Here is a 71709-nt window from a genome sequence, read left to right as displayed (position 1 = left end):
CAGGAATTCAACAAGGTGTATTGTCTTTCTTTAACGATTTTCAGCTAGGGTTTCTCTCTCTCTCTCTCTCTCTTGTACTCCATTCAAACTACTAGGTTATGTCTGAAACTAATGAAATTACGAGCTAGGGTAAGGGAACTAGTCTGAAATTGAAAATTTTCGAACTAGGGTTTATCTTCCTATTTTAATGTTATGTTTGAAATTGAAATTTTTCGAACTAGGGTTTATCTTCCTATTTTAATGTTATGTCTGAAATTGAAATTGAAACCTTCTACTATCATCAAACCATAAGATTATATAGGATTCATGGTTATATAAGCTTCTACTAATGAATGTATTTTGAAATTGAAATTTTTCGAACTACGGTGTATCATCCTATTTTAATGTTATGTCTGAAATTGAAATTTTTCGAAATTGAAATTGAAACCTTCTATTATCATCAAACCATAAGATTATATAAGATTCATGGTCATAATGTCAGGAGCTGTAAAGGGGGTGATGTTGGAAGTAACTCAAAAAAGAGTACACCTACCGTAGTAGAGAATCCTTCACAAGTTGGAGAGTCTGCAACTCCAACTCTATTTGCACATCATACTTCACAACCACGTTCTCTTAATGAATTAGCATCATTACGGACAGCAGCAGCAGCATCACGAGCATCAGGTAGCACATCATTGCCCAAAGCAGCTGACAAGGATGAAGGAAAGGCAAAAGCGTCCAGTCATGGCGCTCAATTGTCTGTTAAACAGCCCATAGCAGGAGATGGAGGGTTCAACAACTTTACATTTAACTTAAACAGCCCATAACAGGAGATGGAGGGTTCAACAACTTTACATTTAACTTTTAGTTTTTGTGGAATTGATGGTAGTTTTTCTTTGAATGGGTGGTAGTTTTTTGTCGGGTGGATGTTAGTGTTTGTGAAATGGATGTTAGTTTTTTGTCGGATGGATGTTAGTGTTTGTGAAATGGATGCTAGTTCTTACAGAAATGGATGTAAGTTTAATGGTTGAAATTGATGTTAGTTTAATGGTTGAAATGGATGTTAGTTTTTATGAAATATCTGTAGGGATTTATACCCTTATACTAGTGTTTATAGCGGAAATAAGACATCTAATGTCTACACTAGTATCCCCAGGATCACATGCAAAACTAGTAATTAATCTAATGGAGATAGTAGATTACCTTAATCGCTTTTCCCTCGAACTAGTTGAATTGATTGAAGAAGACCAAGAGCTTCAAGTGTAGCTCCTCTACTTGGGACACGAGCAATCAATTTGATCTCCCACCTTGTTGTATAGCTAGCACACCAATGGTGGTTGGAAAATAAGAACACCTTCTTCTTTGACTAGATTGATAGTAATGGGAATTAGCTCACTTTCTCCTCTCTACTTGATGTGGTAGAGTAAGAAAGCTTAGAGAGAAATTCCACACCTTATTCTCTGCCCTAAGAGTGTTTATATAGAACCCTAATAAGAATCCACCTCCTTTTAGGTTTCCCAAAACACCCTTTAGAATAAGATCTAGGGAAATAGTCGAAAATAGCAACTATTGATATTTTCTCAATTCCCTAAGGAGATGACGTCCAAACCCAGCCAAAATTGGCAGATTTAATGTTCATAACATAAGGAAACGTCCCTCCAAAAATCAGCCCAATCCGAGCCCTAAAAGTGTCCGAATCGGCCTAGGCCCAAAAACCCTGTTTTTGACCTTTTTGTACTATCTTTGCCTAATTCCTTTTTAGGCCTATGAGATATGTTTATGGGACACTCCCATGATTATATCTCACTCCCACTAGTCATATCCTAGATCAATTTGTCACTCTTATGTGTAACCCGTTGTAGGATCCGATCGAAGTTAGCCGCGAATTACTTCGTAATTCGACGATCGTAGTTGGTCTCTAGCTACAACTCTACGATCCCTAAATCAATCGGACTTGATGATCTTCCACATCAATTATCCTATCCGACAAATTGCTCGCATTGCCATCTTGGTCGAAGGACATCTCCTTCAACTCCTTCAATATCTTCTTGTTTAATAAGAATCACATACACATAAGAACTACAACTACGACATTATAAAATGAAATTACAAATAGTAAAGGTGTCATCTTGGCCCTTCATTTTGATATTGTCCATTCATTTCAAATACCTAGTGTAAAACGTAAATCAATTAGTAAAGGTGGGTAAAATGTAAGGGAGCAAGTCTGTTAGAAAAAATGGAGGTTTCAGTAAAGAGCATTATGAAAAGGTTGGGTAAAACGTAAGAGGGCAAGAAAGTAATATTGGAAATATAAAAGGTAAATCTAACGGAAGGCGGGGGTATTAGTAATTACTAATAAAAGGTGGGAGTTTTAGTAAAGAGCATTATGAAAAGGCGGGGGTTTCAGTAATTTTCCCATCATACATAATCGGATAGGCAATTTCTCAAAAATTACTACAACAACTTGTTCAAGCTCGCATACTTTTTCCGGTTTTTTCGATTTGGGGTTGTCCGACCATCGGCAAAACTTCAGATACACAAAGTGGCACAATAGTATTCGCTTTAAGTTGGGCACTCTCAAACCCAATAAGCCACGAGATAAGTATGCATTACGAGAGTCAAGAATTTATAAAGAAACCAATGCACAATTCACTAAATATTTAAAAGAAAATGTTTTTCTTGTTCCGTGAAACACTACGAACTTGCCCACATTTGTTCGTTGGTCATTTTGACTATATTGTTGTCACAATAGCATGTTTATAACACAAAATTAGTTCAATTTAGGATTTTTAACATTCGAAATATTTTGGGGTAATTTTGTTTTAGCTCCCAATTTGTGACCAACTCACCGTTTTGGCTCGCATAAGTGTCCGGAAGTTCGATTTGGCCCCCAAGAGTACTTTTCGGTCACTTATTACACCAATAAGCTTTGTATCAATATTTTGTATTCCTAATCTACCCTTGACCAATTCAAACCATATACCTAGCTGTCAAATCAATTAACCCTAATTATTACCCATATTTCCTTCCCCAAGACACTTTCTTTTCCATTTCCACATTTTTCTCTCTCCACTCCTTGTTCTTGTTCTTCTTCACTAAAAATTCAAATTTCTCATCAAACTTTCACTGTAAATAGTTATTAGTAGTTGAGCATTTTCATTTCCTGATTTAAAGTGGGTTTATGATCTTAAAAGAAGCAATTATGTTCTAATATTTTTTGTTTATTCCAAGAGTTCTTCCTTCCTCTCTGGTTCTTTGGGAAAGTGAAAACTTTAGAAGGAGAGAAGAGAAAAAATAGAAAGAGAGAGAGAAGAACAACAATTTGGCAACCCTTCGGGAACTAGTTTACTTTCAACGAAATCCAAGCCCTAACTTCCTCCAACTAAACTCCTCCATCCTCTTGGTGCATTAAACGGTTGGGACTTCAACACCTTCTGCTCCTTGTGATTGGAGAGGCATTATCTGTTTACCTAGTCTTGAACCCACTGATCGACTCACTCATCATCTCTCTAACTTAACCCAGTTAACCAAACTCAGTCTTCATTCAAACTCCTTCAATAGTACTATTCCTCTTTCTCTCTCTAAATGTACTAGTCTTCGTGCCCTCTTCTTACAATATAACTTATATTCCGGTTGATTTCCATCTGAGATCTTTAACCTAACTGATCTTCAAGTACTTATAGGGTGTTTGATTTTTTAGCACTTATAAGTGCTACCACTTACTAAGTGAAAATCACTTAGTAAGTGATATCACTTGTAAGTGCTATGGCGTTTGTTTTCTATCACTTCCAAGTGCTTGATTTTTGTTTTTATATTAAGTCTAAATGTCATAAAAATGAGAAATTGTCTATTTTGACCTTAAAGTATTTATATATTAGCATTTCATACTAATCCATTATGCTCGCGAATTTGCATACAAGAGAATTACGGTTTATGAATACTTTGTGTTGAAAATATTAACCTCAAATAATTAAAAATTATGAACGAGAAAGAACTTACGTTGCATCATGGAGTTTGGGTGGTTCCGTGATAAATGAAGGAAGATATGTGAAAAAAAAATTAGGAGAAAAGCTTAGGTGAAGGATGAGTGAAGAAGGAAAAGAGTCATCGCTAAAGTCATAAAAATATTTTTTAACATATCGATTGTTAAAGATTTTCTTTTTTGTTAAAATTATATTAGTAATTATTATATTCGGGGAAGGATAATAATGTGTTTTTCAGCACTTAGAAAGTAAGTGCAAAAAAATAAGTTCCAAGTTGGAGCTTACTTTTTTGCACTTACTTTTGCCCAACTTACAATTGATATTCACTTATTAAGTGAAAAATCAAACAACCTAAAATTGCCGACCCGCATTTATTAAGTGAAAATCACTTAATAAGTGCTGCTAAGAAACATTTGAAGAGGTATGCTGAGTTGTATTCAAAAGGGGGAATTGGAGTTGTTACTTTTGTTGTTCTTTTGAGAGATTTATGAGGGTTTGATTTGGGAAAAAAATGTTCCTGAATTAACCACGTCTTAGATCTTCAACTCAAATTCGATCCACATCATTTCCCATTTCTCATCATTCATTTAATTCCCAAAAACCTAGTCCTCTTGGGTTTGATTCTGTTATTGTGAATCGATACCTGGTTCTTGTTGTTATTGATGTGTTTGATGAGGGTCTATTAAAGCTCTTCCTTCTTCTCCATGACCGACGTCTACGGTATTAATCATCTCTATCTCTCTAGTTTTTCGGTCTCTGTGTATTGTTGAAGGAAGTGGGGTAGAGACCGAAAGTAAAGAGTAAGAGTGGTAAACTGATAAGTTTATGCTAGCTATATATGGGTTTTGAGCTGGTGTGGTGTGAGTAGTTGTGATTTGTGAAAGAAGATAAATAGAAAGGGGGTCTAATGATTGAGAAGATGGAGACAAAAGGCTGGTCTAATTAATGGATGAAGAAGATGGACACAAGAAATTAAAAGCCAAGAAGAATCTCGAAATCAGTCAAAATGTTAGTAAGGTTATTAAATTTTTTCGCAGATTTCTTTGATGACAGTGTTGAAAAAGGAGGCTTTTAAACCAAATTTGGGTTTGAGCCCAATATAAAAGTGTGGGATTGAGTAAATGGGTTTACCAAACTAGAAGGGGTAAAAAAGTAAAAGCCTCATGAAATTAATTAAAAGGGTGTAGAGAGTTTTTTTCTTTGACTAGTTCAAGAACAATCTAGAGAGAGAAAGAAAAATGAGAATAGTATACAAGAAACTTGAAGAAGAAGACACAGATCTAGTATGAATATTGTGTTTAAGGTAAGAACTAACTTCAATATCCAGTTTAATATTGTGACAAGAACTTTGTGTCTCTTGTTTATGAGATTGTGTAGATCTAAAGAAACTTTATTATATGAAAGTATGTTGATGTGAATCTTTTGAGTTTATTTGAGTGTATTGAAGTATCTATACCTCTAATCTTCAACAGACAGAAGTTTCTTGGATGAAACAAGTTTGCAAGAGATGAATGAAGGAGAGACAAATCTGAAAATAGAAAATGGAGAGAAAGTGCATGGGGGAAGGAAATAGAGATAATTATTAGGGTCGATTGATTTGAGGGGATTTGATTTTGATAGGGTCATAGGGGTAAATCAGGAATACAAAAATTGGTCAGAGCTTGTTGATGTAACTACTTAAAAAAGGTGCTCTTAGGGGTCAAATCGAACTCTCCAACACTTATGGGAGCCAAAACAATGAGTTGGTGACAAATTGGAGACCAAAACGGAATTAACCCAATATTTTTTTTGGTTAAAATGGAAGAATTCTTTGTCTCACTTTTGACTTGGAATAATATAATTTTTCTCATTAATTGCATAAAATGTGTAAAATAGTTGTTTAAGTTATCAATGGGATAGGGCGGGATGTCGGGTATCATTTCAAAACCTGAACTCGGCATGTTTATTTCATCGGGTCGATTGCGTTGAATCCGTCTCTAGGTTTCGAGTGTCTATGGACTCTGATGGACTTTAGTGTCCATGACGGATTTCGGGTTTTCAAACTTTTTTTACCGTCATATGGAGGATGGATTTTCTTCCGCCCAATGAAAGTTAATTCCTGTACAAAAACTTGATTTCTCACCGTGGTGGGTGAATGGAATATTTTGAAGAATTTTTGGGTTTATAGTCCAAAAAACGGGTCCTAATAGTAGATATAATCCTCTCTAATCCTATAAAGGGTTTTAAAACCAAAAAAATAATATAAATGGATATCTAATCCATTTGGTCTCATCTAGAGAGAAAACACAAATCTCTAGAATAAATATTATTTCATAATCCCTAATCTAACCTTTCCATATTTTATAACTGATTTATCTTCGAAATCTATGCATATCTTTTTTCATATTTATCTCCCATATTTCTCTCCAATCATGTTTCTATTCAAAGTAAGGATATCTTCATTATTATCTTCCATATTTCTCTCCAATTATGTTTCTATTCAAAGTAAGAATATCTTCATTATTTTCAGTAACGGAAACTCTTTATTTGATCTCTCTAAAACCGATTTAGTTGACAAACCTCCATTAAACTCAGAAAATCTTCTTCTTCTACATTATATTGCTGTCCAAATTCATCATTTATCAGGTTTAATACTTTCGAAATCTTTATAAACACCATTGTTAGATATCTAATATTTCTTCTTATAACTAAAACCCTAATTATTTCGCTCTATTATAAAACGTATCAGGTTTATGATACATATCTATAAGATATGTTTACTAATTCATTAACTTCGAATGTATAATGTTTATTTTCTCTCTCTAAAATTTTCATAACTGTTTAAGATCTTTATGTTTATTCCTTATTCAATGATTCCTTCAAAGTTAGTATGTTATGTTTGCATCCAGTGATAATATCATATTTCTTTAGATCTATATTTAATCTTCTGTTGTTTTTGATATTTCGTGAGATCAGATTATCAATCATCAATCGAATGTTTGATGTTTATTTTCTTTCTCTCTCTTAAAATTTCATTTATGTTTTTGATCTTGATGTTTAATCCTTCAACTCGAGTTTGACATTATTGCAATCAATCATCATAGCAGATATCTTTAGATTTGTAGTTTAAGCTTAATGATATTCTCATTTTTTTGTTTAGATCTGGTTTTCAATCCGTACGGATTTATGAAACATTTGTTCTTTCGTACGGTTACTCATAACAGAATTTACAGTACATGTACTGTATCGTAAATTACCACAATTTATAGTAAATTATGGGTAATTTATAAAACATTACCCGTGCTCTACACCAAAACAGTACCCATTTCATTAGTAGAAATACTTCGCTTTACTATCAAATCTCGTGTACTTTGCAATAATGTATATATAATTTACGTATAAGTGCACATAAATTATGTATTATTTATTTACCATTACGTGTACTTTTCACCCAAAACAGTAGCCTTGATAAGTTTACCAAACTACTCAAAACCTTCAAATGTTGTCAAAATTTGACAAACATTATATATAATTTACGAAACTATACATATAGGTTATAATACGATATATGATTTTTTTTTCTTTAATGTATGTGTATTTATGTGTGTAGATTTGATATGCCAGATGAAATTTCAAAGAGAATCATCAAATCAAAGTGAGTCAACGAAACTAATGGAGAGTACATGGATGGGCACCATTTTTGAACCCAAGAAGATTTTGTACTTTTTTTTTGTAACAGAATGTAAAGGATGTGTAATGTAAAAGAAATTATATGTAATGTAAAAGAAATTATGTGTAATTTATTGAACAAAACCCACATACATTTGATAAATTATGTTGTATACTTGACAAATGATGGTTTCCTCGTCATAAATAATACATAATTTACGTATTTGTTTAATTTGTATTCTATGTGTATTTATGTATGAGTAAAAACGAAAACATATGTTGCTTTAATGTTCCAAGAAAAATATACTGTTTCCAAAACTGAAAGTTAAGTGAGAGAAAGTGATATATATGTTTTGTATATTAACCCCCAAATCACGCTAAATTGATCCTAGAAAATATATTCCAAATCTGAAAGTTAAGTGAGAGAAAATTGATTTGAATCGAAAAAAATTTACATAGTAAGAGAGAGAAAATTGATTTGGTTTCCAAATCTGTAAAGAGAGAGAAAATTGATTTGGTTACGATTTTTGTTTTGAATTGATTTGGAAATAGATTTGCTTTCCAAAACGGTTAGAAGATAGAGAAAAATCAATTTCGGATTTATACGTTAGTTGCTTTAAATCCCCTAAATCACGCCCACATTAGAAACATTCCAAATTCACCCTGGAAAATTAAAAATCCCGTGATTTTTGTAGGAGGGACATGGACGGTAGTTCTCTCATAAAGAATGGGTTATTATGTCCATAATGTAAAAGGACTAAATATCCATGTTTTGGGAAGATTGGATTATAAACCTTTTTTGAATATTATTTTGGTCTATATACCCACGGACCCTATTTTGAAACTCGATTTTTTTTGAGAAAAATTGAGTTTTTGTCTGATATTGCACTAATCAAACAAACTCCAAAAGAAGTCTTTCCTTTTTCTGATAACTAGATTTGATATGTCATTTTATAAATGATTATATATTAACTAATATTTTCAAATTGAAAAAATAATATCTAAAGTCCGTTGGTTCAGGAATACTGTTTTGGTTGTCATACAAGGATTTGGGTGGGAAATATAAAACTGGCGGCAATTTTTTTTTCAAACCCAAAAATTGGAAAGTTTGTGTTTCATATAGCCCTATTTTATGGTTAGTTTTCTGCTTGGACCTTTATCTTACACGAATTATTCAAATGAACCCTTCTTGTTCTTTCTTTCAATAGGTTTCCCAAGTTAAAATTTTACTTTCCAAAAGTACCCCTCCCTAAATTATTTTTACCTTTTTCCTCTACTTTTTTTGTCTAGTAACTTATGTCACCTTTGGGTTTAAGGCACTGAAATTTAAGGGCCACATTCATCTAGTTTTCTGTGAGAGGGTACCGAGGCCCAAAATAGTTAACAAGATTTTGGAGGATGATGGGCCTAGAAAGGTTACCCTAAATAGGTCTACACCCGCAAGTGCACGGGTGTCAAGTTGTAAAATTCCGGTAAGACCGGTTCGTTCCTCAGAGACTAAGTGAAATCTATTCTAAAATTAGGAAATATTAAGATTTTGAAAATGGTTTTGATTTTAAAATAAAATAAATAAAATATTAAAACGATTAAAAAGTTGAACTCAAATGGGGGAGAGATTAGAGTTTTCTGAATCCGTCCTCCTAACAATTCTGACGACAATTTATTTGGATTTAATTAGCGAATTCTTTATATAACTCAGATTCTAGTCCATGAACAGTCTAAAAACCCGGAAGATTTTATCATTAAAAATAGTAAAACTTATTAATAAATTGTATCGCAAAAATGATTATGATGAACTTCATCTAAAACCCTAGATAGAGGAGTTAGTTACTCATGGAAATCTAATGTCAAGAGCTCAGGGAGTCCTCCTTTCAGGCTTGAAGATATTTGGTTGATGGATGGGGAGTTCATTCCACAGGTTAAAGTGTGGTGGGAGGAGATGGATAAGAATGTTTCATTTTGGAATAAAATGAACATAGTGAAAGAAAAGGCGAAGAAATGGTCGAGAGAAAAGTTTAATAAACAGAAGGAGTTGTTGGCTCGGCTTCAGGAGGGGATACATAATCTCGACAAATTGGAAGAGACCACGAATTTATGTGATGATGATCTAGTTCAAAGACAGAGTTTGAGAGTGGAGATGGAGAAAATCCTACACCTTCAGGAGATTAGTTTAAGACAAAAATCGAGGGTAAATTGGTTGGAGGCAGGAGATAGGAATTCAAAGTTCTTTCATGGCATCATTAATTGCAGAAAGAGATCGAATCGAATAGCGGCATTGAGAGTAGGCGACGAGATAATCTTGGAGGACAAGCAAATTAAAAGCCAGGTGGTCGAGCACTTTGCCAACATTTATAAGGAACCAGCTATGTGGAGGCCCGGAGTGGGCAGTCTTAACTTGCCATCAATTTCGAGTCTACAAGCGGAATCGTTGGAGGGGTTATTTACGGAGGAGGAGGTTCTTCTTGCAATCAAAGATTTGGCGAAAGATAAAGCTCCGGGGCCGGATGGTTTCCCCATCAAATTTTATGCCAAATGCTGGGACATCATTGGAAGTGACTTCATGAAAGTAATCTTGGACTTCTGGTTTTCGGGGAGCTTGGATTGGAGATTGAACCAATCGTTCCTTGTGCTCATACCCAAGAAGGACATCACTGAATCTTTGAATGACTATAGACCAATAAGTTTAGTGGGGGGTCCTTACAAGATCATCGCTAAGGTATTGGCTAACCGTCTTAAGGTGGTTCTGGATTCCATTATTTCTCCTAATCAAGGGGCTTTCATTAGTGATAGGCAAATTCTAGATGGGGTCTTAATCGCTAACGAACTACTGGATTCCAAGTTGAAATCGAAGTCTTCGGGTATTATGGTTAAGGTGGACTTGGAAAAAGCATACGACAAAATCAGCTGGGATTTCTTATACGATATCATGACTAAGATGGGATTCAATTATAAGTGGAGAACGTGGATTTTTAATTGTATTTCTTCGGTTTCCTTTTCGGCTCTGATTAATGGTACTACGTCGTCTGTGTTTATGAATTCCAGGGGGATTCGCCAAGGGGACCCACTATCGCCTCTTCTTTTTTTGCTCGTGGCTGAAGTTCTGAGTTGTATGGTTAAAAGAGGAGAACAAATTCAGTGGTTCGATGGTTTCAAGGTGTCTAACAATGGTACGTCTATTACTCATCTTCAATTTGCGGACGACACCCTTTTCTTTATTAAGGAAGACATCAACCAGATTCGTAAATTAAAGGATACACTCATATGGTTTGAAGCAGCCTCCGGTCTTAAGGTTAACTTCGGTAAAAGCCAAGTGATTGAAGTTGGCAAGGTGGAAGGTTTAAACGACTTGGCCACGATTTTTGGTTGTGTTAAAGCATCCTTACCTATTTCTTATTTAGGTCTGCCTCTGGGATGTTCATATAGATCCAAACATTTATGGGACCCGGTCATGGAGAAGGTGGCCAGACGCCTATCCCCATGGAAGGCAAGACTCCTGTCTAGAGGGGGGAAATTGACTCTAATTAAAGCGGTGTTATCGGCTCTTCCTATTTATTTCTTATCTCTGTTTTCGGCTCCAGCCTCGGTATGCAACGACTTGGAAAGAAAGTTCAAGGACTTCTTTTGGGATGGCGAGATGGATAACAAGAAAATCCATTGGGTGGCATGGGAGATTATTTGTAGGCCAATCGATCAAGGGGGTTTGGGTATCAAAAGTTTGAGAAGGATGAACGATGCTCTCTTATCTAAATGGTTATGGAGGTTCGGCAAGGAAAGGAATCTGCTATGGAGGAAAATTATAAAGGAAAAGTATGGGGAAGAGGATCTTGGGTGGATTTCGAAACCTCCTAATAAAGCATACGGGGTATCGGTTTGGAGGGGTATTTTTAGGAGATGGCACAAGTTTAAAGCAATTTCTAAAATCAAGGTCGGGAACGGTTCGAATACGAGTTTTTGGGGGGATGTTTGGGTAAAGGATATCGCTCTTAAAGAAGCTTACCCAAATCTCTTTATACTCTCTGTATCAAAGGAGGGGACTGTGAGTGACTTTTTCGATAGCATTTCCAAGGTTTGGAAGATGGAGTTTAGAAGAGGGTTGTATGATTGGGAGGTGGAGGAGGCAAACTGTCTGTTAAAAGAATTGGAGCCGTGTTGCCTTTCCAGTGAGTCGGACGCTAGGGTCTGGATTTCAAATCCGGATCCGACCAATGCAGAAGTATCGGTAAGAAATATGTTTCTACAATTGTCTAATCGGGAGGAGGAGACTAACCCGGTCTTTAGAGATGTTTGGAGAAAGAATACACCCATGAGGGTGAGTGTGTTTATCTGGGCTGTGATATGGGATAGGATTCCAACCATGGACAACTTAAGAAAGCGAGGTTTCATTTCGCCTAATCGATGCGGTTTGTGTGGGAAAGATGAAGAATCAGCTGAACACATCTTTCTTCATTGTGATAAGGTGGGGGATGTGTGGAACAAATTCACAAGAAGTATTGGTATTGCTTGGTGTAGTCCCGGGTCCATTAGTGATCTCTTGCTCGCTTGGAAAGGAATTAAGGGAAGCAAACACAAGAAGGCTATCATCAACATCATCCCTAAAGCAATAATTTGGGCAGTTTGGAATGCTAGAAACGACGGAATATTCAGAGAAAAGTCACGTTCGACAGAGAACATCTTCTTCACGGCTAAATGTCTTATTTACCATTGGAGTAGATTATATAAGTGGGCTAAAGGTTTATCTTTCAATTGTATGGTTGAGTCGTGGGAGGCTTTCATTAAGTCGCTGTAGATGTTTCTCGTTTAGGTTTTTTTTTTTCCTCCCCTCCTTTTAGTGTCTTGTTTTTTGGCCTCGGTGCCATTTTGTCTTTGTCATCTTGTATTGCTTTTCGGTTTTAATTAAATCATCCTATTCAAAAAAAAACTCATGGAAATTATGATAAAAATCAGAAAATAAAGTAAGAAGCAAAGAGAGGAGAAAACATAACTTTTATTCTTGCTGGAAACGATTTCCTTTTGATTTTCCCGAAAATCCGCCAAACGCGCCTTAAGGGAAAATGATTTTCTCATCTTCTCGGAATTGAATTCTATGTAAGAAAATTATTTTCCCACTGTATTTCCTTTCTAAGTTCTCTGCTTTTCTCTCTCTTTCTACTATAAATCTTTGTAATCTCTTTCTCTTTACATATTCTATCTCTCTCTCACCAAGAAAACAGAACATAAAAGGAAAATCGAAAACAAAATGAAGAATATAATTTATTTTCAAAAACCGAATCTCTCTCTCTCTTTGTTTTCAACTCTTTGTTACAAATCTCTTTCTTTTCTCTCTTTCTATCACTCTCTGTTTCTCACTCTCTCTCACAAACAGTAAAGAAACAAACAGAAGAAGAAGGATAAGAAGATGATGATGAACAAAGCTTGATGAAAACAATGCTCTCTGATTTCCTTTGTTTATTTCTATTCAAGCACTTTTCTATATCTCTCTCTCTCTCTCTTTCTATAGATATTCTTGAAGACCAGAGAGGAGGATCAAGTACACCAAACCAACCCATGTTTCTGTCCCAAGCCGAGATGATTTGTTCCTCTGTTATTCCTCCTCTATATAGCCGATGAGATCAATCTCCATCCCTCTCTCTCTCTACAAATCTTCCATTCTTTCTATAATCTCTATCAAATATCTTCAAACCTTCTCCCTCTCTCTCTACTGTAAATTTCCAAACAGCCAAATCCTCTCTTTCAAACTTTAGAAATAATCTTCATTGATCTCCTTCGGTTAGGAAACACAACTTTCTCTTTCTACTGTTAAGAGAAAGGTTTCATCTCTCTCTGAAAATATCCATGTAATCTTCCACTTGCCTTCTCTCTGGTCTTCCTTTATGTAGAAGGAGAAGAAAATTGAATCCAATCGAATCGTATCAGTCGTTTTATCTCTGTCTTAAAAGATAAAGAAAATCCCTTCAAAACTTCCTCATCTATAACCGAAATCTTCTATAATTGTTATCTCTTATTTCCTTCCATCTTTGATTTCAAAAGTTATCTCTACTGTTAGAAGATCGAGATCATAGAGAGGGAAAGAGGATATGAATCTCGGTTCATCTCCTTCCTTCCACAACTCTCTGTTTCTCTCATTTTATTCTCTCTCTCTAGTATTAGAGATTTTCTTGCCTTTAATCAGTAGAGAGAGAGAGAGAGAGAGAGAGAGAGAGAGAAAAACCGAGATCTCTTTTGGTTAATATGGAATAAGAGAAAGAAGGAAGGTGATCTCGTGAGAGATTAGTGGAGACGTGAGCTGTCAAGAGAGTAGAGTTGGCCGTCAGATGTCCTCACTTGCACGCGTGTGACATTCTGGTTTGTCGGATCGTGCGGGATCACTAAAGATTGATCTCGCGTAAATACTTGATCATTCTCTAGTAGTTGTCCCGAATTTGTCCTAGGCGTACCACCTTTGTACCGAAATATCTTCCATCGACGTTAGGTTGTCAGCCACGTGTTCTTGAGCTTCCGTGTTGACCTGATTTTGACCAAGACTTTGACTTAGGCTAACTCTCTCATCCGGGCTCCGATCTGACCTCCGTCTTCGCCGTTGGACTCGTCTTGGATTCTACTTTCATCCGAGCATCAAAATTGGCCTAATCACCAGACTAGAATAATCTCCAAATTACCAAAATGCTCCTAGACGTGTTTTTCTTCCGTTTTTTATCTGTTTTTCACACTGAACTCCGTAAAAGACACCTGGGAAAGAGAAATAGACAATTCATCAGAGTAACTGCTCGAAATAGACTAACTAACCCAAGTTAACAGAATCAAATGGGACATTTTCATGTCTCATCAGAGGACTATCATTAAGGATTTCGTAAAATAAACTGTCACAAGTTAGAACAAATTCAGGACCCACTTTACCACTTCAGTTATTGAGATGGTAAAAAATCGAAAGATACTCCATCACAATGCCGTCAACACTTGGTTGCCCAAGTGGTTGTTGACATAACCTCCAAAAGCGTGGAGGTCCCATGTTCAGACTCTTAGAAGAAGTAGAATCCATGGTCATTAAATTTGGGTGATTAAAGGTATAAATATTGTAATAAGTTTATCGCGCTTTAGGCCTCTTTCTTGTTATTGGGTTTTAGGTCTCTTTCATTATTGGTTTAACTTAGGCGGTTATCGTGCTTATCACATCTTCATGATGTATCAATGCGTTGTAACGGTTAACGTAGATCGTGGTCGATTTCTCAAAAAACAAACTTCGCTCTATCCACACACACACACTCTCTCTCTCTCTTCCTCTCAAAGACCTACGCCTATGTGGCATGGCGCATAGACAATTTGCTTGGTTGACACTCATCACCATCAATAATAAAAACTTTACATTTCAACCCCTCATATCATTGTGTTCTCACCCCAGTCCCTCCATTTTGTTTTGATCTGAAACGTCGAACGAGAACGACTGTTCTGATCCAAACGCCATCTCTATACTCCCTTAGAAACAGTATCTCTCCCTCGTACAAAAATAATCGAGAGAAAGAACCTCAAAAACTTTCACCCTTTCCCGCCATCTTCACTTCAATTTAGCTAAGGACTTTTTTCGAGTAAGTTGTTTTGGTGAAACCCTACGACTACTCTAATAAAACTGAAGTACACTCGCTTCATTGATGCATGTGCGGATTCTTCATAATTTTTATCGATTTGTGATGAAATTTGGGTTCGGTTTTTTTTACAAGCAAACACAAGGATTTCTCAGGACTAGACATGAAGTTTGAATTATAGTTTTTTTTTTTGAAAATTGACTACGATGTACGATAGTCATTACAATGGCATTGATACATCAAAGATGTGATAAGCACGATACTACCAAATTTAACAAGAACATGCCTAAAGCCCAACTAAACAAGGGAAATGATAGAGCGCCCAGCAATTTTGCCCATTAAAATGCCCAAATTTCTTCATTTGGAAATAAAAGCGGTCCCCACCGTAATCAAACTTTGAAAAAACCTTGTCTTTCAGTGATTCCACATCAGCTGGGCATTTAATGGGCTAAAAACTGGGCACTCTAGCATCTCCCACTAAACAATGGCCTAAAGCTCAACTACATTATTTATACTCTAATAATCCCAAATTCAATAGCCCAAAGATTTCACCTTCTCTGGGATCGAACCCGAGATCGCTAAGGACTTTTGGAGTATATCTCAACGCTTTAAACCACTTAGGCAACCAAGTGTTGACATGAAATTTGAAGTTGGAAGGAAGGCAAAACGATTTTAAACCAACCTGGACACATAATTAAAGATTTGGTGTAGAAATAGGTTTTTTTTATAAAAGTGTAGAAATAGGATTCATTTTTTACCTAGTAAATACCATTTTGAGATTTCTCAGGCATAGTAGATTTTTATATCTTGATTGTTTTTCTGAATGGGAGATTTTTGTTTATATGGAGCCGAAAAAATCAAAAGAAAGAAGATTGGTGTGAAGTTACCGTTAATTTTTTTTGAGAATTCGACTATGATCTACGTTAATTGTTACAAGGCATTGATAAATCAGGAAGATGTGATACGCACCGTAACCGTCTAATTTGAACCATGAATGGAAGAGACATAAAGTCCGACAACATGAAAGAGGCCTAAACTCCGACAACATGAAAGAGGCCTAAAGCCCGACCAGTTTATCACATAATTAACCTTATTTATAGCCTAAATTACATGGGATAAATTTTTATGGCAAACTGCTTCTACCGAGACTCGATCTCACGACTTCATGGACTTAAGAGGGGTGTCCAACCATTGCACCAAAGAGTGGTGGACTTTACCGTCAACCTTTTGTCGCCCAAGGTTTAGGTCGAAATCGAAGTGGACAAATCAAAAGAAGAAAACTTTGTTGTAAAATCAATTTAAAGTTAGTGAGAAGAATTTTGCTGCAAAATCAATTTAAAGTGGACAAATCGAAAGAAGAAGAAGGGTCTTCCTCTCATTTGTTGTTGTAGATTTGAAAGGGACCCTAGTGTTTTTGATCGAGGGTTCAGATGGAAACAAAAAGGTGGGTGGCTCGATTGGTTTGATTTTGGTGCTTTTTATGTTTGTTATCTTACCTATCTTCTTGTAACCCTAATGTAAAACCTATAAGTATAACTTGTTTATAATCAAGCAATCATCTTTTTGATCCTATTTATTGGTCCTATTCTTCATCGTTCTTGATTACCACATTTATCATAAACTACAATTTCAATAGCTCCAATCTCAGTTAAAGATTTCAAATAAATATCAGCATTTCAAATTTATCATAAACTAATTGAAATAAATATTTTAATTATTCTTACTTATTAAATTTAAGAGTGACGTGTATACGAAATAAAATTCTTTTAGAGATCTCCATTGAGTATACGAAAACTTTAGAGTATCTCTATTTTATAGAGTTTTTCATGAGTATCCCATTGGAGATGTTCTAAGACTTTCAGAAGCACGTTTCGTGTAGGGTTTTATCATATTAAATGATAAAGAGTCATGTATTTATGTGGGATAGTGAATCTATTGAAATGTCTACTCTAATTAGGGCTGGGAAAACGGTCCGAGACCCCGGGGTCCGGCCCGTTCGGCCCGGACCGTTAGAGTCCGCTGCCCGTAGCCAACCCGAGCCGGGCTAACCCGGCCCGATGAATCGGGCTTATTGGGCCGGGCTCGGACATAACCTCAAATCCGAGTCCCGGCCCATTATACCCGCCCGAGATCCGATGTCCGAAACCCGCCCGATATACCTGCCCGAGTTGTGATGCCCGAAACCCGCCCGATCAAACATATAGAGATTATGTTTTAAATTGATCCAAGGGGTAAAATCGTTCGACCATCAAAGAGCCTTGCTCCCATATCTTTGACCCAATAGTGAGGGACTTAAGTATGGAACTTGCATAAATTTTGGCCTCTTGAAGAGGCTTGTCTTGTAGAGTGTTTAAGAGGTTATATATAACCATTCCCTTTTCTCCTTCATTTTCACCCCCAACAATGTGGGACTATATAGGTTTAACTTGCTTGCAATCCAAGAAGTGTGGTTTGATTCATATAATCACAACCCCATATGAATTCTTCTCTAGATGTTCAATGTGGGACTAAGTCTCCAAAGAGAACAACAAAAATCTCTTAACTTTATTAGTCCCACATCACCTATTTACAGTTAGAACATGTATTTGAGACTTATTAAATAGAATATAAGATTCACTCAAAACATTAAGTCTATTTTATTTATTAGTCTTTTTTTTTTTTTTTTTTGTTGAGAAAATTTATTAGTCTTACATCACCTATTGAGACTTAAGTGGAAGTGAAGTGGATCTCTTATTTTAAACGAAAGAAGAAAATTATTATGAATAAATGCAATGAAGAAGTAATTGGGTCTAATGTCATAAGATAGAATAAAGATAAATTTGTACAACTTTTAAAAAGAAAAAACCCATTGTACATTTTATTATATGATTATTGAAAGTATCTCAAGTTATGAGTTAATGATTTTAGCCTTTAAAAGCCTTTGGAGAAAAGCAAATGAAAGAGTTATTTATAACCTCTATTCTTGCATCTCTATCTATAAGACCATCAATGTGGTACTAAAGATTGAAAGCTTTAGGATTGAAAATCAAAGAGGGAGAACTTGTAACCTCTCCCCTTTGCTTCTTTTATCTCTAACTCAAAGGTGTGGGACTAACATTATGAAGTTTGCTTAAAGTTTGTTGTGTGATGTTGGCCTTCTTGCAGGGCCGACCCTAGCTTCTTGGAGGCCCAAAGCGGCTTAAAAAAATCGGGGCCTCTTTGAAAGCAAAAAAATCTAGTTTTTTTTTTTGTACATTATAAATTATGTTGTAAAGAGCAACAAAAATTTAACTAAGGTATTTCTGCAAAAAATGAACTAGCATTCATTTAAATTTTGGAGGTAAAAAGTTCTCTTTTTCGATTTAGACTTGTTTCTTGATTTCTTGCTCCGAGTTACTTCCCCATTTACGAAAAAGAAACTTAATAGATTATACTACTTTATGATACTTTCTTGACATATATTCACTTTAATGTTTAGATGTCATTACATTTAACATAATCGAAAAAATCGAAGTAAAAAGAATAAAAATTTCAAAGGTGCGCTAGTTTAATCCATGTCAAGCAGGCGAGCAAATTGTATAATATTACAAAACAAAATAGAAAACAACGAAACTCAAAAATGATTGGAACCCATCATTGTAATAATATAATGTATTCTTATAATGTAACATAGTTATATATGATGTGATGAATCTTACTAGACATTTTTTTTCAACAGAAAAAAACACAAGTAGCCTGATCCTTCAATATGACAAATGTGAGCTTTATTAGAAGTGTTGTTGGAAAAATTGAAAACAGAGAAATGTGGGGGGAATTGAACACGGGGCCAGGTGGACGTCCAACTAGCACCAAACCATTGTGCCACAATTTCTTTAACCATCACTAGCAAACCTGTTCTTATATGTATGCATTTGGTGCTAGCATATGGGGCCTTCGAAGCTTGGGGCCCAAAGCGACCGCTTTGGTCGCTTTGGCCCAAGGCCGCCCCTGCCTTCTTGTGACCTTCACTAACTATGGGGCATGGTCAATAGTAGTTGACTGTATCAAATGGTCTCTATGACCATGTTTTTTTTCTCATAACTTTGATGTGTTTTATTTTTCAACACAAAAATATTTGGATAGACATTTCGAATGGTTTTGACACTTCTTATGATATATAGTCTTCCTCTATGTTCCCCAAGAACTCCCCCAACCTCTCTTGGAACAATGAAATAGAGAGGTGTGGGAATAAATAGATGAAAAGATGAGAGAATATGAGAGGTGTGGGACTAAATAGATGAATAGAGGCAAAAAAAGTGATTTTCAATTCTTGTTTTGTGATGGATTATGGTTTAGTCCCACACCTTTGGGACAAGAGAAAAACTACTCGGAGAAGAGTTATTTATATCCATCTTCCCAAATATCTCAAGTATCTCTTTCACTTTCCTCACACAAAGGGGTTGGGTATTGAGTAACTATTTTTTTTATATAAAATTATATAAAATTTTATTTTATATAAAATAAATATATATAAGATAATTTTTTTTAATATAATAAAATAACTCGAGCCCGTTGGAACCCGCTCGGGTGGCCGGGCTCGGACGGGCTACGGACACTTCAATTCCATTATTCGACCGGCCCGATCCGCCCGACTCCCTACCTCGGGCTTGGCTTATCCAAGCCCGATCCGCCCGAACCCGACACTTTGTAGCCCGAGCCCGCCCGCGCCTGCCCGATTCCCACCCCTAACTCTAATCATGTACTAGTAGGCTTGATAGGAGTCACGTTTTAAAGGTGGATGATGGACATGTAACATCCATCATCCACCTTTGTTTTACTCTTATAAGACTAGCTAGTAATTTGGATCAATTTTTGTTCATATAACTTCACAGAATTCTTTGAGATATTTGAGAAGATTTGAACCAGTGATATGTAGGAAATAACTTGCACTAGACCAATTGACTCAATAGCTAAGGACCCCAATATTGATCAACTCCCGATTCAAACACTGGCCTGCCAAAATAAGGTGGGTTTAGAGACACGAACAGTGTAAGAACTCTTTTCCAAACAAGATTTCAAACGTGGTTGCGATGTGTTTGTAGAAGTCGTTCTACTATGTTTTGATGACTAATACTAGTTTTATGGTGCGTTTGGATGGCGGAATCATGAATTTGCGGATTCATGAGTCCTTGGGATTCATGATTCCACGGATTCATGAATCCAAGTAATATTTTTTGGCTTGTTTGGCAACTAAGAATCCTATGATTTATTATTATTTGATTATTTTTAAACGTCTTTAGAAAAAATATGATTTTTGAAAAAAATAATGATTTTGAAAAAAAATAATGATTTTGTAGAAGGAAATATTTTTTTGTTGATTTTAAGTTTGAAATTTAGGTTCATTAATCCAAAATCCTAACAAATCCTAAGGGGTAGGGTGGGATTTTGGTCCAATACAAATTTTGGAATTAAGAATCCTTAGGATTCAAGAGTCTTAGGATTCTTGGTAGCCAAACAGACCAAGGATTCATGATTCCTACCAAATTACACTTTTGATAGGAATCCTAATTAGGAATCCTGCAACCAAACACACCCGTGTAAAATAAGTTCTAAAAGTATTTTCCATATTGTTTAATACCTCCATATCCTTTTTGATTGACAATGATACCCTTATATATATACATATAATTTATTGCAAGGTTACCCTCTTATATATAAAGGGGAAATAAATCATTATGATGTTATGTCGATATTTTTTGCCTCTCTGTCTCTCGATCTCTCGTCCATCATCGTCCATTTCTCATAAGAATCTCTAATCCGTCCATTATTACTGTTATTTTCGGCAAGAGAGATGCTACTGAGAGGGTAAATGAGGCATTCATTAATCATAAATCTTTCATTCGTATTTTCTTTCTTTAACTTGCAGGTCTTTCAGAGTGGATGCACTACTGCTATATCAAGACCCTGACTTTCAATTCACTGATAGTTATGAGCATATTTCATCTATATGATGTGTTTGAGCTGGTTGATGTAATGTATGACACAGTTAATGTAATGTCAAAATAAAATTGAATACTTTATCATTATTAGCTATAATACTATATGCCTAGACTTCTTTATTACTTCTCTTGGATGACTCCTGAGTACTGACTATATACAGAAGCTTGCAATGGCTTGTCGATCAAATCGTAAGATATTAAATTTGTCATTTAATTGTCTCCATACCTTCACTGGGATGAAGATTCTTTCTTGCTTATAGTTTTATGTGATCAATTTTTATATTAATCAAAAAGTAATAAAATAAGAAGAGAGATAAGCAAATTTCAATATTATATAAAGTGGAAAATCAATGCAAGATGAAACCTAACCATATTTTATGATTAGGGACAGTATGGGTGATATACCAATGTTGTCGTTAAAATACTCTTTTTTAGTGAAAGAATATTACCTTCTGCATCAATTGAGCTCCTTATCTGTATAGGAATTGGTCCCTGTGGTCGCAAAAATATTCTTGTGTTGCTAACTCTACTATGGATACATTGGGCGATCGAAATACCAAATATTTCCACTCCCTCGCCATCAATAGAAATCAAATTTCCTCGGTCAAGAACTCAGATGGTAATTGGACTACTGAGGTGAACGTCAAGGCCAACATCTTTTCATCCCACCTCAATAACCTCATGGGTATCTCCTCTTCTAGGGGCACCCAGATCTCAAAGGAGTTTCTAAACTTTTTTTAGCCTCAAATTTCTGAAGATCATCAAAACCACTCTCTCACGCCACCCCTTTGGCCGAGGAAATTAGGTCGCTAGTTTTTGGCCTCAAGGCAGATGCGGCCCCTGACTCTGATGGCTACTCCCTTTCTTTTACCAGGCCAACTGGGACACGGTCCACAATGACGTCACCGACATGGTTCAATCCTTCTTTCATACAGCGCAACTTCCGACCATTTCAAATCATACTCACATATGTCTCATCCCTAAGACCAAAACTCTGCAAACCCAAACAGACTTTCGACCTATCAACTTGCTCGACACTACCTATAAAATCATCACCAAAGTCCTGGCTAATAGGCTCAAATTACAGCTACCCTCACCCATCTCCCCCTTTCAAGCAGCTTATGTTCCGGGTCGCCAGATCACGGATAACATAATTATTAGTCAGGAACTTATTCACTCCTTCAAAAAACAACGGGGCGCCAAAAACTATTTTGGGCTCAAGCTTGACATGTCAAAAGCATTCGATCGTATCGTATGTGATTTCTTAACTAAAGTTATGGACATGATTGGCTTCTCGAGCCACTAGATCCTGATTGGATCCTGCCTATCCACTTCTTTAATGGCGGTGCTCATCAATGGTCGCCCGAGTCCTACCTTCGAAATTAGCAGAGACATAAGACAAGGAGACCCCCTCACCCCTTTCCTCTTCACTCTGGCAATGGAAGGACTTTGTCGCCTTCTTGAGAGCACTACGGGGTACCACCCATTTATTGGCTTCCCGGTGCCCAACTCAGATATGGCCATCAAACACTTATTATTTGCCGATGATTGCATCATTTTTTGTCTTAACTCTCTTGATAATATTTACAACCTTAAACAAATCCTCAGTACTTTCTGTTCCACTTTAGGACAAATGATAAATTATGCAAAATCCACCATAAATTCAAAATGATGCTCATTCGATATCTAAAAGTTCGTCAATCGTCTCTCACGGACAAATATCATGGCACTGATCTCTTTTTTGGTACGACTAAAATCCAGACCTTATCTTCCATCTTAAGCCAAATTTAGCTCAGTTGTCTAAGTGGCAAACCAACCTCCACTCTCAAGCGGGTCGCATTATTTTTGTCTCCACAATAGTTGTGGTCGTTCTCCAACACCAAATGCAATGTTTTGTCCTGCTCAAGGGCACCAGTAAGCGCATTGAAATCGTGCAACAGTGTTTTTGGTGAGGAAAAATCAAAACCATCCATGCCTTGAAATGGTCTTCTATTTGTCTGCCCAGGAAGCTAGGCGGGCTTGGTCTTCGTCTCCCCAATCTCGACAACCTGGACTTCCTAGGCAAATTAACTTGGCGCTTACATAAAGAATCCAATGTGTTATGGGTCAAATTCCTGAAAGTTAAATATTTCCCTAATACCCCCACTTCTGGCCCTACGAAACCGGCTCACTTTTGGGTCTAAAAGACCATCAACAAACACATCAACTCCATCAAAAGCCTCATTTTCTGGGAAATACACAAAGGTACTAAAATTAAATTTCGAATGAATACTGGATTCCAGACCCCCCCCCTTCTTCCCAACCACACTAACTCTGATCTCATATGGGTCGCTCAGTTGATACATAATAACCAATGGAGAGAAACCACAATTAATGCAATTTTTGACACTAACATTTGCAACACTATTTGCACCCTGGGTTTACAAGAAACACAATGAGATGGCCCCTCACGAAATCAGGCGACTACACCATTAGCTCCAGGGGCGAGCCCACATAAGGGCCCGTGGGGCACGTGCCCCCACAACCTTAATGTGACTCGTACATGTTAAGTTGCACTTGCCACTATATTACGTATCTATATTTTCACTTTATAAAAAAGATCCTCTCTAGCTCAACTGGTGAAACGCTTGGATTACATTGTGGAGGTCTTGGGATCGACCCTCACACACAACACCTTTTTTTCTAGAATTTCCACTACTTACATTTTTTTTCCTAGAATGTCTACTATATACGTTAGTTGAAAGTATTGTTTGGTTTAGGATGAATGTTTATTGGAAATTCTTTATAAATTGCATGTTTGGTCTAAAATTGGTTTTTATTAAATGAACTAATTCAATTTTGACCTCCTCAAAGTGACCAACTTAATAAAAACGATTTCGTAGAGATGATGAATTTTCTATATAACTCTCTTAATTTTGATTTTGTCTGATTTTTTAGTGACTTGTATTTTGGACTTCAAGGTTTTTTTACACATTTGTTATAGTAAACATGTTGTTAGAAAGAAAAGTTTATCTTAATTTTTTCTTCCACTACGATCACTTCCTCTTCATCGTCGTTTTCTTAATCTTCACCACTATCTCTTCATCCCTTCCTTTGTTTTTTATTTAATATTTTTTGGAATCCAGTTGGGTGAAAGATCCCCAAATCATATTGATGAGAAAATTAGAGATTACTTGTTGTACATCAAAATTACCATGACATATCTAAACTATAAATAAAATTTTGTTGAAATTTTGTTTTTTGATTATAGCTTGATCGTATACTATGGAATTCTTTCACTAACTATAAGAAAAAAAGTGCCACCACTCATAAATTTTCTGGCCTCGCCACTGATTAGCTCCATTGTCTACACAGTGAACTGCAAGCCGTTGTGCTAGGGTTGAAGATGATGAATGAGTTGGGGATGAGAGATTATATATTGGAAACTGATTCAAATTATCACTCGTTGGATTATTATCTGACGACCAGCATAACCCTCCTTGGAGATCGTTCGATTAAATCACAGAGACGCGTGGGATCATCGTGCGAGATCAGGTTACACTTGTACACTGCAGACGCGGATGTAATAGTACTCCTCACGAGATGGCCTCTTCAGCTTAAGTCCTCATCTTTTGATGATCACTTCACGCTTTTATCCTTTGAAGTTAATATTTACTTTGTAGTCCTTTCCTTTGTTCTTTGACTTTCTATGTGGACTATCTAGTTTATTTATATAATTGGACCTAAAAAAACAAAAAAAATAAATCACTAAAATTTGTAAAAATATGACTAATGACCCTCAAATATGTATAGGATTTTCTAATTTTATACTTGTTAATCAGTGATATCCTAGCTAACACATGGATTATGGTACCACTCCCATTATTGAGGAGGGAAGTGAGTGGATATCCTGGCTTTACACTCCCATTAGAGTACAGGTTTAATTAGTTTAATTTCATGAATAATGATTTTTATAGACACGGAATTAATGATTAGGTCTAATTAGTTTAATTCCATGTATAATGATTTTTATAGACACAGAATTAATGATTATTATTGTTACTTTCTTATTTAAATATGTTTAAGTTAGGAGGTTAAAAATGCTCTTGGTGATATAATATGTTTTATGAAATATAATTGTATCTAGCGGCATAATCGAAAAATAAAGTTGTATTTATAAGACTAAGTTAGAGTTTATCATTAATATCGTTAATTGAATAATGTCAATTTTTGAATATAAGCTATTATAATTTATAGAGTTAATTCCTATATGGCCCTACTTTGTGACCAGCTTCCTTTATAACCCCCTTTTTTTCGTAAATTCAAATATGGCCCCCTATTTTCAAGTAAATATCATTACTACCCTTCTAAATTCTAAATTTAAAACATTAAAAAAAGTTATTTCCACCTCACCCCTCTCTCTCTCCACCTCATCTCTCTCTACAACTCACCCCTCTCTCTCTCTAACTCACCTCTCTCTCTTCTCCGGCAAGGTTGCCGGCCGGAAAAAATTTCAGCCGGCGACCTTGCCAGAGAAGAGAGAGGTGAGTTGGAGAGAGAGAGAGAGAGGTGAGTTGGAGAGAGAGAGAGAGAGAGGTGAGTTGGAGAGAGAGAGAGAGGTGAGTTGGAGAGAGAGAGAGAGACGGGTGAGTTGTAGAGAGAGATGAGGTGGAGAGAGAGAGAGGGGTGAGGTGGGAATAACTTTTTTTAAATGTTTTAAATTTAGAATTAAGAAGGGTAGTAATGACATTTACTTGAAAATAGAGGGTCATATTTGAATTTACGAAAAAAAAAAGGGGTCATAAAGAAAGCTGGTCACAAAGTAGGAGGCCATATAGGAATTAACTCTAATTTATATGTCTATAACTATTTATTTTATTTCTTCTGTTGTAGTATTGTTGGGTCTTTTTTTTGCTGAAACGTATTGTTCGGTCTTAATTTCATATACTTTGGTGATATTTATCTACCTATAACAAATAAATAAAATTTTAACAAGTTGGTACTGTATAGTCGTCCACCATTGATATAGATAACTTAATGTTAATATCAGTAGTAGAGTTAAAGTACCTTGATTTTTACGTCTCCTTTTTAAACTATCTAAAAGAATGTAAAAACTCATAAAGATCTAAAAAATCTGAAAGTTGACCTAAAAAATCTCAAAAGTTGGATTTGGGTAAGTGTGTTTAATTTGATTAATCAGAAAATCCTAATTATAAACATTGATTGCACAAAAGTCTATGATGATTAGGTGCCTAGATATTACTGGATGGTCTTGCAAGACGTGGGCTGCACTTTGTTTGCCCTACCTCTAGAAATGACAATTGGCAAGGTTTTACGTAACTAGGGAAAATCATTTATATATCTAAATAATGAAAATAATACTTTTATAAAAAATAATAATGAAAATAATAGCACATTGTTTTAGTAATAAATGAAATATAAGAAAATATAAAGATGAACAAAACCAATGGCGGCCGCTAATTTTGTGGTTAGTTGGTTGTAGATCAACTCTGAAAATTCGACTGTTATAAATCTGATTTTTAGTTGAAGTAGAATCTATCAATATTGATATGAAAGTTTGAAATTTAGAGAGTAAGGCAAAGAGGCAAATTTTGTAGAACCTAATTGAATCCAAATAAACCAATGGCTTAGAGTATTTGTTATTACTATAGATGGATATAATTATTTGTTTATAGAAATTATGGTTTAGTAAGTTAAATCTAAATTATCTAGTTTGATTTCTCGTAATCTTTATTGTCTATAGATCTTTTTAAGAAATGTAAAATGTCTGTACGTTCAATCAATCAATTATATTACATGAAGATCCATGGACATGAATTCTACCTTAGATGTCACAACTTGGTTCCAGTTCATTGCACCATTTTGCAAGATATTGACTTTTAAAAGTACAGCATATTGTACATCCTCTTAAGGGTGATTTAGCGACTTAAGAATTTCTGAGACACATATCATACTCAAATACCATAACTTTTTATTTTATTTTAAAGTTTCTAAACTGTTGAATCGTTACAGATACAACTAGTGTGCCTAATGGCATTTTAAACACACAAATGATATTCACTGGCGTGTTTTTACGAGAAGATAATATCTAAAAATATTATGTATGTACAGATACGACGTGAAACTTTGCAAGCTGTATAAATAAGATTTATTTTAATCTTAACTCAGACACAAAAAGCTAAAACCCAAGACGCTTATGGTGAGCAAAAAACATAAATAAGTTAGAATTACTTGTACAACAATTCTATTATCTATATATCTCTATAATAAGATATGAGGATATCACTTTTAGAATATATTCTTTTAATGAATAAGATTACATATCTTAAACTTATCTTTAAAGGTTGAGATTACACCTTCCAAATTTATCTTTAAAGTTTGAGATTACATCTTAACTCAAAGAATTGAAATTATATTTCCAAAATTTATCTTCAATGACTTAAATTGAATCTATCGAATTTATCTCCAACAATCGATATCATAGAATTGTCTGTGCCCGCTGAACACGTTTTATACCTCCATACCTAAAAACACGCAAACTAGTTAGACTATTCAACCCTTGAATCTAAACTAGGGTAGAGAATCTATCATAAGGTTAACCTTAGACACTTACAAGTCAATCAAGGCCAAGAGATATATTCATTCATATTCATGTTTGAAAAAGAAAGACTTGCCATGTAAGACTAATGTGGTGCCAATCTAGCCAGCTCATCTAAAGAATGTTATGACTTAGCAAACATCATAAAACAAAATAATTTCAAGTTTTTTCAAAACTACTAGTAAGTTATTAAATAAATATTAATTAAAATTAAGACGATAAACAAAGAAAAGTTTTATTAAGTATATAATAAAACTTAAAAAAATTTGTAAAAAAATATTACTTGCAACCGACGACGGACCGGGGAATGCTGTTCAGACAGAGAAAGAATTTAGAGAGAGAAAGAGTTTAGAGAGAGAGAGAAACAACAAGAAACCGCTGAAAAACCCTATTTCTCTCACTTGATCTTTGAAGATAATTTGATCTGATAATAAGAAGCTTCTGTATTGGTGATTTGATTCTTGAAATAGTTCAAAAATTGACTTTGAACTTTTTTCTGATTTCAAGGTACACTTTACAGCTCCCTCATTTTCTTATAAAGTAATTTGGATGTTCATAGCTGTTACTGAGCTGATCTTTTGCTATATTTAGATTTTGTTTGGTTACTTAAGTATGAAGAATCAAAAATTTGTTTTGGGTATGTTTAAGTTTGAAATTTGGGAATCATTTTAGTTTGATTCTTTGTTTAGTTTAGGCAATTTCTTTTGCTTTTAAAGGTTTTGATTCTTGATAGTGAATGGTTGAAGTGATGATCTGAAATATGGGTTTGTTTTCTCTAGGAAAATTTTGAATACCCTTTTCATTTTCTTTGACTATTTTTTGTAGTTTTTTTCAGATCTGGGTAGGAAGTGGAAAATGTTACAAAATTAAGGAACTTGTTTAATAACATTCAATTTCTTGATAATAAGCAACTTGTTCATAATAAGTTTGATTGATCAAATTTGATAAAGTTTAGGGTTGGGTGATTTTTCAGATTGTATTTTGTAAGAAGTACTACTTGGAATTCATAGTGTATGAGGGAGATCATATAGCAAGAACTCTGTTTCTGTATGGTGTTTAATATAGGAGTTGGACTTTCAGATTGATGCTTGTGATGACATGATGAGATGGTCAACCTGAATTGAAAACCCTAAAAGATGGCGCGTGCAGGCAGGAAGAGGGGGAAACTTCGTTTTAGCAACCTCTACAGTTTCTCTTGCTTCAGGCCTGACGTTTTACAACCCGATGGACCGAATTCGCTTCAGGGTCCAGGTTTCTCGCGGGTTGTCTATTGTAACCAACCTCGCCTTCATCGGAAAAAGCCTCTCAAATACCCCACAAATGGGATATCAACAACGAAATACAACATTATCACATTCCTTCCCAAGGCAATTTTTGAGCAGTTTAGGCGTGTTGCTAATATATACTTCCTCATGGCTGCAAGTTTATCAGTAACGGCCGTTTCACCGTTTTCTCCTGTGAGTATGATTGCACCTTTGGCATTTGTTGTGGGACTAAGTATGGCTAAGGAAGCTTTGGAGGATTGGCGTAGATTTATGCAAGATGTGAAGGTTAATAGCCGAAAAGTAAGTACCCATAAAGGAGGTGGTGAGTTTGGTTATAAGCCATGGCAGAGAATTCGGGTGGGAGATGTGGTGAAGGTGGAGAAAGATCAATTTTTTCCAGCAGATTTGCTTTTATTGTCTTCAAGCTATGATGATGGGATTTGCTATGTTGAGACTATGAATTTAGATGGTGAGACAAATCTAAAGGTTAAGAGGTCCTTGGAGGTAACCTTGCCATTAGATGATGATGTAGCTTTCAAGGATTATACGGGGACCATCCGATGTGAAGATCCAAATCCTAACCTATACACTTTTGTTGGTAATCTCGAATATGAACGTCAAGTCTATGCTCTTGACCCAACTCAAATTCTTCTCAGAGACTCGAAGCTAAGAAACACTGGTTATGTATATGGAGTAGTGATTTTCACGGGCCATGATAGCAAAGTCATGCAGAATTCAACAAAATCCCCTTCAAAAAGGAGTACAATTGAAAAGAAAATGGATCATGTTATCTATTTCCTTTTTGCAGTTCTTGTTTTGATATCAGTGATAAGTTCGATAGGTTTTGCAGCGAAAATAAAGTGGGGGTACCGAGACTCGTGGTATTTGCAACCTCAGAGTACCTCAAGTTCTTATAATCCATCAAAACCTGTCACATCCGGAATTTTGCATCTGATCACGGCTCTGATTCTGTATGGATATTTGATTCCCATCTCTCTCTATGTCTCGATTGAGGTCGTGAAAGTCTTGCAAGCTTCATTCATTAATAAAGACCTTCACATGTATGATGAAGAGTCTGGGCATACAGCACAAGCAAGAACATCGAACTTGAATGAGGAGCTAGGCCAGGTTGATACAATTCTATCAGATAAAACGGGTACTTTAACATGTAATCAGATGGATTTTCTCAAATGTTCTATTGCCGGAGTTTCCTATGGTGTTCGTGCCAGTGAAGTCGAAATTGCTGCAGCAAAACACATGGCTAATGATCAGAATTCAGAAACTGCAACACCTACTTATAGGGCACGAGATTCATGGGAGATCAGAGGAAGTGATTTTCAAGCTTCAGAAATTGAACTACATAGGATAATTACCTCTAGAGATCAACATAAACCTAATATAAAAGGATTCAGTTTTGAGGACAGCCGCCTCATGGATGGGAATTGGTTAAAAGAGCCAAATGCAAAAATCATTATGTTATTTTTCAGAATACTAGCACTTTGTCAAACGGCAATACCGGAACTAAATGAGATAACTGGAAGTTTTAACTATGAAGCAGAATCACCAGATGAAGGAGCTTTTCTGGTTGCTGCTAGAGAATTTGGATTTGAATTCTGTAAAAGAACCCAAAGTACCGTTGTTATCAGAGAAAGATATTCTTCTTCACATCCACTAGAAAGGTTAGGATTCAATCACTTTTTGTTTTCTGAAGTTTGCCTATAGTATTGAGTTTTGACTTCACTTCTGCTTAAACATGTTCAGGGAATACAAAATTCTCAATTTATTGGAGTTCAGTAGCAAACGGAAGCGAATGTCTGTGATTGTACAAGATGAAGATGGTCAGATTCTTCTTCTCTGCAAAGGTGCTGACAGGTCTGAGATATATTCATATTTCTATTTATCTATGCATATAAAAGAATTGATTATTCACGAGGAATGTCTCTTTTCTGTTTTTCTCAAAGAAACTCCCTTGTAGTTCCATATAAAAGAAATCTAAATCACTGGCAGAGAAGAGAACTTCTAAGGCTTTAAAAACTTGGCTGGAGATTCGCACTTACCCAATCCTGGAGGAGGCACATCCACCTACTTACCAAAAAAAAAAAGAATCTCCGTAGGTCGAGATGTTAACCAAAAGCTTTTATGTGATGAAGTCCTCTATGGATATCATCCTCGCAGACAAATTCTGAGTTTTCTCACCGATCACCATTCACGAGTCATAGTCTTAAGCATTCTCCTTAATCCCTTTTGACAAACCATTTTGTTTCAACTAGCTTAAATAAACACGGATGTTTTTTCCAGTCAAGAACTGACAAAACTTAATCAACATTTCAGCATCATATTTGAACGATTAGCCAAAAATGGGAAAGTATACGAGGAAGATACAAATAGACATCTGAATGAATACGGAGAAGCAGGGTTGCGAACCTTGGCAGTTGCATATAAGAAACTTGAAGAGTCGGAATATGTTGCTTGGAATACTGAATTTCAGAAAGCAAAGACTACTATTGGTGCCGAAAGAGAGACCATGCTTGAGCGAACAGCGGATTTAATGGAAAAGGATTTGATCCTTGTAGGTGCAACTGCAGTAGAGGACAAATTACAAACAGGAGTAAGTGTTTGTTGCTGCTTAGCACCAGTTTTCGATAATGAAATCTTACGTTTTTTGACATCCCGATTTTGTTTTTTATTTTAGGTGCCTCGATGCATAGATAAGTTGGCACAAGCTGGTCTTAAGATTTGGGTTCTGACAGGAGATAAGATGGAAACCGCAATCAACATAGGGTCAGTCTTTTTCAAATTTCAAAAGCATTTAAACTATCAACACTTAATGGCTGTGCAATATTTGTTGTATCACAAATATGAAGTGCCTGTTTATGTATACAGATTTGCGTGCAGTCTACTTCGGCAAGGAATGAGACAGATATGCATAACAACAATGAATTCAGACTTGTTAGCCCAAGATGCCAAGAAGGTAATTATTGGGATGTTGGACCACCCTCCATATCTACAAGTTTGAGCTGTTAACAAAAGTGACTGTTTACAAGTATTAATTGTGTGATTGTTGTATAATTTTCAATTCCACATGTAACTCTGTGTCTGACTTTGGTTTCTGAGCAGGCTGTGAGAGAAAACGTTCTGATGCAAATTACCAATGGGTCACAAATGATCAAACTAGAAAAGGACCCTCATGCTGCTTTTGCCTTAATTATCGATGGGAAGACTCTAGCTTATGCATTAGAGGATGAAATGAAATATCAGTTCTTGAGTTTAGCAGTCGATTGTGCATCTGTCATTTGCTGCAGGGTGTCCCCTAAACAGAAAGCACTGGTAGGATTAGCTTAACCTCTTTCAGATGGCAATCATCATTCGCTCGATAACTGTTAGATAAATGATATTATTAAAATCAATAGCTTAATATGCATTCTTCACTTGGTACGTTAATTAGGTAACGAGATTGGTAAAAGAAGGAACCGGAAAAACTACCCTAGCAATTGGTGATGGAGCAAATGATGTTGGCATGATTCAGGAGGCAGACATTGGTGTTGGCATCAGTGGGGTAGAAGGAATGCAGGTAAAAATACCTTTCCAAATCGCATCTATCTCTTGAAAATGGGGACAAACCGACTACTTCTTTTTGGGGGGACAACGTGACTCTTAGATGATCTTTTACGGTCTACGGACGACATTTATTTCGTGTATTTACTTTTGCTAAAGTTTTTTTCGAGTATCTTAAGTTATTTGCTCAACCAGAGGAGAGGTTCTCTATCCTGATGAAGCCTGAATTCCATATATATCTGCGTCTTGAAAACATACTGTTGCTTTGGAACTCACTATTTTTTCCCTTGCAGGCTGTGATGGCTAGTGATTTTTCCATATCTCAGTTTCGATATTTGGAGAGGCTTCTAGTTGTTCATGGGCACTGGTGTTATAAAAGGATTGCCCAGATGGTAAGAATTTAAAATTCCCATCTTTCCTAACATATTCGTTTGTTGTCAGCTATGAACTTATATGCTTTGCCTTGAACCAATATATACTTACTCTTTAAATCTCATCAAATTCAATCAGGTTTGTTATTTCTTCTACAAGAACATAGCTTTTGGGCTCACCCTCCTCTACTTCGAAGCTTACACTGGTTTTTCGGGGCAATCAGTATATGATGATTGGTACATGCTACTGTTCAATGTCATTCTCACCTCATTACCTGTCATCTCACTCGGGGTTTTCGAGCAAGATGTCTCTTCTGAAGTCTGCTTACAGGTTTGTCAAAGCATTAGTACTCTGAATCAACATCCACCCATTTTTAGAGCTCGAATTTGGTGACCCGCATTAACTTAGGTCAAGAAGATCCAACCATGTAATTTCTTAGAGTTCAATCGTTCTTAAATGACAAACAACGATGACAAAGTTGGCCCACTTATCACATGGTGGAATCTTCTTGACCCACGTTGCAGATAACCGAAATTCCCTTCTTTCTTTCAAGCTAAATCTGTAATATTTTTCTTCATTGTCTTTTTTCTCGACTTTGTTGCAGTTCCCAGCACTTTATCAGCAAGGCCCGAAAAACTTGTTCTTCGACTGGTATAGAATACTTGGATGGATTGGCAATGGTCTATATTCTTCTCTCATCATCTTCTTCCTCAACATACACATCTTCTATGATCAAGCTTTCCGGAGTGGAGGTCAAACCGCTGACATGGCAGCTGTAGGAACAACAATGTTTACGTGCATAATTTGGACAGTCAACTGCCAAATCGCTCTCACTATGAGCCATTTTACGTGGATTCAACACGTCTTCGTCTGGGGTAGTATCTGCACTTGGTATGTATTCCTCCTACTTTATGGTCTATCAACAATCTCTGGTAATGGTTACAAAATCCTCGTCGAAGCTTTAGCTCCGGCACCCATTTACTGGGCTTCGACACTTCTGGTGATTGTTGCTTGTACTTTCCCTTACCTAGCTTACATTTCTTTCCAAAGATCATTTAATCCCATGGATCACCATATTATTCAAGAAATCAAATATTATAAGAAAGATGTCGAAGATCAACATATGTGGAGAAGGGAAAGATCGAAAGCAAGACAAAAAACAAATATAGGGTTTACTGCCAGAGTAGATGCTAAGATCAGACAATTGAGAGGAAGATTACATAAGAAAAATTCAGCCTTAGTTGTGTAAAATATAATACCGATTTCCTAATAGGGCGAGTTAGTTTGCTTAAAACACTTACTCTCTAGTTAGCATTGATTTTGTTTGCCTTTTAGTTTTCATAATTTTATTTCTTTTTTCTTCTTTTACTTCAATTGATATATACCAGTGTGTTTGTATTTACTTGGGGTGGGGTGAGTGTTGTTTGAATCCCATTTTTACAGAAGTGTCTAAAGTTGTTCTGTAGTACAATATTTATATAAATCTTGATGAGTTGCAGATTGTGTAAAAATGGTAGTTGATTTCTCTCTCTTTTTTTTATGGCCTCTCTTGCAAGGGGAATTATGTTCTTTTCATGGGGAGTCATAGTACAAAATTACAATGTTTTCTTGTACCAAATTGTTGTTGGGAGCTATTTTTAGAAATTCAAAATTAAATAACATTTAGAGAGATTAAAAACATAATAAACTCGACAAAATTTTGAAAAATTAAGTTTTGTCTCTTGCTAATTTTTCTTCTTTATACCTAATACTCCATGGCCAATATTTTCTTGGTTCTCCGTTGTCTTAACTTCAACTACTACCATTTTCAACTATCATCAAAATAGATCATTTATTCTCTTATTTTTTCTTCGTATTGGGTTCTTATTGAGTATATTGATTGTGTCTCTAGATATTTATGTTGTTTCAATGGAGGAAGATGTTATCTTCCAATCTAATTAACAACTACTATTTTTATTCAATTAGTGATACTTTTGGTTTCTCTTTTATTCCTCCAGTTTTTGCCCAAACAAAGACAACAAATTTCTCCTTACATGACACAAATAGGTGAAAAAACTTGTAACCAGAGAGATCTTCTCAAAAATATTGAATTATGTTGTTATATTATGTTAAAGAATTTTTCTTGTTATCTACATAAATTTTGTAAATGTTTCACCCAAAAACTTAGTGCAACATACTACCGGCGACAGATTCTTAGTGTGTTGATGACAACGGCCACGGTCAAAGGAATTAGGAAGAAACTAAAAGAGAATTTAAAGGAAAGTTTGAGACTATTTCTATTGATCAAAATAAGTCTCAACCAAAACTCAAAGCATCGCATGCCGGTGACCCTTTTGTTCGTAATTCATTGTGCTTATTGAGCAGCTAAATGAACATAAATTGCATCTTCAGCTATCCAGAAAACAAAATAGCTTGAACGACGATATCATTATTGTCACAGTAAAGGACCACTTTTCTCTCTCTCTCTCTCTCGATGTTAGGAATTACATCAAGTTCAACGATTAACTTTTTTATCCAAATTCTCTCGTGGTTTGCTTCCAAAGCTATAAGGTACTCTACTTCAATTGTAGAATCTAGATAGTGTTTTGCTTCAAACTCTTTCAACTCATTGCTCCCCCATCCAATGGAAGAAGAAACAAGATTAAAATCTGAAATCATCCTTATCCGTCTGGAAGCTCGCATCAACAAGACCATCAACAATAAGACCACTTTCCCCTCCTCCACATACTAAGACACAATCCTTAGTTATTTGTAGATACTTAAGGATGTTTTAGTCGCAGCCCAGTGTGTCTCACCTGGATTTGATTGGTATATACTACAATACTCAAATCATATTAGACATCATGGCTAGTCCAGATCATAACATATATACATGATTGATTCTAAGATATTAGAGAAACTAACCAAAGCAACCCGACATACAAAAGTTTTGATCACGAAACCTGTGTCCCTTGCCAATAAATGAGGTATTAAGACATATCACAACTCATTGTTCTGCCAAAGGTACGTTTATTACCTCAAGAGAAATTAATGTCTTTACAGGTGGCGACGATTCTTTGAGTTCTTATACTCATTAGCCTCTCTTCATTCCGCCAAGGAATGGGGAGACTCATGCTGAGGAAAATATTGGTCAGCTTTGACCTGTCAAGAAGTCAACAAACTGACGAGGTTCATATGTACCAACGCCCACATGCACACGAGCAAACCCTTAGTAGAGTTACTAACGGGTGAATCTGACGTAGCTATACTACCTTAGCCCAACTCTTGCTAGAGAGATTGTTGGAAGGTCAATACTGGTCCCCTAGATACCTTGAACCCTGCTCTGGATTAAACGTAAACAAATAGGTGAATTCGAGTATCTCTGCCCCTGATCCCTTCTTTGGCAAAAAAACAGGGTAAGAAGGATTGTTGGAGTGATCTTGTCACCTTGAGCTCTGCTCTTCCTAAAAGAAAGCGAAAAGGTGGATCTGAATTAGTTTCGTCCCTAAGCCATGCTCTGGTCAAAGAAGTAGTAGGAAAGTTTGCGGAAAGTAACCCAACACCTTAAGCTCTATGCTCTGCCTAAGAGCATGGTAGTCGGGCGGAGGGTAAGATAGTACTAAAGATTTGCGTTCTAGGGGCCTAAACCCTAATTAATCCAGTTCTATTTATTTATACTCAATTTTCATAAATTTTGGATCTATACTTTTTCGTGAGATCGAACCTGGAACCTTCGAGTGTGTGTGAAGCGTCAAACCACTGAACCAGGAGATGGTGGATGAAGTTAATCTCAATTGAGGGGGCAGAAAATAACCCAAAGTATAATATCCTCCGTTCTTTTATGAAAGTCCGCTTGAAAACAGATCAAGTGGTTTTATTTGACGATAGAAGATGGTCCCATGACTCTCTCTCTCTCTCTTCGTTTTTCTCTCTCTACCCTCTTCTTCATCCAAAACTTCTCTTTTTCGTAGATACCCAAAACCCTAGATCTCTCTTTCAATCTTTCTCTCCTTCCATTTTCAAACTCTAATTTTTCTATCACTCTAAACGCTTCATTTTTGTCTTCTATTTGTTTCAATTTCTCCCTCAATCTTGTATTTGAGTCGATGTAAAATGGGAATCGACCGTGTAATGTTATTAATTTCGGATTGTTTTCTAGGTTACACCAACTCAAACTTTCCTGTTCATTTTGATTTGTTTTAGGGTTAGATAGATTAGGGTTAGTATTTCAAGTTAGGGATTCGATTTTTAATTTTGATTTTTTGAGTCCTTTTGTGATGGAACCTCGTGTCGGTAACAAATTTCGCCTTGGTCGTAAGATCGGTAGCGGATCGTTTGGGGAGATCTATTTAGGTTTGTTCATTTTTTTTTTATTGAATTGATTTCGTTATTAGCTTTTGTTTGCATTTTTTGAATGTCAGATTGATTAATGAAAATGGGTTTGTTTTAACAGGTACTAATATTCAAACGAATGAAGAAGTTGCTATTAAGCTTGTAAGTATCTTTTCAATTAATATTTATTGTTCCCATTCATATAAAAATCCGAACTTTTTTTTATTTGAGAAATTCTTTGATGTGTATATGTTATTAGGGTTCTTCAATTAGCCCATTAGGTTATGTATTGTGTGATTTTTCCAGCTTCTGTTCTACTTTTTTTTTCAATATTAAGATATGGGTACTTGTTGTCTATGAGTCCACATGGATATTTTATCTAATTTTCGTCGAGTTGTGTCAGTCATGACTCCTGAATCATGAATTATTAATTATTTTTGCTACAGGCATCCCATTATTAAGTGCATATGTTTAAAGAACTGAATTTGCAAAATGCGGATTTGTAATTATGACTATTTTGATCAATTCCTCGTAAAAATGGTATTTGTTGTACAATTGTTCTAAATTTTTTGTATCAGTAAAAATCCTCATTTCTTATCAAATTAAGTTATCCTTGTTGAGTTATGACCATAAATACAAATTAGGGGAAAAATAATCTCGTTTAATGACTCGTGGAAATCTTCCATTCCAATTTATTGTAGTTATAGAGGGTCTCTATTATACTATAAGATTAGGATATTGGTATCATTGTTGGAAATTTAATTTCTTGCAGAATGTACTGTGTGTTTGGTGTGTTTGGTATGTGTGTATGTGTGTTTGCGTTTGTGTATAATCCCAAGAAGAAGATAACAACATTAGATGACCTTATGAAGATAAAAACAGGAGTGTATCTTAGTGAACCTGGACTCTCCGGCGTGGAGGAACGTCTACTCCGTTAGGTATCTGGTTACCATACCAAGTATGGTACAATACAATGATCAAAAGTATGGTACAATACAATGGAAGATGACCATGCATATACATGTGGTAGAGTCTAGCATATGTGGACAGAGTAAACAGAAGAATTAGATTTAGAATCTCTGAGATTTGGGTACTTGTTTCTTAGTCAATTAACTTGTATTTAAGATTGTAAGTTTTATATTTGTTGTTTGTTTGTTTTTTTGGAAAAGTAGAAGTTTTCCTTTTGATTTGCTGGTACCTACCAGTTATGGTCACTCAAATCAGTTTAGATTTGGTTTTCTGGGATAACATGCTTCTCTATATATTTGCATCAGCATATATCGTTTACGTTGGTCACTGTCAAAACTTTTCTTCTATTTGTTTGGTGTCGTCAAGTGTGTCACTGCATCGACATACATTGTACAATGAATAGTGATAGCTTTCTCTAAATATAACATATGTTTGCATTAGTTGCTCTTTCGTGTGGGTATTAGATACCATCCTTATCTGACGACTATGAAATTGTTTTCTTTTCAGGAAAATGTAAAGACAAAGCACCCTCAATTGTTATACGAATCGAAGTTATATAGACTTCTACAAGGAGGAAGTAATGATCACTACTTTTTTCATATGTTTATATTTTCATATGATACAAGCTATTTTCTTGTCCCAATTAGCATCTTGTGTTCTTGAAATTTCTTTTCTACTTTGGCAGCTGGTATTCCAAATGTTAGATGGTTTGGTGTTGAAGGAGACTATAACGTTCTTGTAATGGATTTACTTGGTCCCAGTCTTGAAGATTTATTCAACTTCTGCAGTAGGAAACTGTCTCTAAAGTCTGTTTTGATGCTTGCAGATCAGATGGTAGGTACTTTGCATCATTTCTTCTCATATTTCTTCTGTTTCAAAGACCTCATTCTGGATTTCTCTTATTATATTCAGATTAATCGAGTTGAATTTATTCATGCCAAATCTTTTCTACATCGAGATATCAAGCCGGACAACTTCCTAATGGGGCTCGGGAGGCGTGCAAATCAGGTTTTTCCCATGAACACTTAGTCCCATAGTTTCTTTCTCATGATTTATAATTTTATTTATTTATTTATGGTGTATAATTTGGTTTTGCTCTTCTGACTAGGTCTATGCCATTGATTTTGGTCTCGCTAAGAAGTACAGAGATACTTCTACACACCAACATATTCCTTATAGGTGCGTAGCTTGAAAACTTGAATTTAATTCTGGTTGTGCTCTTATGTGCAAATCCTGATTACATTCCAGTATTTTAGTAATTTGGACTACTCAAAACCAAGTTTAAACTCTTAATTTGAAAGTATATGTTATTTTTGCATACTATAAAGAAAGCAAGAGGAAGTTTTAGTATGAGGTTATCCTAGACTTGTTGAAAGATATCGGTGAGAAGAATCCAGAAGTCCTCTTTTATTTTTTTATACCTGCTCTAACCTATCATCTAAAAAGACGTGCTAGTGGACAAAAGGCATCAACTATCACTCAAAATAGGTTCTATGTGGCACCAAGGAATGAAATTTCGGTTTCGGTGGAAATTTCGGTCGGTCCAAAAGTGGAAACGTTTCGTAGAAATGTTTCGGTCAGTGTGGAAATCTTACAAATCTACAGAAATGATAGAAATATGATGCAATTATGTATAACAAGATTATTAAACCATAATGAAGCATAAAAATGATGTTTACATTATCTATTAGTTTAGGGAGTATTAACAATTACACAGTTACTTCCGGGGGTAAATTGAATAATTTTTTAGCTATAACACCCAAAAGATAACATTCTTACTAATAATAATTAACAAACTATGTTAGTTTGAGAAGGTATCGTCAATTACGCAGTTATATTAGAGGTGTTACCAAGATAAAATCAATTTAGGCAGTTAAGTCAAGTCGTAAACCATTCAAATAGATTTAAAAACCATGGAAAACATAACATAAAAATCAAAAAAGATCTAAGAGAAATGAAGATGAAAAAGACGAAGAAATGGATATTTTTCTAGTATTAGTTTCTCTGATTTTTTTGCTAGACCTCTACTATGTCGGTCGAAATTTCCATCATGTCGGTGGAAATTTAGATATTTCCCACAACTTCGGTGGAAATTTTGATCATGTCGGTGGAAACTATGCAGGAAATGGTTGTAAGTGTTATTTCGTGCACCTAATCTCATTTTAGGAAACGTTTCGTGAAATTTCGGTGAAATTTCGGGAAGTTTCATTCCTTGTGTGGCACGTAAATAACGTCTCTCTTCTGTCTGTAGCACTTAAAAGAAAATTTACAAATTTAAAAAATAACGCCTCTCTTCTCCGTTACTCTGTAGCACTTAAAATATAATTTACAATTTTTTTTGCAAGTACTGCAGGGAAAATAAGAACCTGACTGGAACTGCACGTTATGCGAGCATGAATACTCACCTGGGCATTGGTGAGTAGTTTAGTCTTAGGATACATACTTATCCTAGACTTCTTACAACAATATCATTTCCTACGCTTTTTATTATCTTGCGCTGTGAACCCCTACAGTTTCAGTTACTTAAAGGGGACCATTTGACTTCATACTATTGTATCATCTGCATTCTTTCCTGACTCGTCTCCAAAATTTGTAGAACAAAGCCGGAGGGACGATTTAGAATCTCTGGGATATGTTCTTATGTATTTCCTAAGAGGAAGGTAGATGCCCGCTAATCTTGTGCTTCTTGTCTCTATCATTTCTATTTCTTCAACTTATTTGACTTTTGTATCCTCCACTTTGTAGTCTTCCCTGGCAAGGACTTAAAGCAGGAACTAAGAAACAGAAATATGAAAAAATCAGCGAAAAGAAAGTTTCCACATCTATCGAGGTAATCAAAGTTCGATAAGACTTATGCTCACCCAGTATGTTTTACATTTCATAATGGGCACATTTTAGATAACTGAGTCTCATTACTTTCTCCTCAGGCTTTATGTCGTGGATATCCTACAGAATTTGCATCATATTTCCACTACTGCCGTTCATTACGGTTCGATGATAAGCCAGATTATGCCTATTTGAAAAGAATATTTCGTGATCTCTTTATTCGTGAAGGTTTGAGTTTATGTAGTTATGTATTTCTCGTATGGGCAGTATTAGGTGGGAAAGGCTATAGCCTCATGTGGTCTTCCTTTTTGCAGGTTTTCAGTTTGATTATGTCTTCGACTGGACGATTCTGAAGTATCAGCAATCACAGATTTCTACTCCCCCTTCACGTGCTATTGTAAGTGTTATAGCTCGATACATTTTTCTTTTTCTTCCAGACTATAAGTGTCTGAACATTCCTTATTTTTTATTTTAGGCTCCATTGGCTGGGCCAAGTGCTGCTGTGGCTCCACCTGTTGCCAATGTTGGCAGACAAGCAGGTAGTTTAATTTCATATCTGTTTCTTTTGTCGGTTCATTTTCTCTTCTCACATGTACAAGTGAATGTAAATTTTCATCTCGGGTACTAGCTCATTATCAATTTGAGAGCATTAATAGAAGTTCATTATTTTGGCCTCTGACAGTACTTTTCTTGATATCCTAAAAAATAAATGATTTTGTTGTTCTTACCATGCTCCGGGTCTAAACATAATGTTGGTGCTGTCTCTGATCACTGTATCAGGTGAAGAAGGAAAACAAACAGGTTGGTCTTCAACAGATCCTTCTCGTAGGAGAGTCACAACTCATGGTGTAAATGCAGGAAGTTTATCTAAGCAAAAAAGTCCTGTAACAAATGAGACTAGAGACCCCATGGTACGTTATTTTGGTTGAAATGACAAGAATTATGAGTGGAGAAACAGTATGTTTTTGCTATAATATTTACTAATTGATGCTCATGAAAAGAACATGTTTCCTAATGTCAAGTAGCAAGTTACCGTGAACGAAGCTCGTGAATTCTTTCTTCCATTAAGTAATTAGGTTAAGCTATCTAACATGGAGTCTGCTAGCATCAGTATCTGACATTGGTACAGGGTGTGTGGTATGGTGAATGGCAGAAAAGCTAGTTAACAGATGCATCTTACTGTCTTAGTTATCACGTCTTACTTATACTTACAAATTATTACGTCCTGATCTACCATATATTATATTTTACAAAAAAAAGTCAATCTGGAGTTCATTGTATACGCTTAGGACAATTGTATACAAGTACTACCATGTTATTACTGGATCTCACATTATACGCGCTGAAGCGACTGATAAGTCGTCTGACATGAGTATATTGACTATCTGGTAGGCACGGGAAAATAGGGAAAAAGTTAAAAGGTGTATGAATATTGTGTAGAGTGAAAGTAATAACACTATCTTTTTTATGTGAATATGATCATCAATGAACATCTTGGTAGATTTAGTTGACTGATTGAAAATTCTTGTCACTATTCAGTTATCTGGCTCAAACTTTTTGGGAAGATCTACTGGTGGCTCATCAAGACGTCCTGCTGTTTCCAGCAGTCGTGATGCATTGGTTGGTAGTGAGTCTGATCCAACTCGTCCTCGAACCACTGAAGGGAGCTCAAGTGCTATGCGCAAGGCTTTAAGTGGGCAGAGAAGTTTGAATGTTGTCTCTTCTGATTCAAAGCATACATCTTCCGGTAGGATGTTGTCAAAGAACTACGAGTCAACTCTGAAGGGTATCGAGTCTCTGAATTTCGACGAGGAGAGACTGCAGTATTAGTTTCTCACTCTACATCTACACCATCCCCTCTATCTCTCTCTCTTGTAAATCATAAGACTTTTACTTTTATTTGCGGGTTGGAGTGTGATTGTTGTTTTCACAGAGTTTATTTCTGAGACAAACTGTGATCTAGAGAAATCAAGGTATTGCTGGATTTAGAAAGGCATCTGCTAATAAAAGAGTTCGAGCAGTGAAAACTCGGCCGAAGAAGAAGATTGTTTTGCCAAGGTAAGCCTTGTTCTTATTCTAGTGTTACTTCCATATTTCATCTGTCTTATCTCTTTGTAAACTGATACTTTTGTAAGAAGAATTATTTCTAGTACTTCTGCAACTATCAAGTGTTTATTATCCATTTCAATCAAATTCTTCTGTGGATTCAAAAATTAAAAACACTTTCGAATGGTAATGGAAAAACAGAACTGACTGCAGAAGGGAGATTGTGTTGTTTTAATGTAATGAATTATGATAAAGGTGTTTGATTCTTTCTAGTACACAGTTACTTAAGAGGGGAGCATATTTTTTTTGTTATTTTTTTTTACAAGGATTACGAGAGCCATTACAAGGCATTTATACATCATGAAGAGATCATGTAAAGATACGTCAAGATTCATGAATTGAATGAGCACGGTATGACATCCGGCCTCTTTTAAGGACCTATATCAACTCTTATAGGTCAACCTAAGGAGTTTAAAGCCCATGTAAATAGATATCTTTGTGGTTCCCCGTTCCCTATTGATCACTTCTTGACAGTAATAACTATTATGTTCTATTTTCCCATTATTTCTCAGTCATCTCTTTTTCTTTTCACTTTAGAAAGCATTTTTTTCTCTTTCTACTCCCTCTTTGTATGGGTTGGACCCGTGTTCTCCCATCTCTTCATTCATTCGAAGTTGTGTATGTTGTTCTAAGTACGATATCGTTTCTTAAGAAAAAAGTCTTAGAAGAACTATTTCGTTGAAAAATCTGATAAAAACATTTTGGTCAGAAGAGATAAAGAGAACAATGAATGGAGGGTCTAGCCATTAGGCAGGGTTCACACAAACATTTTCGCATTTTCTTCGCCACTCCCAAATCACATGTATGCTAAGAGCATCTCCAATGGTTGGCACCAAAAGAATCACTAAAAAGGAAACGTTCACCAAATTATATGGTGTTTTTAAATTTTTGAACCTAAAGACAAAATTCTAAAAGTCCCACCGAATCATTATTCATCACGCCGAATTTCATGTTCTTTTTGTCATATTTAATACTCATTTTTTAAAATAAAATAAAATAAAAATTAATTTATTAAAATAGTAATTAGAATTATATGACTTAAATTACAAATTAAGATCATAACGACATTTTATTGTTTTATGTGGACCAAATATAAATATTTTATGGGGACCATTTACAAACATTCGAATGAGTAAAGGGACTAAAAAGGATCAAACAACTTAAAATAAGATGAATTATAAAGGCCAGTGTTTCGAGGAAATCAACAAAGTTTCCGGGACAATGAGTTTTGGGTGAAAACAAACTTTTTTTGTTTCCTCCAAACATTACCCTTTCAATTTTTTATTTTTTCTTCTTCTCCTCTACTTCAACTAGAACTCCGACGACTTCCACCGGATTCCAGCGAGTTCTACCATTAACGCCGGCGACTCTCTCTCTCTCTCTTCGTCTCTTTCTCTCTCTCTTCATCTCTTTCTCTCTCTCTTTTCATCCCTTTCTCTCTCACCCATTTGTAAAAATTGTTAGAAATCACATAATTTTCAAATAGCATAAATTAAAAAGATTCAACAATTCTAGTCGAATCATATAAACAAATTCATCTAGCTTCAAGCAATCTTTATTTTTCAAAATGTCATCAACTTCGGAAGAGGACAACAATTCTCTAACCCATATAATAACTATCCATATTCCTAAAGAGTTTTAGAAAACCCTAGTTGGGAATTATTTGACATACCTCATTCAACCAGAAATCTTCATTAGTTTTGTTGGTGATCAAATTTCCAGTCCAATTATGAGCAAGTTCATGAGCAACAACCTGGGCACCACTTGCATCTCCTTTGATCACAGTAGGTGTTAAAAACACCATTCTTGGATTTTCCATTCCTTCATAAGGAAAACTTGGAGGGAAAACAAGCTATTCAAATCTTTCCCACTCATATCCCCCAAATAGTTTCTCTCCTTGTCTAATCATCTCTTCTGTTCCTGCAAATTCTCTTGCAGCTAAATCAAGAACACTTGGCACTGGTTCAGCATGAACCCTAACTCTTGGTCTAACTTCTCTAAACCGTAATTCCCCAACTGCGAAAGCAAACAAGTATGGAGGAATTGGTTGTTCCATCACGAATTCTTCCACTACCCTTCCTTCAGCACACCATAAAGAATCCTCACAAGCCATGGCTGCCTCCCCAGTCACCGGAGGACGGCGTTATGCTGGCGACTTCTGAGGTGCGTTTGTTTGCGTTTTTTTAGTTTTGCGCCGTCTTTCTCGAAAATTTTTCTGCTTTCCCCAAAGCGGTGGCCATTATAAATTGAAAAACGAGGGGTCACCATCCCACCGTTTTGGTGGGATGAAGCCGGAGGAAAACTCAGATTTGTAACCGGTTAGAGAATTGCTTTCTCCAAAATGATTTTCCGAGTTGTTATCCACCATAGATTTTTCCTCCTTCCTTCTTTCAATATATTTGTTCTTCCAGTAATGAATAACATGTTATGACGGCATTGATTTTTTATTAATCCGATTTGATGAAGAAGTTATTAATGAAGAAGAAGATGAAGAAATTATTGATGCACTAACATTATCGACCTTTTTCACTTCGATTAATCAGATTTTAATCGTTATTGTTTCGCCTCACTTCATGATGAAGAAGGATTGACTATTGATGTCCAAATACAATACATACCGGAAGGAATAGATTCGAGATCTTCAACATCAGATGAAGAAGATGACGATGATGAGTAATGATAAATTGTTTTCTTCATTGAAGATTATTCTTATAGGTTATATATGGAGAGACAGAGTCGGAGAATTGGAGGTCTAAGCAGAAGGATTCAAGTTTTTGGTGGTGCTCGGTTTTCCATTGACGAAGACGGTTTTCCAGTGACGACTTCGGTTTTCCGGTGACAACGACGGTGGTTCTTTAAGTTTTTTCCTATTATTTTGTTTACCTATAGGGTCTCTTAATCTATGATCTTTAAGATCCTTTCATCTTTCTTCTTTCTTATCTTTGTCAGTGTCTAGTCAATTTCTCTCAATACATGAAGCACTTTACATTCGAAGTTTTGCGAACTTACTTATGTAACTCTCAAGTATCTGGCCGAGAGGAATAACATTTTATCACTGTAAATTTGTGATTGTATCACTTATGAATGAAATATGGTTTCGGGGTTTCAAAATATAAAACAGTGACCGACCATATTTAGTGATCTCCAGTGCCGTCGGGTTGGGTTGGCACTGAAAATCACCAAAATTTGGTGATTTCCACTGTCGATGGGATGTTCTTATACTATTAGAAAAATGAAAAATAGCCACAGCTTTTGTCACAATCTTGTATTTCAGTCTCTCTTCTGCTTGTTGGTGCGAGATACACTGTGGTCCAATTACTTCTTTAATGTTTTATTATAAACAATTGTCATCTGGTTTCGTGGTGTAGTTGGTTATCACGTCAGTCTAACACACTGAAGGTCTCCGGTTCGAACCCGGGCGAAGCCATCATTTTTTTCTACTTTTTCTTGGAGGGAACGGTTTTTCAACTTTCTATCTATCTCATGTAACTTGCATATGCAAATGCAGGGATTTTTTCTAAAAGGTCGGCATACTTTAAAGTGTATGACTCCGTATCTCGAACCCTTGACCTAGAAGGTGGAAAACAATTTAGTAACCACTCAAACCAAAGGTTATTGACCCTTGGTAAGGGTTTTCTAACCTTCTCGGGCATATCAGGAAATAGTGTTTCATGACACTAACATGCTTATTTAATATGTATATATACGCGATATGCCGTTATATATAGCCAAAAAGGATTATACTTGGCCGATTGGCTCTTACACACTGCGAAATGAACGAAAGGAGAAAAGGAATATTCTAAGTGAAAATTCATAGACTATATCCGTCTGCAAGAAGGTCCAAATTCTACTTAAGAATCCTTCATTATTTAGTTATGAACTCTTCAGGAGCTCAATAAACAATTTATCCATGATTGAAAACTATATTAGCATCACTCTTAAGCATATTTTGAATGCAAAAAATGTGCAAATCAACAAGATGATCTACAGAAAGGGAACTGCAGTAAAGGAGAGTTGTTTATGTTTGTGTTTATACAATCATCGAAGCAGCACCTGATCTTTCGTTCTTCCTTTCTTCGATCCTTAGAACAACTTTGTAAACCTGATTCAAGCAGAAGAATAGAAACATTAAAACTATTATCATGTTTATATGGCGATTTCTGTTTATATGGGAAGAAAAATGATATGCAACTATTATACAAAAGCAGTTTAGAAGTTCCATACATATATGAAAAGAAATTGAAGAAAGAATCTAAAAAGACAACAAAGAAGGTAAAATCGAGAGGGCGTTCCGTTGTACTCGACTTAGGCTTGGGAGATATCTGTGTTCCGACAAAAAAATTATTTGATAGACAAAATCCCACCTAAAATTTTCTTTTAATAGTCAATTATCAATACCCAGATGGCCAGACCTATCTTTGGTGAATGAGAACTGCGATTTTCTTAAGTTGCTTCTCTCTAAATGCCATGTATGTTTAGTTACCTAATGTCCTAACTGAGAAAACCTAACAAGAATCTTTAGCAACAAAACAGCACATCCTACGTTTAGCTTCCCAATGACAAATTAGTTCTAGAGGTTTCTTATTCAACTTGCAACAAGCACAATAATCGTAATACCAACACTTGCAAGTGAATTTACTCTGTAGGAACATTTTTATCTCGAACTAGATATTTAGACTAGCATGGGAATTATCAAAACATTGTTTTGTTGGTAAGAAAAGCTACCAACAATCTATCGACACTGCCACTTTTTGAAAACATATATGTACATTTCAGAATTGTTCCATGAACTTTAGATACATAAAGAGCAAGAAGTTTGGTTCTAAACGGATTCTAACACAGATTGTGCATTAGCTACTTACGAATATAGACTGAAATTAACATGGAAAACGACTGAAAAACTTCACGAAAAACCAAGATTGAATATGGTTAACCGGGGGATGTGAAAGAGTTTATCAAAGTATAGGAGTTAAACCATAATTCCCCCTCTAAAAGATAAGCTTTCAATAACACCAATACCTAAAAGCTGATAAAATCACAGAATCAAGATTTTCAATTGCCAAGAAAACAGCAATGAAATATCTGAAATCCCACCACAGAAACAACTCAAATTCACAAATAAAAGCTGATAAAATCACAGAATCAACATTTTCATCAGGAACATGTCATAAAGATCAATTAGGGTACCATCTCAATGAATCCAAATATGATCAAAAGAAACAGATCTAAACCATCATCACCAAAGATAGCAATAACCTACCCATACACCATAATCAAAGATTTTGATGATATCAGATTCAAATTTCACACAGGAATTTTAACAAACAAATAATGAGTGAAATTGAGATAATAGGATTACCTATCTTTAAGCCATCTGAAACTCTTCCTAATTGATCCTTTCATCTTTCCTTCAACAGCATAAACTTTATAACTAGCAACCCTTTTCTTTCTCTGCAATTCAGGATCATTAAAACTCCAAGATTTTAAAGAAGACCCACCATTTTTACCTTTCTTCAAGTTATTATCTTTATTACCCATCTCATTTTCTGGTGGAATAGAAGAAGTTGGTCTTGATCCGCCATTACTGTAGATTTCTATCTGATTCCTTCCATCCCCACATGACTGAGATCTGAATTCATCCATGAAATTTAAAAGATTAAAAGGTTTCTTTCTTCACTGAAAGGGAAGTTGGGTTTGATTTTTCTTCAACTTCTCTGTCTGAATTGGGAACAGCTCAACTTGTTGTTTCTTTAATGGCTTCTTAGTTGTGCCCCCTCTTGTGGGGTTTATCAAAATTTACTGTCACAGTTGTTTCTGAACTGTCAACTAAATCAATTATCAATTTAGTTGAGTAATAAAGATTACTTCTTTAAGTTCAAGAATTTAGTGAAAGTGCTTGTTTAGAAATATCTTTTTTTTTTTGCAAAAGAAATAAAATTGCATTGATTAAAAAAAATAAAAAATCTAAAGATATTTTTTTATTGCAGTAAAATATTTGTTTAATGCAGTAAATTAATAGTTTTTTGCAAGAATGAATATAGTCATACAAAAAATATTTTGTGAATGCTAAAATTTGTAAATTAAAAATTTTTTATATTTTATGTTAATATTGTACATATGAATAAGTAGATTTGATAGTTCACAAAATTTAGTAGTTTTTGTGTTTTAGTGGGTAATTATGAAGTTTCGTCACCTAGATTTTTTTTTTTCTGATCCACTAATCAATGATGGCAGAGTTTTCTTTTCAATTGAAGATTCAATAGAAGTAGAGATAATATTGGTAACTTTTAATTTGAAATGTTAAGTTTAAGATGTTATAATTTGACATCGTTTGAGAAAGTACACACTTGTGTTATAAGTACGGTCTCCCATTTTAGTATACTTGAATCATTCACTACCAAAAAGACAACTCACGATTATTAGATATTTATTATTTAAAACATGTCAATGTTATAAACTTGGGAATTTGGAAGATGTCTAAGAGACCAAGTCACATTCTTTTTCAAGGTTATATCAACAAAATCTTTCTTCCATCCGTTTTCACAAACCCAAACATTTCTTGACCCATTGAGAAGGACATTTCCATTTGTTTGTTCCTTTTTATTGTTGAGAATGTATTATTTTATCACAAGGAAGACCACCATTTTTTTCATTTAGATAGTGATTTGACCAGGCTTTTCATCTGTAATTAGTAGCTGCCGGCCGATAGGTGCTTTAACCAACTCCAATTGGTCAGGCTCACGGGCTAAAGATGATTTAACGAACTCTAATTGGTCAAGTCATTTCTCCGAGGACCAATAGGGGCCGTTAATATTTTTAGAGTGACCTACGGGCCGAAAGGCGATTTTTAACAGATTCCAATTGGTCAAGTAATTCCTCTCTCGTCGTGGACAGACCAATTGAAACCAACCACATCAGCTTCCTCAGGTCAGCCCCCAAAATCAGGTCATTTAGAATTTCTCTTACCCTTAACAAATAAAGGGGAGATTCATCATCTAGAGAGTAGAGATAGAGACGGGGCCAGTGCCCTGCCATAATTATCAAAATCATGAATTCCTTTCTACATAGGATTCTCTCTTAATAATATAGAAAATTGACAAAACAGATTCAAGATATTAAACTCAACAAATCCAGACTACCACTCACTTAGGTATTGACCAACACTTAAAAGATCAAAAAAAAAAACTCTACCGGCAACAAAATTTGCAACTATGGATACCCACATCAACTGAGTTTCGTCGCAAAATGTGCAGGAATCCATACCACAAGATAGGTGAAGTTTAAATTAAAAAGTAAGAAAAACTAGACACATAAGAAAAGTGCAGAAGATAAATAGTTAATCCTTTCTAAGCAGGAAAATCCGTTTCAGTACCACCATTAAGCAAGAAAGATACCACCTTCATTCTTCATCATCATCATCATACTCACAGAAGATCAGCGACATTTGATGGAAGTTCTTCGACAACCACATTGTAAAACTTCTGGATATCAAAAAGCATTCTCTCGTCATCTTGAGTCACAAAGTTAATGGCGACACCCTTCCTTCCAAATCGACCAGTACGTCCGATACGGTGGAGATAATTTTCGGGCTGGGTAGGAAGATCATAATTTATGACAAGAGAAACTTGTTGGACATCAATACCACGGGCTAGAAGATCAGTGGTGATGAGAACACGGGAGGACCCAGATCGAAATTCACGCATAATGATATCTCTAGTGTTCTGGTCCATGTCTCCGTGAGTAGCAGAGACAGTGTGGTCACGGCTCCTCATTTTGTCGGTCAACCAGTCAACCTTTCGTCGGGTGTTGACGAAAATGACACTCTGAGTAATGGCCAAAGTTTCGTAGAGATCACATAGTGTCTCAAGCTTCCATTCTTCTTTTTCGACATTTACGTAGAATTGCTTTATACCCTCGAGGGTAAGTTCATCACGTTTCACAAGAATCCTCACAGGCTTGTCCATGAACTTCCTTGTGATCTCAAGAGCCTCGGGTGGCATGGTAGCAGAAAACACACCAACTTGAACTTTTGAAGGAAGGAGCTGAAAGATATCATAGATCTGCAAACAGAAGTTGGTTTCAGAAAAATACATCACAAGCTCCAAAAAAGGTGTGCAACAGTAACCTTTCAACAACAATTAAAAGCAGAGATTTGTGAAAGATTAAGGGTTAAGGAGAGAACCTGATCTTTGAAACCTCGGGAAAGCATCTCATCAGCCTCATCCAAAACAAACATCTTGATGGAATCAGAGCGAAGTGATTGTCTTCTTAACATGTCAAAGACACGACCAGGGGTTCCAACGACAACGTGAACACCACTGGAGAGAATGCGCTGATCCTCACGGACACTGGTTCCACCAACACATGCATGGACTTTCACACCAAGATAGTCACCGAGAGCACGCATGACTTTTTCAATTTGTTGTGCAAGTTCACGAGTTGGAGCAAGAACCAAAGCTTGGCATTCAACCACTTGATAATCCAGTTGCTGAAGAATTCCAGAGCAGAAAGTAGCAGTTTTCCCTGTCCCAGATTGTGCCTGTTGAATTACATCAAGTCCCTTGCAGAAGGGCACAATACCTCTCTGCTGAATAGCAGAAGGTTTCTCAAAACCTATAAACGATAATAAAATATAAACTCAATATCTCATAGAAGATGTGTTTACATCAAAAGATAAAATAAGTAACATTTCAATTATCATTTGGGTTTCTACTGCACGAGCTTGGGACAGTTATTAATTACGGTAAATCAAGTAAACAGGATGGTACAGTAAGCACAACAATTGTCACAAGAGAAAATTCTATGTAATACAGAAAAATCCATCCAAGGAATGGCAATCCAACGAGGTTGACCATTACATGGGGCGAGGCAAAGTTAGAAGAAAAAACTTCAAGATATTGAATGAAAATACCATATGCGTAGATGCCCCTCAAAAGGTTCTCGTTCAAACCCATAACATCAAAGCTGTCATGCACCTCGTCATAAGAGGTAAAGAAATCTTGCCCTTCAGTCGAGAGGCTGCTCCAACAAATACAAAAAAAAAAAGTTAATCTATTGTCCATATAGGAGTGCAAGAGGTAATTCAGTGTCAGTACTTGCACAGACTAAAGGAATGAGCAAAACATAATCAAGATACAGATTCAGAAACTTACATTGCACTCATTTTAGTATCATACTGACGAGCATCAAATTGCGTTCCTTCGGGTGCCAATCCTGCCATGATTGCTGAACACAATTTCAAGGAGTGTAAGCTTTTGAAGATTTAAACTAGATAAACGATGGTCTTAAACACATCAATGGTGACAAAATAATCACAACAGTTTCTGCATAAAGTTCATTAAACACATCAAATATCTTATAACATACGTGGACAAGCAAAAACTGGCACACACACACACACACACATATGATTAAATGCACAAGGGACCTTCAACTTCCAAATCAAGTACTCCTAACACCAAAAGGTATTGACTAATAACAACACATTGCAAAGAAAAAAGGGTCAATTTTTTTTATTCATAAACAGAGACAATAATATGGTGGATGTTGTTGTTATGGTAGTGATTCCGATAATCATGTCAATGTGAGGCGGGGGTGGTGGCAATGAAGGAAGTGTTCTATTGGTGGGGTCTAGAAGTGAAACGATGTGGACGTGCACTTATAACACAGTGGATGGTAGTGATTCCAATGACCATGGTGAACAAGTGAGATGGTAGAGGAAGGAGACGTGGGTGTTACATCTGTGGTGTCTTTAAGTGCAACGTTGGTGGACATAAAGTTATAACACAGTAGTGGCAGCGACGATGCATTGGGATGCTGATAATATGCAGTAAGAACCCTCTTTTATTAAAGCTGTCCGACAAAAAGCCTTCTAAAGCAATCTCCTTGAATCCCAAATCAAAGATATCACTTTACTCAATCTAAAACCTTGTGAACAGTCACCACCCTAGATCTAGCATACAAATAAGCACATCTAACCAATGAAAATATCAAAATTACGAGATTATGAAACAATCCCCAAATTTATACAACGGATGAATTCTACTAAAGGAAGTACCTTTATGCAAATTTTCAAAAAAATAATTAATTTTCCTCCTCTTTCAAGCAAATTTAAGTCAAAAAATCAGAAATTTCCACAGAACTCTTCAAAGCTTACAAGATCTAATATGACGATAACAATGTACAGATTCTAAACCTAATTTATCACAGAAATTTCTTTGTAACAGCATAAAAACCTAACTTTAACAACTAAAAAGATCTAAAAAACAAAATTGAAAAGAAAAAAAAATCAAATCCACAAAAGAATTCATTCATAAACATACAAGTACAGATTTCTAGAGCTGCTAAATAAACAAAAGAAAACCCAAAGCTGGAAATTAGTAATAATAGATTAAGATAGGGTGGAGAGATCTTACCGAAAAGATTGAAATCGGAAGAGTATGAGAAAAAGATGATGAGAAAAATAAACTGGCTAGAGAGAGAAACTTATAGATGATTAACTACCTTGAGAGAGATAGAAATAGCTCCTTATATAAAGTTAGGGTTTCCGAAAACTATTTGCGTTTCTAAAAGAGAAACGCAGACGTCGACTAGGAAAAAGATTGAGAATTTCCACATATATGTGCTTTCTTGAATTTCACAAACTCTTATATTCCAAATATACCCCTTTTATTCATTAGGTTTTTTACTTCAACTTTACTAATCCAAATATACCCCTATTATTCATTAGGTTTTTTAGTTCAAATTTGTTAAACTAGGGTATAGCCCGTGTCTGTAGGGCACGAAAATTTCTATATTTCTATTATACAAAATTATCAAACATTTTGGTTTATATCGATATTGAAGTAATAAAAATAATAACCGAGATTATATTGAGATGTTTGAAGGGAGAAAAAAGGAAAGAAAGAAAAATTGTTAGAGAGTTTATAGGGAGTGGGTAGTTATTTTGACGGTTAAATATCTATCTTTTCTAAGACTCTTTAAAAGGAAGGGTCATGATTTACAAAAGAAAATTGGACGATCGAGATTTATAAACCAAAGTTATGACATGGCACAAAAATCTATGTCATTTGTTATATAGATGGCTCGACTTTCGATGCTAACCACAGTCCGAAAAGTGACACAGCCAGCGTCCAGTTGTTTTCACTTTGGGGCATTAAGCGTGCTCTTTCTAGTTTGGGAGGAAACGTTTGCCAGAAAATAAAAAGGGAAATTTTAGGATTGTGGCGCCCGACCTTTCAGTAGGAGAATCAGACGATTTGGAGCGACACGCAGAGCTAGCGGTTTGTTTTGGGATTTAGTTTCAAATACTTATTTCAGATGTTTCAAACGACCCATTGAATAGATCTCGAGAAATAATAGATTTTGATTGGTCACACGTGAAGACGGGACATTGTTTGGTTATCGTTCCGTATTCAGTAGTTTTCTTCGTGATCGAATTAACGAGAGCGTTATATTTCTTCATGGCTAGATGTGGAATGAAAAAGAAAAAGAAAATGTTAAATCGGGAGTCATAAGATGATAACGTGGGTCATAAAAATGAGATGTTTATGAAGTATTTAAAAGTTAACTTAAAATGGATTAAGTAACGCCGCCAGTTTAGAGCATCTCCAATGCAAAACTCAAAAAAAAAACTCAAATTGTCTTATGTGTCAAGGCTTAATTGAGTTTCTCTTTCCTAGATGTCAATGTTAAGATCTTCAATTCAAAAGACATCTCCAATGCAACACTTTAAAAACTTAAAAATAACTTAGGTGTCATTTCCTAGATGGTTAGATTTGCTTTTAATATCGAGTGACCGATTGAGATCCTCAAAAGAAATCTCAAATATTGAGTTTCTTCTTGAAATATCTCAACACTAAATGATGTCACTTCATTTTGGGATCCAAATTGAGTGTTGCATTGGAGAGAGTTTTTTACAAAAAAAATTTAAAAAAAATCTTAAGTGGCACTTTGAATTTTTCAATTTGAGTGTTGCATTGGAGATACTCTTATAAAGTGACACATGTCCGCCAAACACCAGTTACACCCCACGTTCCCATCTTCTAACCCCACTTTAAAACCATCTTAGTTATCCCATTCTAAACCCCCCCCCCCCACAATGAAAAGAATAAAAGGGGTTGCCATGAGTTGGTGGTTTAACTTTTCTTCGTACTCGGTGATCGAAATTGAATGAAATTTCTTCCAGGTAATCCTATTCGACTTGTTCTACATATCTAACGGTTTGGAAATTTCTATTTCTTCTGAATATGGTAGTTATTTGATAGTTATATCAAGAACTGTATAGTTGGGTCTAATGTTTTTGGGTTCATAATTTGAAGTAGTTATTATTTAGTTTATTCAAATGATTTATGTTCAGGATCATGTTTAGGATATTATGGACTATTTCGGGTTATCCATGTATATATAGACGAGATGTTGTCAAATTATTTTTGTGGTCAATTTCAATCTTTGGACTAGTTTTGGAATGAATTGGATTAGAGATGGCTACCCAAACTTTGCTATATTTTACATGAATGGACAGTTTGAGTTATAGACTCATATTATTGGGTTTGTTATATGATTTGTCGGCTTATGGATACTCGGGAATGTAAAATAAAGAGATTGGGAAGTTGGTTGGTTTGTATGCATTTCAGTTATTCAGTGGAACGTCTCAGTGAACTATATAGTGTCGGTAGGACATTCCTAGTATAGTTTCATTCTTTTTATACATCTTGCTCTGCAAGAGGACTCTTGATAGTTATGTAACTATGAAATGACTTTTGCCATATATTTCAGTAGGACTAATGCAATGTAGTAGGGAGCTCGAGGAAAGGTGAAGCTTAGTCAAGAGCACCATTGGAGGCGCAAGAAGAGATAAAACCCTATGAATCTTACTTGGAGCACGGGTATTACCCATTTCACCACTTTATATATATATATATATTATTATTTTTATCGTTCTCTAATTCAAACTATGGCATGATATGATATGATGTGAATGTATGTGACGTGCACTCTATTATGAATGTTTATCTTTTCAAAACAAATTGGTTTTTCTGAAAAATAATCACATGGTTGCGGAATCGCTTGAGCTGTGTGATCGTTTTGTGTGAATTGTAAACACGTGGTGCCGGAATCACTTGAGCTGCGTGTATAACATGGTGTCAGAATCGCTTGAGCTGTGTTACGTGTAATGGTTATTTTTCGACGGGCATTGGTTGGTCCCCTTGTTTATTTTTCAGTTATGGATTAACCATGAATTCATGTCAAGGGTTACACTCGGTGCGTGCGCAGCTATTTGGTAACGATCATTCAAGTTTACCCCAGAATAGAGTCCCAAAGAGAATGAGAGTTGGGGGTATTCCGATCCTTGGAGTGATTAGGGGATCGACCCCACGCCATGTTTGTTTATTTATTCTGCTAAGCCACTGGTGTGTGTGGTTTGCATTCTGTAATGACTTATGGTTGATACTTACAATGTTTTCACCGAAATGAAAGAGGGTGTTTACCCGAGTTTTCTAAATAAGAAAATACTTAATCTCTAAAAGTGGAAACTTGTAAAAGATTGACTTTAAACAGGGTTTACCCTACTTTGAGACGCAAGAACGTTCTTCTCCTCTGGTTGATGGGACCTTTTAGGAGGGCTCTGTTCTTGTAGCTTTGGGAGCCACTCAGATCATTTAATATTATTATGAGTTAATTCCGTTTTGGCCTCCGATTTATGACCAACTCACCGTTTTGACCCCTATAAGTGTCCGGCAGTTCGTTTTGGCCCCAATTTTTTTTTAACCTCCCAATTCTACCCCCATGGCATTTCTGTAATTTTTTTTCCTTTTTATTTGTCCACCTCATCTAACAATTACCACATCACCTGTCCACCTCACCCTTTTCTCCGGCGAAAGGTTGCCGGCCGGAATACAAAATTCCGGCCGGCCACCTTTACAAAAAAAGAAAATTTCTCCCTTTCTCTCTCTTCACGCATATGTTTTGGTATTCTTCGAATGGTTAATGAATTACCTTGCGAGGAAGCGTCGAATCTAGCCGGAGGTAGGACGTGCCTCAGGACGAGATAATAGTATCGCCGTGAGTATATAGCTCTGCTACACGACAATGCTCTTATAGTCGTGTGGGTAAGTCATGGCATATTCTAAACGTATCACTGTTTGGGTGAGATTTACTATTCGATGCGTATTGAGATTACAAGAAAACCCGATAGGCAATGATGACGAAGGGAGAGTTACAGAAGCTTTTATCGGGGTATTACGTGGATCCATGTGTACGCTGCAGTAGTCACACGTTCGATAAGGCGTCGTCTGCCTACGCACTAACAAAGGCCGACCGGCTTTTCCTAGCCGAATAGTAGGTGGCCCCGACTGAAGGCGTATTCAGTTGCGATCTTGGTAAGCTAGAAGAATTATCTTGCTATATTGTCTTGTTTGGTGTGCATTTGTATCGACATAGAATATCTAGTATTGCACTTATTGGACGAGTGTTATAGTTTTCCCTAAGGATGAATCCCTCTGCCATGGAATCAAAAAGCTTTGAGAAAGGTGTATTGCCAATTTCTTCCTTCATCTCTTCCGTCATGTAATGACGGTGGCTTGTTATCAACTCGATCGGTTTGCTCAAGCTGTATCTGAATGGATTGAAAGTCTCCCCCTCTGGTATTATCTTTTTCTCCCCCACTATGTCAACAGTACGGCAATTGTTCTCTTTTTTCCTTCCCTTTCTTTGTTGTTGAGCTTGCTCCCACCTGTTACATAAATTTGAACTATTTATATGTAAGAATAACACTCTTTCATGTAAATTATCTATACTTTAACATAAATTAAAAGAATGGATAAAAATTACTAAAACATTCTCATAAATCATACCTCTTTGACAGAAAGTGTTTTGTTTTTCGACTTTTTAACAGTTTCACCTTCTACATCGGCTGAGATTTCTTTGTTTTTCGATTTCTTAGCAGGGACTACTTCTTCCTCTGATGCTTTCCTTTTTAATGGACTTCTTCTGACTGGTGTAGAATCCTTGGTAGCTTTAGGTGTCATTTTTGACTTTGGTGCCATTGAATTCTCCTGCAACCAAAATTTAAAATGTTCTCATTCTTCAAGAACCCTAGAAACACATTTTATAAGAAATTTCGTGTAATTTATACATTATAAGCAAAAGAATAGTAACATTATGAAACCTAACAACTTAAAAAACATATCAAAACCCTTACAAACTCACAAAATCGGCCAAAACACAATACTAACCCTAACCCCCAAAAAAGAAAGAATCATAAATTTATTGAATAATATCAAAACGATTCTTCATTATCACATAACATTATGGATAATTTATCAAACTGATCCCAAATATTATGATGTATTACTAAGCTTTAAAACTTCAATAATAAGATCAGAACAGAAAAAACCCTAACAATCACACCAAAATCTTACCATAACGATGCAACTGCCTTCTTTATGATGAAAATTTAACATGCAAAATCGTATTTATAAGGGTTTTCACCTGACAGTAACGATGGTTCAAAAAACAAACGACGGAACTAAACGATGAGGGATTTCATCAATACCTTTTCACCTGAACCGGGAATCTCAACCGAAATGTTTAAAGATTAAGAAGGTTGATGAACAACAAGATTTCTTGGCTTTCGATGATGGCGATTCAGAGTTTTCTTTAGGGTTTTTCACCGTTTCGTTTTAGGTAAAAACCCTTTTTTACCTAAAACGTTAAAAGAAGAGAGAGAAAGTTGGGTAGGTAAAAATCTAAAGATCCTATTAATAACCCATAAATCACGGATTTTGTCCGTTACAAAATATTCTCTCACAGCCAACATTTAGATTTCTGGCTTTATTACTTTAGGGACACAGACGTAAATCTTATATGATTTATAAGGTTTTTTTTATCCAATGTGTAAAAGGACTAAATATCCATGTTTTAACAAGATTGGACCCTAAACCTTTTTTTATTATTATTTTGGTCTATATCCCCACGGACCGAAAAGAAAATAATCCGTACAAATCAAGAAATTTAAATAGGACCGACCTAAGGGTCCAAGCCAACGCAAAACGAGCCGGTAGAAGAAAGACGTGTGGCAACGATCAGGCGGCGCTAGGAAACCCTAGCATCCCTTCAACTACTGACCAAGGTCATCAACGGTCCACATTACCCGGTTGCCGGCAGGATAATTAATGAAGAGCTCTAGGAAAGGCGTTTGTTTCCCACTCATAAGAAACCACGCGTCCGCAATAGCTATCGTATGCAGTAACCCAAAAGATCAATGCCGAAAATGCGTCATCAGAGGATCAAATCTGTGACGTCACAGAATCAATCATGGAGAAGAAATTAATTACTTGAGCAGAAGACGAAACGTGTCTTTGGAGAACAAACCACATGTTAAGACAAAATACAGCTGGGTCGGCTCTGGCGAAAATTGCCCTCGATCAGAAAAGGTCTCCACTCAGCAGATACCAATCAGCTCTTGAACAACAATAAAAAGACCGAGCTTCGCGAAACAACTCTGGTCCAGGTAAGACCCGATGAGCTTCACGAAGCAGCTCTGGTACAGGTAATACCTTCGACTTCAAGGTCTTCAAATATTTGAAAAACATACGAGTTACTTCTATTCCTTAGTCTCTTTACTTTCAACTAAGGAGTGGCGGGACTCATGATGATGCACAAAATGTCCAGACGTTGACTAACGTCTAAAGGGTCAAGATCATACCTGAAGTCTCTTGGGTCAATCTGGCTTAAGGCAGCAGGACAGCTGAACACCTGATGGTCCACCATATATTCCCCTAACTGGGAGGTCGGTCGGAAGAAACCAGCTCTGTCGAACGTCCTCAACATGAACAGATCAACCCTGGGTCTTAAAAGGATTAAGGGGGGTCTACACAGGTTCGACCAGTGTCTTACGCCCAGAACTGGGGAGACAGCAGCGCCAAGCGACCTACTGACTTAATCTCGAATCTTCTAGAAAGATCTTAGTCGGCCACACATCTCGAAGTGTTTAAGCCCGATCGGACTTCACGTATCTAAAAGAGGAAACTTCTCCTTTAGAGTCTATCACTCTAGCAAATATCTACAAAGTATACTTGAACTTAGGAACTTTCACTTATCAAAGATCTGGGATAGACTCGAAGAGAAACCCTAGATACGCAAGAGAGGAAACTTCCCTTACGGTTTGACGGCAACCGCCTCGCCACTAATCACAGTCGACTTAACTTCGCCTTTAAAAGGCCTCCCACATCGTCCTTCACAGGACACGATCTCTTCACCGGAAAAAGATCACCAAATACTCAGAGTTCCCTCAACCTGCCCCCTAAAAGGATCGATCAATATTCATTCTTTTACTGCAAAGAGCACCTTGACTGTCTTAAGCGTCGGAGCGGTTTTCAAACCCTTTGCAAGTGTTCCCCCAAGGGAACAGACGAACAGGATTCATGAGCTAGGAGCAAGGAGCACGAGCATGCATCAGGATGGATCGGAGAGCAGAAAAGCAGAAACCAGGGTGGACGCAGAGTTGATCAGAGGAATCTCACCTCTCGTAACATAATAGTCCATCATAACGGAGGCTCACATGCATCAACTCTCGTTTTTATGCTGATAAAATGGAAAGCCATTTTTTGACATCAGCAACGACCAGGGGATCCCGAAGGTAGCCTTGGTAGCGAGAGCAAAAGCCACGACCAGGGACAGGATAGCCTCGATAGCTACGACAACGACCGAGGGCCCTAAGGAGCAATTTTAGTTAAACTAAAACTTTACTCGAGTAAAACTGACCCTTCACCAAGGTCCCAAGGAGAAGTCTTAGTCAAATTGACCGGCCCAAGCCAGCAAATGAGATAGCTCTGATAGCCACAGCTGCAACTAGAGGCCTCGCAAGGAAAAGTCCTAGTTAAACCTGAAAACTTTACTCGAGGAAAACGTGGTCCCCACTGAGGATCCTAAGGAGAAGTCCTAGTTAAACTACAACCCTGGCGAAGGTGACCGGGGGTATAAGGAGAAGTCCTTGCGAAACTATTCATGCTTAGGCTGAGGAAAACAACCCTGGTAGCGAAAGCAACGACCAGGGGCACGGGAGGAGTCCCGGCAAAAACTAGTTGTTCTCAAGCCAACGAAACCACCCCTGACAGCGAAAGCGACGACCAGGGGTCCAAGGAGAAGTCCTAGCTAAACTAGTCGAGCTCAAGCCGACAAAACCAACCTTGACAGCGAAAGCGACGACAAGGGGTCTAAGGAGTAGTCCTCGCTAAACTAGTTGTGCTTAGGCCAACTAAGTCAGCCCTGGTAGCGCAAGCCACAACAAGGGGTAGAAGTCAGGTTCACAAAATATCCGAAACTTTTACGCAAAAGGAGATAGTAAGCCTAGGCCATGATAGAATAGAAACTAACACTTTTGCAGGTACGATCATTCGGAGCATGCGTAGTAAGTTTAAGAAATTGCATTAGTAAGTATAAGACTAATTATACGGACCGCTTGTTTTGTATACATACATATATATTAAAATAAAAAACAGGGAAACACAACTCGACAACAAGCAGCTAAGCATCAGAAGGAGAAGTAGGGGGGCTCCCAACATCCACCGAAGCTCTGATCATGACGGCCAGAAGGCGACCACCCCCACGACGGCGAACCAGGAACCCCACGGCAGAAAAGAGAGTCGGCACAGAGGTGCTTGTGGAAGCAGTCAAGGAGTAGACTAAAGGATAAAGGGGCATGGATGTAAGTAAAGTAGAAAGATGATCGTCGTTCAACAAATCTCGAGGAAGAAGAACATCAACAAAGCCCTCACCAGCTACCTCCATGCAAAAGTGTTCGATGGAAGAATCGTTGCCATTCAGAACCATGTAGAAAGCGACCGTCACGTCACTACCAGGGAGAGTTTCGTTAACCATTAAAAGAGCCATGACGAAATACAAAGGAGCCAGTCGTATTCTCATGCTTATTTATATGGCCGAGGAGCCGCAATAACTGGGCGTGATCAACGAAGAGTCGAGATAAATAGCCACGATTGAGAAATGGGGAACCAACAGACCTGAACGTGGAAAATAGAAAATAAGTGCAAAAGCGTAAAAGCAAAAAGTTAACTCTTTATTAATTCTTAAGAAGGATCTATTACAGAAGAAATTACAAAAAAGGACGCCGAAGCCATTACACACACTCGGGTTTATTACAGAAGAAATTGCAGCAACACCCTCAAAAGTTGAGGGAAAGGAAAACAAACCAAAGAACACGAACGGCTAGAAGAGCAGTCATGCGGTTTGAGAGAAGAAAAGTTGAAAGGCTACCAGGTACCCCCTTTCAAAAGTGCAGTCAAGGCAAGAAGACACCCGAGGACAAAATAACCCTTTTGTCATCATCACCTTGTCCTGTGCACCCTTGTTGGAGGTAGCACCGGTAACCCTACTTCCTTGTCGAACCTACCCAAATGGACATGGGGTTATCACAAGCATTATGGAGAAGTCCACCTTTTACCACGGTCATTATGGAGAAACATTCTTCAAAGCAGGCGATTAGTATGAACTCAAACAAGGGCCTCATCTCTGATCCTTGGTGGAAACGGGAAAAAGAATTAGACAAGCCAGTCAAACGAAAGATTCTTTTGATTTTTCTTTCAAACTCTTGAAAATGAGGAGTTAAAGGACCAAAGAAGGCTATTTATAGTGGAAGGAGATAACCAAGAGACCCCTTGGAAATAGATGAATGGTCATTAGGACAAAGACCAAATGCACCTTGGAAACGTTCGAAAGAATAATGGTCAAGAGACGCGACAGCTCGAGGACAGCAGGTTCGAGGGGATATCAGCGGGTCTCGAGGAAGTGCGTCCTATCTCCGATTAATGAAGCTCCACGCATCCTCGCATGACAGAACGAGTTACTGATAGGCCTAAAATTAGGTCTTTCCCCAAGTGTAGGGGTCAAGTTATAGTATTTAAAATAGGATCGAGTATTGTTCCAAAGGACAAGCTATTTTACCTAAATCTCAAATTAAAAACCCCCTTCGAATTATTGGTTTGATTTGAAAACTACTTAAAGAAAGAAAACAATACTAATAGACTAATAAAAATGAAATTAAGGTGAGAAAAAGGATCTAGGGATTTCGATTTCACCACATAAATGGATTACTTAAGACAAGCATTCAATCAACAAATCACTTTTTGTTTATAACTCAAAACCTAGCTTAATGAACTAATTAGGTTTCGGATAATATTATTTAATAACACAATTCAAAATCAAGAATATTTGATTGACTATCATATAAAACTAAATTCCTACACTATCATTCATTATCTAAAAGGCATATCTCATCTAATAATTCAATAAAAGCATGAAATATCTAATTATAATGCATGAATGATAATAAGGTTATAGAATCAACATGAAATGACAATCAATAGGCATTGAAGCTCAATATAAGGATTCATTGATTTATAACATATCTCAAAATAAGCCCAAATATGGGTTTCCTCTACACCCTAGATACAAATTTAGCTACTCATGGAATCTAAAGTAATATTCATTGAATTTATAAAGTAAATGGAATTACAAAAGATTAATGAAAAGAAATCACCAAGAATGTTCAAAATCCATATTCCTATGTATCTCCATTTTGATGTCCAATATTAGCTCCAAATGTCTCAAGAATATTACCCAAAACTCCAAATAATAGCTTATTAGAAGATAAAAGAAGAGAAATTTAGAAGAGAGATAGAAGAAGAAGAGATTTTAGAGAAGAAGGTATGGAGAAATTAGAAGGTTAGAAGAAGAAATTAGAAGTAGAAAGAAAATGTAGAGAAGAGATGAAGGTGGTAGAGAAAGTAGAAGAAAAGAATGGGGGGCTAGGGTTTTTAGTTTTGAAGAGGTAGAGAGAAAAGGAGGCTAAAAGAGGAGAGAGGCTAAGAGGAGGTTGAGAGGGTTAGAGAAAGAAAAGTAGAGAAAGAGAAGGTATGGGAATAGAGAAGAGGGATTGAGAGGGTTTGCAAGTCTAAAGAGAAATGAAAGAGGTAGAGATTTATTTATAGATGGGTTGAGGGCTAGGGTTTTAGGAGTTAATTGGGAGAAAATGGGAGAAAGAGGGTTAAAACAGGAAGTTAGGGTAGCTTTCTACTCAAGAAATAATTTCCTATTGGTTGAATATAAAGTGAGACAAAAAGGAGGGGTATAAAAGTCATTTTCGGAGGGCTTAAAAGTGAAAAGAGGGACCACATGCTGCTGTCCGGTTTGTGCATTCAGGACGTGCCACGTCACCTGCTATTATCCCACCAGCCAGAATGGTGCCCGAAAGTGTCCCACCAGTCTACATTGTTTGACTCCAACTTTGACTATGCATATCTCACTCTTCCGGACTCCGAATTGACTTCCGTTTTCTCCTACGAGCTCGTCTCGGACTCTAATTTTCACTTGTCACTGACCTTGTCCAAATTTCCAGAATGTCCTTGACTCCAAATGACCAAAATACCCTTCATGCATCTTTTCCTCATTTTTAACCATTTTTCACACTTAACTCTGCAAAAGACACCTAATCAAGAAAACCAACCATTTTATTATAATAAAGGCTCGAAACGAACTAACTCGACTAAATTAAACGACTAAGATGGGACATTTTCATGACCCATCAGTTACCGTGTGCAGTAACCCAAAAGATCAGCGGAAAACGCGTGATCAGAAGATCAAATCCGTGACGTCACAGAATCACGCATGGAAAAGAAATCAATTACTTGAGCAGAAGATGAAACGTCTCTTGGGAAAACAAACCACACATCAAGATAAAGACAGCTGGGTCGGCTCTGACGAAAACAACCCTTGGCCAAAAGTCTCCACTCAGCTCAGTACCAATCAGTTCTGGAACATCAACAGAAAGACCGAGATTCGCGAAACAGCTCTGGTCCAGGTAAGACCCAATGAGCTTCTCGAAGCAGCTCTGGTACAGGTAATACCATCGACTTCAAGATCTTGAAATAATTGAAAAGCACACGAGTTACTACTCCTTGGTCTCTTTACTTTCAACTAAGAAGTGGCGGGACTCATGTTGATGCACAAAATGTCAAGGCGTTGACTAACGTTTGAAGAGCCAAGATCAGACCTGAAGTCTTTTGGGATAATCCGGCTTAAGGCAGCATGACAGCTGAACACCTGATGGTCCACCACATATTCCCCTAACTGGGAGGTCGGCCGGAAGAAACCAGCTATGCAGAACGCCTTTGACATGGACAGATCAGTCCTAGGGTCTCAAAAGGAGTAAGGGGGTCTACATAGGTCCAGCCAGTGTCTTACTCCCAGAACTGGGGAGACAACACCGCCAAACGACCTATCTCGAAGTGTTTAAGCCCGATTGGACTCCACGTATCTAAAGGAGGAAACTTCTCCTTTAGAGTCTATCACTCCGATAAGATATTTACAAAGTATCTTTAAACTTAGGAACTTTCGCTTATCAAAGATCCGGGATAGACTCGAAGAGAAACCCTAGATACGCAAAAGATGAAACTTCCCTTACGGTTTGACGGCAACCGCCTCGCCACCACCACTAATCATAGTCGACCTAACATCGCCTATAAAAGGCCCTCCACGTCGTCCTTCACAGGACACGATCTCTTCACCCGAAAAAGATCACAAAACACTCAGAGTTCCCACAACTCTCCCTCAAAAGGATTGATCAATATTCATTCTTTTACTGCAAAGAGCACCCTGACTGTCTTGAGCGTCAGAGAGGATTTCGAACCCTTTGCAGGTTTTTCCCCCTCGGGAATAGACGAACAGGATTCAGGAGCTAGGAGCTGGATCGGAGAGCAGAAAAGCAGAAACTAGAGCTGGAAGCAGAGCTGATCAGAGGAATCTTACCTCTCGTAACAGAATATACCATCATAACAGAGGTTGACATGCATCAACTCCCGTTTTCATGCTGATCTGACGGAAGGACATTTTTTGACATCAGCAAAAACGAAATGTGGATTAAGGGTGGGGGGGGGGGGGGGGGGTAGTGGATTAGAACATTGGGGGACATTTTCATGTCCCCCAATGTCCGTGTTATTGGTTAGGGACATTTGAAATGTCCCCAAATGTCTGTGTTATTGGTTGGGGACATTACAAATGTCTCCAAAATGTTTGTGTTATTCGTTTGTGACATTTCAAATGTCCCGAAATGCCTGTGTTATTCGTTTGAGGCACGATATTATGGACATTTCAAGATAAATTAGTTTTGGGGACATTTGGAGACATTTTAGTGTAAATTTAGAGAGCTTTTGGAGTGAAAATGTTTCTCAAAATATGGAAGACATTTGAGAACACTTGGGACATTTCGATAAGAAAAATAATAATAAAATTATTATTATCAAATTAGATTAAATAATATATAAAAATTAAGATATAAAAATATTAATTGTTATAATACTATATTATAGTAAGAATGATAATACTATATTATAGTTAGAATGATATTATTATCATATTATTATATTAAACTATTATTATATTATTCTAATATTATTATATTGTTATATTATTGTGTTATAATATATTACTAGGGTATATCCTGTGCCCTAGGGCACAGACGCTTGTATCAATCAAATGTTACGAAATTTATTGTTAAACTTTATTGAGAGAGAGAGAGATTTTTATTAGTTATTATTTTTTTGGTTTCTTTTCTCTTAAATTAGTTATTATTTTATTGAGAGAGAGAGATTTTAATTTCTTTTTTTTAGTTTTGAAATTTATTTTGTTTCTTTTTTTCTTAAATTAGTTATTTTATTTCTAAGAAGGAAACGATTATTATTTTTTAAATAGGTAACTTTATTTCTACGAAGGACTATATTTTAAAGTTTGAGAAAGCCACCTAATCAAGAAAGCCAACCATTTTATTATAATAAAGACTCGAAACCGACTAACTTGACTAAATTAAACGACTCAGATGGGACATTTTCATGACCCATCATATAGGCAGGACCAGGTGAACGAAAACTGTAGTCTTAGTTGCAAGGGAAGGACGAACGAAAAAGAATCTATCCTTATAGACCTTCGGGATATTAGGAGCAGAGAAAAATGGACCAACACGAGAAGAAAAATAATGCCAACATTTATCACTGGATTTGAGGGAAAAAGTATTGTCAAAAGCAAACAAACTCGCCTTCTCATCAAGATGAAGACAGAGGAAGTAAAACGCCATGATGGTCATAACAGCGTTGGGGCTCATCTGAAAAAGTCGCACTCCATAATAGTTCAACAAATCAACAAGAAAAGCAGGGAAAGGAACCACCAACCCCAGATTGAAGAAAACCTCGTATACGCCGACACGACGATCATCGGAAAGGTAGATCTTGTCTTCAAGTGAGGGCAAAAAAAGTTCGACGGAAGCTGGAATCGCATGATCGTTTCAAAGATTGTCAATATCACCCAGAGTCATCTGACTCGAGAAGCGGTGTTGACCAGCGAAATCGGCAGCGGGAGAAGAGGTTGTCATTTTCTTGAAAGGAAATAGAAAAAGGAAGATCACAACTCAAGAGAAGAAGCAATGACTGGATGAAGAAAGAAAAGGAAAGGATATGGGACAAACCCGGAGGTTAAATAGGCACAACTCGGGGGTGCAAGCTAACGTACACCGAACCAGTAGGATAAAGACGCGTGGCAATAATCGACTGATGAGAAGAAACCCTAAACGACTCCTCGACTACTGGTTGTCCGGAGTTTCTAGCTTCGTGATTCAACTCTTCTTGGTAGCTAGGATAATCTCTTATCCATATATGAGATCTGCTACCACAGAATATACAACTGTTGTTAGGAAGGATGGTTCTAGGTCTTCGGACTCTCCCGCTCCTTCTTGTCTTAGAACGTTTCCTTTTGTTAACGCCTTCCGTTCCCGTGTGGGTACCTTCTTGAACAATAAGAATTTATTCTGTATGTTCAGGTACTCCGAATTTGCTTTCGGCTACTTCCAGAATAGTGAGCAATCTTTCGAGAGAAACTGTGTCGAACTTGCTTTCAAAGTCTTGTCTTACTTTATCAAATCCATTGTGTAGCGAAAGTAAGATCAAGTCAATTGCAAAGTCGGTTTCCTTAGTCGCTCCATCCACTTCAAGTCTTTGATATGATCAATCATTTCTAAGACATGAAGGCGGACATGTTTCCCTTTTTCCTGTCGCTTTTTTAGTACAGTTCTGGATATCGTATATCTTTCATTTCTAACATTGTGTTTTGAACACTTCTCTTAGTTGTCGAATAATGCTATGTGCATCCATGTTAATGAAAGTATCTCGATATTTTCTTTCCATGGATACTAGCATAAGAGTTGCCACTTGTCTTGACTTTATCTTGATAATGTCAGCTTACTCACGTTCCTCTTTAGAAGAGGTTTCTGTAAGTACCGGGATCGGTGTGTCTAATACTTCTGCTAATCTCCCGAGAACCTTTTTCATATTTCTTTCCCATTGAACGTAGTTTGTGTCGTTCAATTTTTCCGTCACGATGTAAAGGTTGAAGATATCGTCGAATGTCATAATTAAACTACATGTAAAGAATGCAAAGTGACTTAAACTTGTTATCCTAGGAAATTTTGACATATTATTCAAATTCTTTTATCCCTTGTTTGAATAATACGAATCAAAGATCCCAATCCTTCGAAGTTAAGCGTACTAAGGCACTGCCCTTAGCCCCGTCGTCCTGGGTGAGTAACATCTTTACTGATCATACTCCTATACTCTTGGTTGATTAGTTTCACACTATGAGTGTCAAGCATAATCCTTTGCCTCGAAATCCAAAACCCTTTTGCTGACCCGTTGAGTAAAACCAGTTTAGACGCATAGATCTCTTCATAGATCTACCTGTATCGTCCCAAGGTAAAAGTTGGCACTCTGCGGAGGCAGACCCACCATCGATGAACAAGGGATCAACAGGTGTCTTATATCTGGGTAGGCTTATACTGAAAATTCTTTTAGGGATTATTACGTATGTTATCAGGTTTGCGTTACTTTGAACTCTATCGTAATCATTCGTGATTTTTATACGTAAGTTTTTATGTGAATTCTCGTAAGATTTTCCATAAATCTTAGTAGAGCCTCCTAAAAGATCTCATCTTTTAATTTATTCTTGTTCACCTAATGGTTCTTTGGATTTTCATCCTTGAACCCCCTTTGATTACTCCCGCTCGAAAATATATGACAATCATAAATAAAGTATGTGACCTAGATTGGATTCTAGGTTTTGCTATGTTCCGTATAGCTAAATGTGTTGTGACATATCTATGTCTTATGGGCTTCTAAGTCAATTTTCATAAAATTCGGACTTACGACCCATTTTGTTTCTTCCTTTATGATTTCTAAAATCAAACTTGGAAAAACTCCGTTTTTGGGCTCTCGGATAGCCCGGGTCAATGCGTAGGAAAAATAACATTTTGGGTTCGGAAGAAAAGGCAAGAAAAAATCCCTTTAGAGTCAAGGCCCAATGGGCCCAAGTCGAGTCCGGAAAGACTCAAGTCAAACAGTCATTTGACTAGTCTCGGTCAAACTAGTCAAAAGTCTGGACTCATAGGGATTGGTCCTAGACCAAGTCGGATGGCCTGTGCTAGTCGCGTCTGAGACGCGCTCTAGCACGACATGGCCTAGGGCCAAGTCCGGTCGGAACGTCTTGGACGCGTCCAGGTACGGCACTTGGCGGTCTCGGACTCCAACTCCGAGACGCCTTGGACGCCAGTGCCTCAAGTCCGGTGCCTATATAGGTGCACCTTATAAAATTTTGCATTTTTTAGTTAACAGACCAAAAAGGAGGGTGTTAATGTGAGTAAGACCCAGGCTTATTTGGAAATAAGTTCCAGGTCCAACGCGTCAGATTTTGGTGGGCCCGAGATAAAAAAAAGTACAACAGGAATTGGGAGGATTGTGCCCACTATTTAAATACCCCTAATACCCTTTTTATAATCTTCTTTATATCACAACTACATCTCTCTCTAAGAAATTTATACAACTCTCTCTTCTTTGTCTCTCTCATCACACTCTCTCTTAGTAAAGCAAAGAAGTTCTGAGTTTCGATTAAGTTCAGATCATATGATTTTTGTTTAACGGTGAAAAATTTTAATCGGTGATTTAAAGTTCTGAGTTTCGATTAAGTTCAGATCAGATGATCTCTTTCAAACTTGCTCCCAATCAAATGGTGTATGATTTTGTAGTGATTGGAATATGATATGGTTCTTAAGATCAAGGATCGTTTATAATCTATGATCGATTTCATATGGTTAGGTTTTTATTCAGCTTCTGGACTTGAATGAGGAGGTATAAAAGTATCACATCGTTCACCTTCATCATCATCATCATCATCACCATTAATGAGATTAGCAAATAAAGAACTTGGGCCAGATCGATACCTCAATAACCCAGAGTTTAATTGTTGCTGATTTTGATTTTGAAATTGTTGATTTTGTTGACGTCTATGAAAAAGATTAAGGTCCATGGAAACTTCTCCTCCTCCTCTATTACTATTGTTTCTCTGAAAATCTCTTCCTCCTTCTGATGGATTTTTGAAAGTTGATGACTGAAACAAAAGATTCATGTCTTTTGATGAAGTTTGAGAACCACTATACATCACCCCCCACTTGAAAAAAATTTGGGGATCTTCGCTTTTACCCGCAATTTTCTTTCAATCTTTTTACCCAAATCGAATCAAATCTTATATATCTAAAAACTTAATAAAAAGTAAAACAGTACAAAACCCTCGATCCCAATCCAAATTTTAACATCTACCCTAGATAAGGTCACGAATAAACAAGGAAGAACAACAACAGAAACAATTAAAATTCGAGTATATTATGCACCGAATGTTCGTAAATGTCTACGTCTACTGAATATCATAACCAAATGACAAGTACATAAAATAATACCCTGTACATAAAAAAATTCCTAGAAAATTATCAATACAAAAGTGTCGAGTACATAACCATATGACCAGTCAATAAAGAAATTCCCGGTACAAAAGAAAATTCCTGGTACATAACCAAATTTCAATTTGTGCAAAATTAGATCTGAGATTGCTTAAAAGGTTTTTAGGTTCTAATTAATTGTCTTGATTTTCAGGTAATTTTGATTTCCTGCTAATTTCAGTCGATTTAGTTGCTTGAGGTTTTAGCAATGGTTGATTGTCGAAGTTTAATTGAATTCTGCAAAGCTTTTGAACAACATTTCGTCCAAATGTAATGTTCATGTTTCAGTTTCCTCTACAATTTTTTATTTCTGTCCCGCGTAGCTGTATATTGTACATTAGTCCGTTCCCGTTATAACTCTTTTCTAATTGGAGAAAAAATATATGTTTAAAAGGAAATAAAAAAGTAAAAAAGATAAAATATGAAGAATGAAAAATCTAGAGAGTTAGGAAAAATGAACAAAATTTAGAAGGAACGTTTGATACATTTTTAGTAAAATAGTTTACGTTTTGAAAGAAATGTTTAGGACAATTTAGAAGGGAAAATAAATTATTTTATGTATAGTACATTCGCACATCCCGTACATTTCAAATTTCCTACTGCATGGTAAGAAGGCAAAGTATAGAAAAAAGTTATATTGTGCACCATGCATTCGTAAATGTCCAGTAAATATATTATGT

The 71709-nt window shown here is 36.4% G+C and overlaps 4 protein-coding genes and 1 non-coding gene across 8 annotated transcripts; 3 read left to right on the top strand and 2 right to left on the bottom strand.

Annotated features, from left to right (window-relative positions):
- Nucleotides 1-27854: 27854 nt before the first annotated feature.
- On the top strand, nt 27855-34445 carry LOC147539199 (putative phospholipid-transporting ATPase 4). 2 transcript variants are annotated; one of them, XM_086643785.1, is made up of 11 exons: nt 27855-28249; nt 28716-30686; nt 30769-30879; nt 31339-31615; nt 31700-31788; nt 31891-31978; nt 32125-32334; nt 32453-32578; nt 32856-32954; nt 33073-33264; nt 33539-34445. In XM_086643785.1, exons 2-11 carry the CDS (start codon nt 28879-28881, stop codon nt 34181-34183), a joined length of 3645 nt encoding a protein of 1214 aa, XP_086499911.1. In that variant the 5' UTR covers nt 27855-28249; nt 28716-28878; the 3' UTR covers nt 34184-34445. The 2 variants fall into 2 exon arrangements, with proteins under 2 accessions (XP_086499911.1, XP_086499912.1); XM_086643786.1 differs by having other exon boundaries at nt 27898-28249; nt 28823-30686.
- Nucleotides 34446-36447: 2002 nt separating this feature from the next.
- Nucleotides 36448-43340, top strand: LOC147539198 (casein kinase 1-like protein 1). Its single transcript, XM_086642093.1, has 14 exons — nt 36448-37266; nt 37367-37407; nt 38722-38791; nt 38900-39048; nt 39127-39222; nt 39323-39393; nt 40568-40629; nt 40811-40874; nt 40960-41044; nt 41142-41268; nt 41355-41437; nt 41516-41579; nt 41821-41951; nt 42580-43340. Exons 1-14 carry the CDS (start codon nt 37191-37193, stop codon nt 42868-42870), a joined length of 1410 nt encoding a protein of 469 aa, XP_086498219.1. The 5' UTR covers nt 36448-37190; the 3' UTR covers nt 42871-43340.
- A 3159-nt stretch (nt 43341-46499) lies between these two features.
- Nucleotides 46500-46573, top strand: TRNAV-AAC (transfer RNA valine (anticodon AAC)). Its single transcript has one exon. It is a non-coding gene; the product is annotated as a tRNA-Val (tRNA).
- Nucleotides 46574-48149: 1576 nt separating this feature from the next.
- LOC147539196 (uncharacterized) lies at nt 48150-48789 on the bottom strand. Its single transcript, XM_086643085.1, has 2 exons — nt 48506-48789; nt 48150-48228 (listed from the first exon to the last, which is right to left on the bottom strand). The coding sequence occupies exons 1-2, from the start codon at nt 48787-48789 to the stop codon at nt 48150-48152; spliced, it is 363 nt and encodes a 120-aa protein (XP_086499211.1).
- Nucleotides 48790-50239: 1450 nt separating this feature from the next.
- On the bottom strand, nt 50240-53790 carry LOC147539195 (eukaryotic initiation factor 4A-14-like). 3 transcript variants are annotated; one of them, XM_086638991.1, is made up of 5 exons: nt 53562-53790; nt 52299-52371; nt 52058-52164; nt 51329-51759; nt 50240-51206 (listed from the first exon to the last, which is right to left on the bottom strand). In XM_086638991.1, the coding sequence occupies exons 2-5, from the start codon at nt 52364-52366 to the stop codon at nt 50571-50573; spliced, it is 1242 nt and encodes a 413-aa protein (XP_086495117.1). In that variant the 5' UTR covers nt 52367-52371; nt 53562-53790; the 3' UTR covers nt 50240-50570. The 3 variants fall into 3 exon arrangements, with proteins under 3 accessions (XP_086495117.1, XP_086495119.1, XP_086495118.1); XM_086638993.1 differs by having other exon boundaries at nt 53632-53790; XM_086638992.1 differs by having other exon boundaries at nt 53650-53787.
- Between the last annotated feature and the right edge of the window lie 17919 nt (nt 53791-71709).

Source organism: Eschscholzia californica, unplaced genomic scaffold (assembly GCF_041429995.1).
Source record: "Eschscholzia californica isolate CP2 unplaced genomic scaffold, dmEscCali1.0.p SCAF_5, whole genome shotgun sequence".
In the NCBI taxonomy this organism is placed as follows: Eukaryota; Viridiplantae; Streptophyta; class Magnoliopsida; order Ranunculales; family Papaveraceae; genus Eschscholzia; species Eschscholzia californica.
Note: the sequence above shows the minus strand (reverse complement) of the source record. Positions and strands in the feature narration are given on the sequence as shown.

Excerpts from the sequence above, each read along its gene's own strand:
- LOC147539196 (XM_086643085.1), bottom strand. The coding sequence starts at position 48,789 with ATGGATGAATTCAGATCTCAGTCATGTGGGGATGGAAGGAATCAGATA. Across the intron at positions 48,229-48,505 it reads TTCAGATGGCTTAAAGATAG|ATATTTCATTGCTGTTTTCT; the intron begins GTAATCCTATTA and ends GTGGGATTTCAG.
- LOC147539195 (XM_086638991.1), bottom strand. The coding sequence starts at position 52,366 with ATGGCAGGATTGGCACCCGAAGGAACGCAATTTGATGCTCGTCAGTAT. Across the intron at positions 51,760-52,057 it reads GAGGGGCATCTACGCATATG|GTTTTGAGAAACCTTCTGCT; the intron begins GTATTTTCATTC and ends TATCGTTTATAG. Across the intron at positions 51,207-51,328 it reads CCCGAGGTTTCAAAGATCAG|ATCTATGATATCTTTCAGCT; the intron begins GTTCTCTCCTTA and ends TTCTGTTTGCAG.
- LOC147539198 (XM_086642093.1), top strand. The coding sequence starts at position 37,191 with ATGGAACCTCGTGTCGGTAACAAATTTCGCCTTGGTCGTAAGATCGGT. Across the intron at positions 37,267-37,366 it reads GTTTGGGGAGATCTATTTAG|GTACTAATATTCAAACGAAT; the intron begins GTTTGTTCATTT and ends TTGTTTTAACAG. Across the intron at positions 41,438-41,515 it reads CTCCCCCTTCACGTGCTATT|GCTCCATTGGCTGGGCCAAG; the intron begins GTAAGTGTTATA and ends TTTTTATTTTAG.
- LOC147539199 (XM_086643785.1), top strand. The coding sequence starts at position 28,879 with ATGGCGCGTGCAGGCAGGAAGAGGGGGAAACTTCGTTTTAGCAACCTC. Across the intron at positions 30,880-31,338 it reads CTCTGCAAAGGTGCTGACAG|CATCATATTTGAACGATTAG; the intron begins GTCTGAGATATA and ends TCAACATTTCAG. Across the intron at positions 32,335-32,452 it reads CCCCTAAACAGAAAGCACTG|GTAACGAGATTGGTAAAAGA; the intron begins GTAGGATTAGCT and ends TACGTTAATTAG.